The following is a 58,425-nucleotide window of genomic DNA, read 5'->3' on the forward strand; positions in this document are numbered from 1 at the left end:
AAATAATTTACCTTAACCAGTTGCTTAATTTCATTCTTTTTTTATTGAAGCATTACTTTTTTATTCAGTATAATTATTAAAGCATGTAATCGTGAGAACAAAAGTCAAATTCTTAACACAAGAGAAATATATTCAAGAACACTAAAGAACTACACAAAAATCAAGCGTTAGTGTCAGTTCTGGCAGGTCACGTCAGCCAAGCTCGCGTCAGCTGACTCCCAGGTAATGACTGACCCAATGAAATCTGTAGAATCGGTTGCTGGGTGGGGTTTGATCTCGTTGTAGTTTAGGACAAGAAGAATAAATCAATCGACAACAACAATCAATCACCCTCACGTGAAGAAGAATGCCTCCAAGGTCAACATCAGTAGTCTGGCACTACTTTACATTAGATTTGACAAAAAATGAAGTTAAATGCCAAATTTGCTTAACCTATGTGAGAGACATTGGCCACGTTCACACAGCAGCAGAGTACGGTTGTCAGTCCTGTATTTGAGGACTTAACCTATTTCTCTTTTTTACACATAATTTCTCCAGCCTTTGAAAACATCCTCTCACAAGGGACACTTGGCATGCACGGATAATTTTTAGCAAGGACATAAAAATGAGGGAAAATTACAGCTCTCTCTTTCCACTAACTTAGAGGATCATGAGTTCTGGGCAAAAATGCATCTTTGAGGTACTTTTTCACTTCTACTGTGGCATCAGCTGTAGCACTGTGTATCGCCTGGGTTTCACGGATACGATTATCAAAAAGTTCCCATAAACTGTCCTGTGTTGATGTTGACTGTGGCTCAACAATTATGTATTACTAACAATCTCACAATGGCCTCCTCTAAAGTTTGGGAACATTCATACATCATTTATACACATTAAAAGGTGATATCAGTGTTTAAAAATCAAAAATTTGAAAAGAGAACTGAATAAATGTCTTATGAGTACATGCAGGACATTTTGGATCTTCCGTTTTAAAGGGAAAAGCATGCATGTCCCCTTTCTCCAGTCTTTACTGTCTTGCCTGGCTGGCTGTTCACATTTCAAACACCCAAAATTCCCATTGAATCAAACACTATTGAACAGTAATGCTTTTGCAGGTAAATCACAAGTCCCTGCAATGGTAAAGACTTTGCATGTGAAAGGTTCAGGGGATTCAGAAAACTGAACAAGTACTCCATCTCTTTGTAAAGAGTGTCACACAGTGGTTTGACTCACCAAACCAAAGGCCTGCAAAAATCATGTTTTTGTACGCTCTACAAAGCCCAGCTCATTAATGATACAGTACAAAGGCCAAACTGAGAATTTGGATGATTTGAAAATAGGAATGCCATCCGTGTCCCACATTAAAGATATATTGCAGGAATCACTAAGTGGCCCATTGCTAGCTAGTAAATTCTGATGTATTTTCCATCATATATTTCTTCAATATTGCACTGGCTCTTTTTCTCTAATAAATCTAAATTTTAACTTTTCCTCAAAACTCTCTGAATGTATGCATAAATAAGCCAAACACGTCTGTTACAGGAACGACAAGCCTGAGATTTCAGTCATTTTTGCCAAAATGTGCAGTTATTTTGCCTTAGTAGGGCAGCTAGTGTTCCACATGATTACACCAGGTGTGCGGTACACCTGAGACTCATGACTGAGCAATTGCAGATAGGTGACAGTTCAAATAGCCTAAATGTTCCAGGGTGCACTTTTTCTTGTAATAAAAAGGCACAAACAAGTCTGAAAACTGTTGTAAACTTGACATTTAAATTTACTTGACAGTCCATATAATTACCTTTTTTATATTTTAAAATATAAAGTATAAAGTTATATTTAAAGTTAAATATAAAGTTTATACACATTTAATCTGTTAACTCTTGATATTTTGACATGCATAATGTCATTCAAAGCATTTTTGCCTCTCAGAACTTTCTCATGCTCTATTTTTATTTCTCATAAAGAATTTTAGAAACATACAAAACCTAAATAAGAAGAATAAGAGAATCACCACTTGGTATCCTCAGCTTAGAAAAAGCAACATCTAATTTTAACATCTTGAAAGAGATTACTGAAAAATAATAAAGAGATCTCCCATGTCTCTCACACCACACTCTTGTGAGAAAAGAGTCAGTTTTTCTGACAGAGTCTCAAAAGAGATTACAGAAAGATAATTAAGAGATCTCCAACGTTTCTCACGTCACATTCTCCGTTTTGACTCCATTTCTCTCAGATATTTCTCATGTCTCATTTTTGTCTGTTTTTATGACACATCTGAGACACTGCTGATACTGAAATGAGAGATATGAGAATTACATCAAGTCGCATGAGCTTAGAAAGAGCAATAAGTCTTGAAAGAGGCTGCAGCAAGAAAATGAAGAGTTTCTTCTACCACTCTCTCAGTTTTGCAAACACTTTGTTTGTCAGAATGATGAAAGCCAGATTGAAGGTTGATTTTGACTTGTATATATCTGTAAAAAATGTTGAGGAATTAATTTTCATCTGGTGTTATAAAGATGTGTTGTGCTAGTGTTGACAATATGTTGTGCTTTGGAGATGTTTTGAGCTAAATGTTTTTTATGAAATCACTTTTTGTTTGTATTAATAAAGAGGTTTTCAAATTTAAAAAAAAAAATCTCAAGTTTAAATTTTTTCTCTCTCTGATATTTCTCTTTTTTTTTTTTTCTCCTAAGGAATTTTAGGAGAAACATCTGAAACTCTGATAATAAAATGAGTTATAAATGAGAATCACAACTAAGTCTCATGAGCTTAGGAAAAGCAACCACTGAGTAATATTTTTTTTTTCCTATGGGTATTTATATATACATGTATCCTGCAGTGAGAATAATGGAAATCACTATATATGACTGTGCTGTCATTGTTACATTTATTTCTTAATTAATTGGAAGGTTGATCATTTTAGATAACATGCTAGACACCCACCTGACAACCATCAATGCTGCCAACAAGGTGACTATTACATCAAGCAGTCCTAACATGGCCTAGTGCATACAAATGATATGATTGGAAAAGAAATGGACAATTAAGTGCACTTGATTTGATATGTTAAAAAATGTAATTGCCTTCGCTATCCTGTGCACAATCCTGTGTACTGTAGCCCATGGGATATGAAATGTGTTTGCCACTACTCTGTATGATGTTGCGCTCGCTAACCAGTACACAAACACAGACACCTGGATCTCAAGTCTCCATCCTTGGTCAGAAGGACGCCAGAGAATTTGAATAAGGCTGAACAGTGACTGTCATGACACTCTGAAATCTGCTTTCAAGTCACTAGTGCCATCAAACAACCTGTCTAACACAGGGACTCGTTCGTTCAGCTGCAAGTATCTATTTTTCCTAATCTGGAAAAAAGAAATCAAACCAAACCTGTTTAAACTTTGCTTGAGTTATGTATTGTAAATACAATGGGGTTTTTGTTTTGTTTTTGTTTTGTTTTTACTAACACAAGGGGTTCAGTGAGAGGACTGTAGTGGGTAGTGACAGTAACATTTTGATAATTGATCATTTTAGAGTTGTTTGTAACACTGGTTTTATGTGTACTGTAACAGTTGAAAATGGAAATGGTTAAGAAAATTTGGTTGAGGTAAATATCTTCAGTACTATATCGGACCCACTAGGTGTCAGTGAATATCAATATAATGGTAGTTTAACATTTTCATCATACCACTCGTTTTTTAACAGACAACAGAACTTCACGCTGGTATCTTCGCTTCCTTACTCGCGCTGCCCTTCTCCTTACATAAGGTAAGAAGTACATAACATATTATAAATGGAAACATTTTCTGGAAGAGCCAGACCCAGCCAGAATTTGCTTAAGGAACGTAAAAGTGCTCGTGCTGATATGTGGCACGAAATAGATAAATGCACAAGCCACCTTAATAACCAGCAAGACACGCAAATAGAAGTTTTAAAGAGAACAATTTATTACATTTAAACATAAGCATAACGTAACAAACTTGTCAACAATTATAATTAATAATCAGCTGAGTTGCAAAACAGAACAAAATCAAAAAGTTTTTATAACATATTTTAATGCTGGTTAAATAATACCAGCTGTGCTAGAGTCACCTGAGACCATCCTTTATCTTTAGCCAAAAACATACCTTGAGAGAAACATGTGATGCAGGATGAAATTCTGGAGAACTCACCTTTGGTTAGACTTTTCACAGAATTAAGCCATAAAAGGGACAAGCAAATATGTAGAGGTTGTTGGGGGGGAAATCCCAACAACATCTCTAGTTTTAATCAGAAGTTCCACAGATTCCTTGACATCTGCTTGAAACAGTACCGGTACCTTGCGACTCACAGGAGAGCATCCCAAAAGAATCGAACCATTTTAGTTTCAAATCTATATCTACAGTACTGTCTATAGAAAAGATATTCATATAATGCCTGCCTACGTTTTCCACTCACAAACAACTTGACGCCCAAAAACAAGTCATTTTACTGATGACTGCTAAATATCCATGCATATAATCGTGTTAAGAAGTTACATAAATGAGCGTGTCTTTAAACAGCAGATGTTTTACATAAGAGATGCAAGCTTGTTAGGAAAGTGTGGGCGGAAAGCTCTTATATGGACATGGTTTGGGCATGCTTTATGCAAATGACTGACTTTGTGCATGTAGCCACTCTTTTAGAATACTCGAAATTTACTGAAATAAGAACGAGGCTAAGAAAAATTCATGTGCGTACGAATGTGTGAATTAGGCAGAGATTTTTCATGAGAAATTCTCCTGTGCATACAAATACAAAATCCACAAAATTAGTGAATGAGACCCAATATTTATCATGCACTTTTAAATCTACAACTTTGCAAAACTTTTACATTTACTTACAGCTATAATATACGCTGCATGAAAGGAAATATTTAAAAACCATAATGGGTTACTTTAAAATTAAAATACTATTTTACACTTTGTTTTTATATTTTATGGTAAGTAAAAAAAAAAAAAAGTGAAAATAAAAAAAAGGTGGCTGTCACAAAAAATATTTTGGACATAGCTGTTTTCAATAATTTCAATGTTATGATGCACTGATGCTCAATTTACACGGACTATCAAAGTTATGACACACTGATGCTCCATTTACATAGAATACCAATGTTACCCTACCAACTACCAAGCTCCCTGTATTGTGACAAAACATTGACATTCCATATGCAAGCTCCCTGTATTGTCATAAAACATTGATACCCAATTTTTGAAGAAACATTGTATGTGGAAAAAGAAAAAAAGTTTTTTTTATGATTTAAGCCCGATGCTTCTTATGGTGCTGCTTCTTTTTGTCCCAGACCCTCTTCTCTTTTCACCGCTTCTGGATCGCCTGCTTGACCCGCGGGTCGCCCTTTGTGTTCCTATGCATCCCCTGCAGAGTGGCGCCCTTCGTCAACACCACCTTCCTCACCTTTAGCGGTGAGAGCTGTTCCAAAGAACTTCTGCTTCAGGCAAGACTTTAGGGGTGTCAACCTGACTGTGGGATTCCCATTTCTGCCCCGCCGCATCAGGTGGCTTGTGGGGGCGGCGGCAGCTCTGCCCTGTCAAAGAGGAGCGAAACATTAGTTTGACATTTGATAAAATGCTGTTTTTGGTGGTGGGTTTTTTTGGGTGTTGTATTTCACTTTACCTGGCTTGAGTCTAAGGTAGACTCCTTTTGCTGGGCTGGAGCCTCTGCTCTGGCCGTTGAAGAAGAGGAGGAGGAGGAGGAGGAGAAGGAGGACGAGGAGCTGGACAACACAAGGAGGATACGTTGGCAGGGCGTCGACGTCTTTCGCCGACTGGAGGAAGAGGGACCCACCGTCGCCGGCTTGATGGGACTAAGGTCCACACCCTCCAGCGCCTGCTCGAAGAGCCTCCTGTGCTCCAACGCCTGTTTCACCGTCAGGTTCATTGCGTAGAACTTGTTGGCTGTCCTCACGTTGTGACACATGAATTTGGCCACTTTCATGCGGCCATCCTCCCCGGGAGTGTACTTGGCCTGAAAATAAAATGAAAACAAAGGGGGTAAGATGGACAGGTACTGCCATGCTGAGACAAAAAAGGTACTCGAGAAAGGAATGCTTACGTGACTGGTGATCGAGGTCCTCAAGTCCGTGAAAGTCGGACAGCCGGGCAGCTTCATTTCCCTCCACGCCTCCTGGAAGTAATTGTTCAGGTTTTTGCAGGGGTTTGGCGTGGAGGTAAAGAAAAAATGCTTGGCTCGGAGAGCTTGGTGTGGGACTGGATGTGGCGGTCCAAATGGGTCATCTCCTTACCGCAGCCCGGCACTGGACAGTGGCCCTGGCGGACGTTCACGCGCCCCGACTCCATCTTGTCTGTAGACACTGGCAGAAGTGCCATCTTGTCGGTAGACACTGGCGGAGCGGCCATCCTGTCCGTAGACACAGGCTTGATGGTCATAACGGGATGAAACTCATCAGAGTTCAAAGATCAGCAGAGATGTGACGTGGTTCTGGAAGATCATTGAAGACATGACAGGGCTCTGGAGCAGATTCATGGGCTGGAGCGGATTTAAGGACTGGAGTGGGTTCATGGGCTGGAACCGATGTGTGCCCACACACACCAGATGGCTGTGGCCATAATGGCCAGCGCTGCAATCTCTGGGGGCTCAGGAATAGTAGCCATCTTCTCGACTCAGGCTCAGGAGGATCAACTGTGACTTGACTAGGTTCAGGAATGGCAGCCATCTTAAGTCAAGTCAAGTCATCTTTATTTATAAAGTGTTTTTTACAATGCAGATTGTGTCAAAGCAGCTTTACAGTGATGACTGCTATATAATTTTGGCTGCACAGCTGCTCTTAAAAAAAATGGTGTCAATGGACGCAGATCAAAGCACTGTTGAATATCAAATGTCAAGTGTCCCCAACTAAGCAAGCCAAAGCGACAGCAGCAAGGAACCCAAACTCCAACAGGTGACATCAGGTAGCTGGGGGCAAATAGGTGTTAAGAAGGAGAAAAAAAAACCTTGGGAGAAACCAGGCTTAGTCGGGGGGCCAGTTCTCCTCTGGCGAACAGTGCTTTGTTATGATTCAGGTTGCTATCATAAGTCTGATAAGATCACAACATTCAAAGTATTTGTATCAGTTCCATCCAGTTGAGGATTGTATTCATCACGCCGGTATGGACGGTTTGTTGAGGAGTTGTTCCACTGACTGTCGTGTTGATGAGCCCTTCACAATGGATGATCTAGTTCAGTGTTTCCCAACCACATTCCTGGAGGCACACAAACACTTGCATTTTGCTTCTTGACATTTATTCAATAGTGCTTTGATCTGCCTGCATTGACACTCTTTAACTCCCTCGGGTCGGAGGTCATGCCGGCGTGACCACCGCGTTTTTTTTCTAACCAGTGTGAAAGAGACTCAAAATACTCCGTCAATGTTGCACATACAATTAAGAGCTACACACCAATTTAATCTGTGGAATATCTTTTTATTTGTGTACACTCATAGTAAAAACAAAATGTTGTGCTTTTTGTAAAATAAAGAAAACTAACATGATGCGTGATCTCTCGTCTCCCTCTGAACGAAGTCCGATCTGATAGTTCTCAGAAAATGAACTATAACTTAGTGAATACTAATCACAAAAAAATGAGACTTCTGTCTAAAAAAACGTTGAAATGTCAGGTTTTAAATCGAAATGGAGTCAAATCGAAAACAAACCTTCTGTGTTTATGTAATCTGTATGAAAAGAGAGCCATGTCAGAAGTCTGTGATTCAGCTCATTATCCGCTAATGCGGCCACGCCCACGGAGCCAGCGCTATTCAGATGCTAATTCTGAGGCAATACATGCATGCATCGTCTCAAGCGTGTATTTATTGTTTTGAAAAGCGTTTATCTGGATGTTAAAGCCATGGTTTGCGATCTCTAGAATACATGCCGTTAGTTCCTGGTTCCTGTTCTTCATTATATGAATTTGTGGCCTAAAGGTGTACAGAGCGCCCTTAGGCTGCAAGTATGAATTGAAAACACAGTATCCAGCACTCATAGTGATGACAATAAATATTGAATAAATATTACTCATCTGTATAGAAAATTTACAAACATATGAGAATCCATCAATATTTCTCCAAATGTGCATGCTTTTAAGCTAAAAGCCTATATGAAATGCCATAGAGGTAACATAATTGTTCAGACACTTTGCATCACAGAAATACATTATATTTTAAAGAATATAATAGAATACCATTATTTTAAATTGTAATAATATTTCACAGTATTGCTGTTTATGATGAGCTGAGACATTATTACAGAGGGTTTTTTCACAGCCTACCTGACTGAAAGAGCTCATTATTTATGCAGGACATTAGAGCTCTTTATGCGATTCTTTTGTCTTCTCAGGTGAGAATCACCCATTGTTCATGATGATTCACGCCTCCACGCATACTGTGAGGCATCTTGACCAAAGATGTCTTACAAAATTTAAATCTCTCTATTGTTTTATATGAACAAGCAGGCAGCATAATTTTTTACCTCATTTTGAAGCAAAAACTCTAGTCTACAACCTCCAATACCCAGAAGTCTTGTGAACACAGATTTAATATATATTTTTGGCTTGATTTCAGTGACTTAAGTTTTTTGTTTTTTCAATAACCACGCATAAACATTATTCCTTCAAAAATACAAACATGTACATACATGTTCCTCACATATTATTGTAGCCTAGTTTGTACTGAATACAGTGTAATGACAATTTTTCCATTAATATGTTTATGAACAACTGAAAAAAGCACAAATGTCAGGGCATGTCAAAACTTCTCCAGGGCCCCAAAATTCCTCAGACCCCTGGTTAATTTCTTTTCAAATAAAAAACATTCAAACAGAAATCATTACATATCCTTCAGAAATCATTACAATATGATTTGATGGTCAAGAAACATTTCTGATTATTATCAATGTTGAAAACAGTTGAAAAATAGAAAGTTCAATGAACAGCATTTATTTGAAATTATATTACATTTATTAAAGCATTTATCAAATAGAAATATTCTCAAGGTCAGGGGCGCAATCGTGTTCCGTAGGAGGGGTTGGGGGTTTCTCCCTTGGGGGAAATTGTGTTCTGGGGTGGAGGGTAGGGGGATGTTGTGGGTTGGAAATGAGCTCAAGCCCCCCCGGCCCCCTGTGCATGCCACTGTCCCACACACAAGAGCCGTGTACCTGTGCAGTGCAATAAAACAAAAGTCATCTTAATCAAAAAATAAATATGACATACTAAATATCTTAAGTCTGTAACAAGCTCTAATGAGGAGCATTATACTCATCTAATGATGATTATATCTAATTATGAGCGATCATACAGGTCATAACATACACCAAAAATCTTCTACCGATTAAAAAAAAAACTTTAATGATAATAATAACATCAAACAATTACAGTTGCTATGTCACTTCAGATAAATAAGCAAATAGTTATCAAACATCAAAAGTTGAGTCTTTGGTCTTTCAAATAATGCATGACTTGTCAAGGGTAATGTTGGATTTAATTATAAAATCCCATTCTGAACAACAAACTTTCATTTATAACATGATTAATTTGTAACTATTATCATTGTAACAACATAAAATAAATCACAAAGGTAGAGAAGATCACTTTATTACAGTATCAGTTCCTAAACCAGAATTAATTTCTCTTTGTCCTGCTCCTCTGGAGTTACTCTGACAGTGATGAAGCTCCAGTCCTCCACAGTCGACCTCACGGAGGATGAACTGCTTCAGCTTCAGTAAGGCATCAAGGGATTGTTTAATGCAATGGTTAGTAGAAGAGTTCAGGCAGGTGTGTTGGGACTCTGCAGGCCCTCCATCCACCCCTTCAATTAAAGATATAGAGAAATCACAGAGAAAACAATGTTACCCACTCTACATATCACAATTAATGTTTAATTATTGAATTTGTTTACTGTTGTACTCATTTATGTACTGTCTAATGCCATACTATGTTATATAAATTTAAGTTATAGAGTTGTAATTGTAATTACTGTGGATCACTGATTGTAATAATTTAACTGCACTGTGTAGGCTACAATTTAATTTGTAAGTAATCATTTTTAATTGACACAATCAAGAGTTAAAATACATTCACTATTTGGAAGCAAAACCATATATAACACAATATAATTTAACTTAAAGAACCATTTAAAAATTTTAAAACCAACAAAAACTATCTTTATTAACTCACTTTCATACAAATGTTCAATACAAATATACTTTGTTATTCTGTTATTCCACATGAGGAAAGATATTCCAGCAACTGAGAATTAAAAACACGTAAAATGATTTACTCATGCATTATCAGACATTATACTGCTGTTGCACTTAAATACACTTTTTATTTATTTATTTTATTCAGAAATAAAATGTGGTGGATAATTATCAGTTTTGCTTCTTTATATATGTAAATAAAACACTAAACACACTAGGTGGTCTTGAGCTAACAGATGATAAACCTGCGTGTTACTAGCGTCTACTACATAAAGCTTTGTTAGATGCGTCTTTCTAGGCTTTTTGTTATTGTAATGCTTTTATATATTTTTTTATATTTTTTTTTAAACTATAGATAATACAAAAACAATTGCTATGATAGTGGATATAACCTAATTCAACTGTCATTCAGCAGATGCTTTTATCCAAAGTGGAGTCATGTATTTACAGGGATAATCACAGGGAAGCAATACAGAGTTAAATGTGATACAGAGCGATATGTCAGAGTCTCACCTGCGATTTAGCAATAAAGTTCAGAGTCTCAGCTTGATGTTCAGTCTCATTTCCCCCTGGAACAGGTTTACACCATTTAATATCTAGCTGATCATCATAAACATACATACTGTGTGTATATATATATATATATATATATATATATATATATATATATATATATATATATATATATATATATATATATATATATATATATATATAGCATGATGTGTCTTTCATCTGCTGCAGTAAGTTTCTTTGGCTGACATTTTGACTTCTTCTTCTTTAGATTCCTCTCCCTGATATCAGAACACTGCAAAGAAGACTGCAGCATATAAAGATTGAGCCACAATAACTAAAAAGTGACAATGCTGTAGTCTAAAGTCAATTACACTACATGACTTCTGCCCAGATATTCGCCTAATTTTCAATCTAGAGAAGAGAGTCCAGAATTCTGAGTTTCTCATTCATAAATAAAACTCAGTCATTCATGCGACTCCACTTGAAAGGCACATAAACACAGAAGGAAAGTGGAATGAGGAAGCTGCTTTACAGACACGCCTGTTTTCCACACGTCGCTCAAACACAGAAGCAGGAAACCATTTCAACTTGTCAGTTCAGGGAAACAGAAACTGAAGCGTAGTTGAGCTGTTGTGTGTTTGTGTCGCTCATGCAGTAAAATGGCAGAAGCCAGAGTTTCTCAGGATGAGTTCACGTGTTCAGTGTGTCTGGATCTCCTGAAGGATCCAGTGACTATCCACTGTGGACACAGTTACTGTAAGAGCTGTATTACAGGCTGCTGGGATCAGGAGGATCAGAAGAGAGTCTACAGCTGCCCTCAGTGCAGACAGACCTTCAGTCCAAGACCTGCTTTAGCTAAAAACACCATTCTGGCTGAACTGGTGGAGAAACTGAAGAAGACTACACTTCCTGCTGACTTTTACGCTGGAGCTGGAGATGTGCAGTGTGACGTCTGTACTGGAAGAAAACACAAAGCCGTCAAGTCCTGTCTGGTGTGTCAGGAGTCTTTCTGTCAAACTCATTTTGACCGTCATGAGGAATATCACTCTCGTAAGCCACACAAAGTGATCGATGCCACTGGACGACTGCAGGACATGATCTGCCATAAACATGATAAAGAGCTAGAAATGTACTGTATCACTGATCAACAATACATCTGTGTGCGGTGTAAGGAGTATGAACATAAAAACCACAACACTGTATCAACTGCAGCACAGAGGACAGAGAAACAGGTATGAACTGAGAGGGATTGTTCACATAGAAATGAAAGTGCTGTCTTTACTTACTCACCGTCATGCCGTTCAAAACCGGTTTGACTTGCTTTGTTCTGCAGAATGTAAAAGGTGATATTTTGAAGAATGCCTCATCTATTTTAGTCTATACATTGAAAGTCAATGGATACAAATGTTTCAAGAAAAAAAGCATTAAAGTAATCTAAACTCCAGTGGTTAAAAAAATAAGTGTGCTTAAGTGTACTGATGTGCACTTGTAGTGTACTTCAAATTAAAAGTGTATTTTAATAAAATACTTAGAGATAATGAAGGCAAATTAAGTGTACTGAAAGAGAGTAAACTTTAATGACTGTTTCATAAGTACACTTTATAAAGTACACTCTGTCATAATGTCAAATTAAAAGTTTTAAAGTACAGTGGTGTGAAAAAGTGCTTTTTTTGCATGTTTGTCACTGTCACGGGTGCACACAGAAACAATATGTTAGGATCCAAGTGCAGCGTATTTTATAAAAGGGTAATCCAAAGTCGTAATCCAGAAACAGGCAAGGGTCAAAATCCAAGGAACAGTCCACATATAACAGAAAGTCAGAGGAACAGAAGTGCACGTAACAATAATTATAACGAACCACAAACAAAGGCAGAAACAACTGAGTATAAATAGACAGACACTGATGAGGAAACACAAAACAGCTGGGTGCAATGACATGAGATAATGAGTCCGGGAAGTGCGTTATGGGTAATGAAGTTCACAAGTGGGGTGAGACACAGTCCGGGTTGGAGTGCCCTCTAGAGGCAGACAAGGGCACTCCCAGTAATGATCATGACATTATCCCCCTCAAAGGAGCGGCTACCAGATGCTCCACCAGACAAAAAAAAAACAAAAAACAAAAACACAAAAATCTCAGGAGGGAGTTGGACAGGAGGAGAATCAGGGGGAGAGATGGTGGGCCAGGTCCAGAGTCCACAACTGAATTCCAGGGGGGAGCCGGAGGAACAGACCATGGGGGCCCCATGAAGGTCGGGGACCTGGCTGAATGCCAGGGCGGCGCTGGAAAAACTGACCAGGCGGGCGCCGGCAGGTCTGAAGTCCTGGCTGATTGCCAGGGCGGTGCTGGAGGAACTGACCAGGCGGGCGCCGGCAGGTCTGAAGTCCTGGCTGATTGCCAGGGCGGCGCTGGAGGAACTGACCAGGCAGGTTTCAATGGTTCAAACGGCCTGGGCAGTGGCGGCAGGGTAGAAGGCTTGGATGGCGGCGGCAGGACAGAAGGCTTGGATGGCGGCGGCAGGACAGAAGGCTTGGATGGCGGCGGCGACAGGGCTGGCGGCCTGGGTGGTGGCGACAGGGCTGGAGGCCTGGGCGGTGGCGACAGGGCTGGAGGCCTGGGCGGCGGCGGCAGGGCTGGCCAAGGGTGTTCTGTGGCTGTATCAGGGAGAGCGGGCAGCTCGGTGAAGGCCTCCGTGGTCGTATCAGGGAGAGCTGGCAGCTCTGGGACGACAGCGGGCTCGAGCTGCTCCGGGACGACAACGGGCAGACTGCTCCAAAGTCCATAGAGCTCGAGTTCATCCTCCACGCACGCAGGAAACATAAAAAGTGAGCACAGTCCTCTGGGCCAAGACAGGAATGACCAGGAGAGCAGGCTCTGGAGCGGACTCACTGGCTGGAGCGGACTCACTGGCTGGAGCAGGCTCTGGAGCGGACTCACTGGCTGGAGCGGACTCACTGGCTGGAGCGGACTCACTGGCTGGAGCAGACTCACTGGCTGGAGCGGGCTGTGGGGAGGCCTCCAGGTCTTGAGGGATGGAAGCCTTCCTCCTCCTCTTCCTCTTCTTACGTGTGGGAAGAGGAGACTCAGTACCCACCTCCTCTGTGGCCTCTGGCGCGGATTCAAGGGCTGGAGCGGGCTCACTGGCAGGAGCAGGCTCTGGAGCGGATTCAAGGGCTGGAGCGGGCTCACTGGCAGGAGCAGGCTCTGGAGCGGATTCACTGGCTGGAGCGGGCTCTGAAGCGGACTCACTGGCTGGAGCGGACTCACTGGCAGGAGCAGGCTCTGGAGCGGATTCACTGACTGGAGCGGACTCACTGGCTGGAGCAGACTCACTGTCTGGAGCGGGCTCTGGAGTGGACTCACTGGCTGGAGTGGACTCACTGGTTGGAGCAGGCTCTGGAGCGGACTCACTGGCTGGAGCAGACTCACTGTCTGGAGCGGGCTCTGGAGTGGACTCACTGGCTGGAGTGGACTCACTGGTTGGAGCAGGCTCTGGAGCGGACTCACTGGCTGGAGCAGACTCACTGTCTGGAGCGGGCTCTGGAGTGGACTCACTGGCTGGAGTGGACTCACTGGTTGGAGCGGGCTCTGGAGTGGACTCATTGGCTGGAGTGGACTCACTGGCTGGAGCGGCCTCACGGGCTGGAGCGGGTACAGGAGGTCTCCGAATCGGCTTATTCTTACGCAGATACAGGTAATTGGCGAAGTTCCAAAAATGTAACCTCCCCACCAGCTCCATCTCCCACTGCGGTAGAGGGTCATTCAAACAGTTGTTACAAGTGTCCTTGAGGACCGCACCAGGGAGGCTAAACTTCTCCGCCCATGACCAGAACCTCTGGATAAATGGCCGTATCTTCATACCTCTCTGCCGAAGCACCGCCAAATCCTGGGGATCGCTCCGACTTTGCTGTGTGTTGGTCAGTGACCGGACTCTCTCGCTGCTGGATCCTTGCATGGCTGTTCGTTCTGTCACGGGTGCACACAGAAACAAGATGTTAGGATCCAAGTGCAGCGTATTTTATTAAAGGGTAATCCAAAGTCGTAATCCAGAAACAGGCAAGCGTCAAAATCCAAGGAACAGTCCACATATAACAGAAAGTCAGAGGAACAGAAGTGCACGTAACTATAATTATAACGAACCACAAACAAAGGCAGAAACAACTGAGTATAAATAGACAGACACTGATGAGGAAACACAAAACAGCTGGGTGCAATGACATGAGATAATGAGTCTGGGAAGTGCATTATGGGTAATGAAGTTCACAAGTGGGGTGAGACACAGTCCGGGTTGGAGTACCCTCTAGAGGCAGACAAGGGCACTCCCAGTAATGATCATGACAGTCACACTTTAATGTTTCAGATCATCAAACAAATTTAAATATGAATCAAAGATAACACAAGTAAACACAACATGCAGTTTTTAAATGAAGGTTTTTAGTATGAAGGGAAAACAAAATCCAAACCCACATGGCCCTGTGTGAAAAAGTGCTTGCCCCAAGCATTTGCGATAACTTGCAATGAGTCTGTTACAGCGCTGCGGAGGAATTTTGGACACTCATCTTTGCAGAATTGTTGTAATTCAGCCACATTGGAGGGTTTTCAAGCTTGAACCGCCTTTTTAAGGTCATGCCACAGCATCTCAATAGGATTGAGGTCAGGACTTTGACTAGGCCACTCCAAAGTCTTCATTTTGTTTTTCTTCAGCCATTCAGAGGAGGCCTTGCTGGTGTGTTTTGGATCATTGTCCTGCTTCAGAACCCAAGTTCACTTCAGGTTGAGGTCACAAACAGATGGCCGGACATTGTCCTTCAGGATTTTTTGGTAGACAGCAGAATTCATGGTTCCATTTATCACAGCAAGTCTTCCAGGTCCTGAAGCAGCAAAACAGCCCCAGACCATCACACTACCACCACCATATTTTACTGTTGGAATGATGTTCTTTTTCTGAAATGCTGTGTTACTTTTACACCAACTGTAATGGGACACACACCTTCCAAAAAGTTCAACTTTGTCTCATCTGTCCACAGAGTATTTTCCCAAAAGTTTTGGGGATCATCAAGATGGCAAAACTGAGATGAGCCTTAATGTTCTTTTTGCTCAGCAGCGGTTTTCGTCTTGAAACTCCGTCTCTTTCTTATGGTGGAGTCATGAACACTGACCTTAACTGAGGCAAGTGAGGCCTGCAGTTCTTTGGATGTTGTTGTGGGGTCTTTTGTGACCTCTTGGATGAGTCGTCGCTGCGCTCTTGGGCTAATTTTGGTCGGCCGGCCACTCCTGGGAAGGTTCACCACTGTTCCATATTTTCGTCATTTGTGGATAATGACTCTCACTGTGGTTCGCTGGAGTCTCAAAGCTTTAGAAATGGCTTTATAACCTTTTCCAGACTGATAGATCTCAATTACTTTCTTTCTCATTTGTTCCTGAATTTCTTTGGATCTCAACATGATGTGTAGCTTTTGAGGATCTTTTGCTCTTCTTCACTGTGTCAGGCAGGTCCTATTTAAGTGATTTCTTGATTGTGAACAGGTGTGGCAGTAATCAGGCCTGGGTGTGGCTAGAGAAACTGAACTCAGGTGTGATAAACCACAGTTAAGTTATGTTTTAACAGCACTTTTTCACACAGGGCCATGTGGGTTTGGATTTTGTTTTCCCTTCATAATAAAAACCTTAATTTAAAAACTGCATGTTGTCTTTACTTGTGTTATCTTTGATTCATATTTAAATTTGTTTGATCTGAAACATTAAACATTGCATTTTAATAATATATCATCTTTGTACACTTTTTAAAAGTATGCTCAAGTGTTATATTCATTCATAATCTCATTTCAGGAAACTGAATCTGTGGTTTGAACCTACAGAATAAACTCACCATGCTAGATCTTTAACCCTCCACCAATTCTGGATTGATGTAACTTAGTGATAGTAGTTTTACGTGTCATTTCCTGTTATTGGTTTGTCCTCCAGAAACGGCTGAAGGAGAAGCAGATGAAGATCCGTCAGAGGATCCAGCAGAGAGAGAAAGATCTTCAGCAGCTGAGAGAGGCTGTGGAGTCTCATAAGGTGAGTCTGGAGAAGAAGAGAAGTTTGAGATGTCTCAGTCAGGACTCACTGAAGCCGCTGTGTGATTGTGATGTGTGTCCTAACAGCGCTCTGCACAGACAGCAGTGGAGGACAGTGAGAGGATCTTCACTGAGCTCATCCGCTCCATCGAGAGAAGCTGCTCTGAGGCCACACAGCGGATCAGAGATCAGGAAAAGACTGCAGCGAGTCGAGCTGAAGGACGACTGGAGCGACTGGAGCAGGAGATCAATGATCTGAGGAGGAGAGACGCTGAGCTGGAGCAGCTTTCACACACACAGGATCACATCCATTTCCTGCAGGTAACAGAGATCTAGAAGAACAGGATCATAGTGGACTTGAGCAAGAGAAACATTTCATGTCAAATAGTTTTTATCACTAAATAATGGATAAGAGCAGAAAGTATCTGATTGTGTGAAAGTGCTGGATTGAGACGAGTTACTGAAGATCAACAACAGATCTGATATAGAGCAGGTTATTGGCTGAAGTTTTGATTTGTGTTTTCTGTAGAGTTTCCAGTCTCTCTCAGCTCCTCCTGAATCTACAGACGTAAATGACGATCCCTTCAGCTCTCTCTCCTCTTTTGATGGCGTGAGAGAATCTGTCCGTCAGCTGAGAGACAAACTGGAGGATTTCTGCAAAGAGGAGCTGAAGAAGATCTCTGACAGAGGTAAAGTCCTGCGCCTCCATTATACAGACGTGTGTAGAAAGACCCTAAATGTGAACGTACAACAGTTCCTATGATTTATAAATGTCCATGTGCACAATTCTTAAATTACATTGTTCAAAGTTTATCTTAAATTCACGTGTAATGTGAACAAGTGCATCAAAATCCACCTTCAGAACGGCCACAAATATCCCTTGATGGTTCAGAAGTACGGCACTCATCATCAAGAGCAAGTGTTTCTATACATGATGCAGGATGAAATCCATGAAATTTAGCATCAAATCTGAGACGTGTGTTTTATAAATGAGGCCCCTGGAGATTCATCTGCTCTCAGAAATGAGTCTTTCATCATCATATTGTACAACATCACATTAGAAATGAATGCATTTGATTTAGTCATTTCTCTTCACACTGTTCATGTCTGTTGATTTCCACAGTCACATTCACCAACATGAATCCCAAGACCAGGAACGACTTCCTACAGTGTAAGTCACTGAGAAAACAAGCAGAGAAACTCACTGAATGTGTTCATGTTCTTCCTGGAGAAGGAGAAAGAGATCATGATAGAAGAGTTTAATAATTGATCATGATAATGATGATTCAGGATATCTGGTCAGCTGACACACTGATGATACACTGAACATTGAGCCATGAAGAGTTCAGATACATTAAAAGATCAGATTGATGATTCCTGATTGTGATGTGTTTTATCTCCATCAGATTCCCATTGGATCACTCTGGATCTGAACACAGTGAATAAACACCTCCGTCTGTCTGAGAGGAACACAGTGATTACTCTCACTAACACACCACAGTCGTATCCTGATCATCCAGACAGATTTGATCTTCCTCAGGTGTTGTGTAGAGAGAGTGTGTGTGATCGACGCTGTTACTGGGAGATTGAGTGGAGTGAATGTGTGTTTATATCAGTGTCATATAAGAGCATCAGCAGGAAGGGAGGGATTGAGAGTCAGTTTGGATATAATGATCAGTCCTGGAGTTTGATCTGCTTATCCTCCAGTTACTCATTCTGGCACAATAAGATAGTGACTGATCTCCCTGTAAAGCCCATCATCAGGAGAACAGAAGTGAATGATGATGATGATGATGATGATGATGATGAGGATCGCTATAGAGTAGGAGTGTATGTGGATCACAGTGCAGGAACTCTGTCCTTCTACAGCGTCTCTGGAGACACAATGATCCTCATCCACACAGTCCAGACCACATTCACTCAACCGCTCTATCCTGGGATTAGGATTTATTATGGATCATCAGTGAAACTGTGTTGATGAATCAGAACAGAGAGACTTTACCCATAATGCTTTGAGCCGATGATGAATCAGTGACAGTGAGATGTTATAGAGTCTCTTATTTTCTCTTCATTACATTAACACTCTGAGGTCTAAAAACGCGCCGGTGCGTTTTGCAGGTTTTTTTTCACATTGCAGCAAAACAGACTTAAAATACTCTGTCATTTGTTGTCATAGAGACATAAGTAATACATCAATTGAAACTATAGAATATTTCCTTTTATTTGTATACACTCAGAGTAAAAACAAAATGTTGTGCTTTTTGTAAAATAAAGAAAACTAACATGATGCGTGATCTCTCATCTCCCTCTGAACGAAGTCCAATCTGATAGTTCTCAGAAAATGAAGTGTAACTTAGTGAATAATAATCACAAAAAATTCATACTTATGTCTAACAAAACGTTGAAATGTCAGGTTTTAAATCGTGCAAGTCAAATCGAAAACAAACATTCTGTGTTTATGTAATCTGTATGAAAAGAGAGCCATGTCAGAAGTCCGTGATTCAGCTCATTACCCACTAATGCGGCCACGCCCACGGAGCCAGCGCTATTCACAGGCAAATTCAGAGACAACACATGCATTCATCATCTCAATCGTGTATTTATTGCCTTGAAAATTGTTTATCTGGATGAAAAAGCCATGGTTAGCGAGCTCTAGAAGACATGCAGTAAATTCCTGTTTGTTTTCTTCTATTGATAAGTTTTAAGTGAGTTTTTGTTTCTTTAGCGCCCTCCGGCTGTAGTATGAATTGGTAAACACCATTCATGGAATATCGTCTTCTTCTTAGGTGAATTTGTGGACTAAAATGCACAGAGCGCCCTCCAGCTGCAGTATGAATTGCAAACACCAGCGCTCATAGAGATAACAATGAATATTAAATAAAAAATAACTCCTCTGTATAGAAAATTGACATAAACATATGAGAATCCTATATTTCTCCAAATGTGCATGCTTTTAAACTAAAAGCCTATATTCAGACTCTTTGCATCACAGAAATACATTATATTTTAAAGTATAATATAAAACCATTATTTTATATTGTAATAACATTTTTCTGTATGTTTCATATACCATGATGAGGTTGAGACATCACAGAAGGTTTTTTTCACAGCCTACCTGACTGAAATGCCTCATTAATATGCAAGTCTTTTCAGGTCATTACTATGCAATTATTTTGTCTTCTCAGGTGAGAATGAGCCATTATTCATGGTGATTCACGCCTCCTCGCATACCGTGTTTCTTGGCAAAAAGTGTCTTACAAAAACTAAATCAGTATATTGTTATAAATGAAAGAGTAGTCAGCATAATTTTTACATAATTTTGAAGCAAAAACTCTAGTCTACAACCTTCAATGCCCAAAAGTCTTGTGAACACAGATTTAATATACTTTTATTGGCCTTATATCAGTGACTTAAGTTTTTTGTTTTTTCAGTAACCACGCATAAACATTATTCCTTCAAAAACACAAACATGTACACACATGTTCCTCACATATTATGGTAGCCTAGTTTGTGCTGAATACAGTGTAATGACACTTGTGTCATTAATATGTTTATGAACAACTGAAAAAAGCACAAATGTCAGGGCATGTCAAAACTTCTCCAGGCCCCAAATCAGCCTCAGACTCCAGAGGGTTAAAAAGATACAAACTATGATGTTCTGTCAATGCAAGTGAATTAACAGTCATGTTTGGTATCGTTTGAAATGTCTCGGTGCAACTGGTACAATGGTCTCGTCTACATGGAAGCAAACCAAAGGTATTAAAGGTTTCAAGAGTTTAGAAATACTTTGGTTGCAACCATGGGTGTGTGCCTCTTTCCCAGGGTCTTTCATCCAAACCACCTCCTCTTCCACAGCAAGGTGCGAACCCCCGAGGTCTGTGACCCTAGTAAATGCAAATTCTGATTGAAAGTTCATGCCCGACAATGGGGGATGTTTTGTCTTGGTCTGAGTATTTAAGGAAATGTTGCAAAAGGCTCGGGGCAACTCTGTATTCAGATGAGCTCACATTGCTGACTGTCCAGGACACTCAGCAATGTGTATTTTTCTAATGTCAGGTATGCATCTTACTCTGTTTCTGAGCATTTGATGTTTTGTATTGATCATCTTTGAATTGATTATGTAATTGGCATGATACATTTACCTGACTAATAAATTGTTACATTTGATTTTATTCTGACTTACTCTGAAATTATTGACTTCAGTAGATTACGACGTATCCATTGTTACCGCAAATCTGCGTCAGATTAGTAACGGACTAAAGTCCAGTTTTGAGTGTAGCATAGGGCACACCAACTGTGATTTTAGAGCTCCGAGTAACACTTGGCATTAGTTCAAGTGCACTGAGACTGTAAAGGCTAAAAAGGGAATTTCCATTTAGGACAACAAAATGTTGATCGATCAACCGAAATAGGGTGAGCCTTACCTCTGTTTAATGTAATGTTACTCTAGCTAAGTGTACATGGGAAACCATGGCATAACCAAACCTCTCCCAGTTTAAGTCTAAATTAAAGACACATCTCTTTATCCAAGCATTCACATAATGCATCTCATAATCTTATAACCAGTTATATCAAATCAAAAGCACATAACGAACTATTGCTTGAAATGTTAACATCAGCTACACTAATTATTTTTCATTTGCTAATCTGTTTTACCTTGGGATGCCATCCCAAATACACCAGCTCCAGTTTGGATCCACGCTTTTATGAAGATTTTAGATGTTCCTGTGAAGAGAGGATATCAACCCCTGCAAGGACTTCAGATGACGCCAACTCTGAATCAACATACAAAACTGACAAATCTTCTATGTATTGTAATCATTATGATCACAACTTGTAATAATTCTATTCTTTTCCTGCCATTGACAGAATTGTCTTGCTTTCCGTATTGTAAGTGTTATACGGTAGGGGCCGTTATCACACATCTTCTGAAAGAGTACAGAATCTCCAGAGCAAAACACAGGAAAAAAAGAAGCAGAAACAAGTGATAAAAGCATTGCTTATGCATGTTGTAGTCATCAAAGAAAAATAAAAAGTGTTTTTCTCCGCTATTTGTTCAAAACTTTCATGACTGTTTCAAAAGTATACTTTATAAAGTACAGTTTGTAATAATGTCAAATTAAAAGTTTTACTTTAAAGTAAAGTGGTGTGAAAAAGTGCATGTTTCAGATCATCAAACAAATTTAAATATGAATCAAAGATAACACAAGTAAACACAACATGCAGTTTTTAAATGAAGGTTTTCCTGAATCTAATAACTGGTTGGGCCACCCTTAGCAGCAACAACTGCAATCAAGCGTTTGCGATAACTTGCAATGAGTCTGTTACAGCGCTGTGGAGGAATTTTGGCCCACTCGTCTTTGCAGAATTGTTGTAATTCAGCCACATTGGAGGGTTTTCGAGCATGAATCGCCTTTTTAAGAGCTGCTGTGCAGCCAAAATTATATACCAGTTATCACTGTAAAGCTGCTTTGATACAATCTACATTGTAAAAAACGCTATATAAAAAAAGGTGACTTGACTTGGTAAGTAATTAGCAAGATTTTAAAATCTATACGATGTTTAACAGGAAGCCAATGCAGTGATGACAGAACTGGGCTAATATGGTCATACTTCCTAGTTCTAGTAAGAACTCTAGCTGCTGCATTTTGTACGAGCTGTAGTTTATTTATCAAGCGGGAGGAACAACCACCCAGTAGAGCGTTACAGTAATCTAACCTCGAGGTCATGAACGCATGAACTAACTGTTCTGCATTCTTCATTGAGAGCATATGTCGTAGTTTAGATATATTTTTAAGATGGAAGAATGCAGTTTTACAGATGCTAGTAACATGGCCTTCAAATGAAAGATTGGTATCAAAGAGCACACCCAGGTTCCTAACTGACGACGAAGACTTAGCCATCAAGTGTTAGTAAATGAAGAACACTTCAGAAGTGAAAAACAAATTTATATTGTGTATTTTTAGGAGATTATAACGGCGCGTGCAGGGAAGGATGACACATACACACACTTAACGTGACCGCTCGTTTACTCACAGGTGTTGGAGAGAGATCACACACCGGAACTTTTTCCGGAAACACATGTAACAATGTGCATCATGGGAAATGTAGTTAAATAACAGCATTAACAAAATACACAACATTTCCTCCCCTCTTACTCTTTGAGGTATAACACAAAGATTACAAATTAAACTGTGCCAACTGAAATCATGAATTTATAAAATGCAGTCTCTCTTTTCAACATATCTATAACATAGACTTTTTTTTTTTTTTTTTTTTTTTTTTTTTTACGTGAACATTGAGTCTTTCATGTTGAATCCTTATTTAAAATAACAACTATTTCCCTGGGAATGAGGGTAGACTACCTCAGACCCTAGCTTACCCTTAGGGGATTATTCTGCCCCGAAGCAATAAGGGTAGCCCTTAACTAAGTGTAATCCAATAAACGCTGAGGTGGACGCCGCTCCCTTACTGGATACCGGCGACCTACTGAGTTTCCATTTTCTGTCAGAACAACCGGTGACGATGGTTCTTCAACAAATGGACAATTTGAGGTCACAATAGGCTCAGTGGTGGAGACTACTGAAGTTGGCGAAGTGTCGTCTATTTGCTCGGTGACATCAGTGAATTTAGGAAGATCTGTGACTGTGCTGGCTCCACCCAGCAACTGATCAGTGTGTCTCCTCCAGGAAAGATTGTCAGCAGTCTTGACCTTGTACGACACTGGGCCCGTCTGGGCCTCCACAGTAGCCGGAACCCATTTCGGACCACTGCCATAGTTCCGGGCCAGCACTGGTGAGCCTGTTGAAAAGTTTCTGTCCTTGGCTCGCAGGTTCCTTCGCTGTACCTGACTCTTTTGTTGCCGCAAGACAGTTTCTTTGAGTGTTGCTGGCTTAAGCAGCTCAAAGCTTGTTCTGAGCTCTCTGTTGAACAACAAATACGCTGGCGACACTTTGGTAGTTGCGTGCGGAGTACTACGATAGCACAGCAAGAAGCTATGAAGGCGTTGATGAAATGTGCCCTGTCCAAGAGAAGCTTTCAAGGCATGTTTCATGGTTTGAACAAACCTCTCTGCTAACCCATTTGTTGCAGGATGGTAGGGTGATGACGTGATATGCTGTACACCATTTGCTAGTAGAAATGTGGCCATCTCGTGGGATGTAAATTGGGGGCCATTATCTGACACAAGCTGCACTGGTGATCCAAATCTACTGAAAATTTCTCCCAGCTTCTCACTGGTCTTCTCAGCTGAAGTAGATTTCATAATGGCCACCTCAGGCCACTTACTGTGTGCATCCATGACCACCAACAGCATTTTCTCCTCAACTGGGCCTGCAAAATCAACATGAATGCGATGCCATGGTTTTTCAGGATACTCCCATGGGTGCAGCGGTGCAAGTTGTGGTACATTACGTATGCGCTGGCATGAGGTACACATCCTTGCTTTTTCCTCTATTTGGCCATCCACTCCTGGCCACCAGAAGAAGCTCCTGGCAATCTCCTTCATGCGGACCATTCCACAGTGTCCTACATGCAGCTGTTTAAGCACTGGCTTACGCAAAGCCGGGGGAATAATCACTCTCCTTCCCCATAATAAGCAGCCTGACTGCACTGAAAGTTCATGACGTCGAGAGACGTATGGTTTTAGCTCCAGATCATCGTTCTCCCCTTTGCCTGTCATGACCATATCCATGACTTTTGACAGGACAGGGTCATTTCGTGTGCCCTTGCGTACTTGCGCGGCTGTCACTGGGGCCCTTTCCACCTGGCTGAAGTAAAAGATTTCAGCCACCTGTGCCTCCTTTACTCTGTCTGTGAGAGGCAACCTGGACAGACCGTCCGCATTCCCATGCAATTTCGACTTCCGGTACTTGATGTCATAGGTGTGAGCAGATAACAACAAGGCCCACCTTTGCATCCTACTGGCAGCAAGAGAGGGAATGCCATGGTGTGGGCCAAAAATAGCCGTGAGAGGGCGATGATCGGTCAGTAACGTGAACTTCCTACCAAAAATATACTGATAAAACTTACGCACTCCAAACACAATGCTCAATGCTTCTCGCTCAATCTGAGCATAGTTTGCTTCTGCTTTGCTCAGACTCCTGGAAGCAAACGCAATTGGCCTCTCTTGACCATTAGGCATGATGTGGGACAAGACAGCTCCCACACCATAAGGGGAAGCATCGCAAGCCAGCTGGATAGGAAGAGCAGGGTCAAAATGAGTGAGGGCATTTGACCTTAAAAGTGTCTCCTTTGCTCTTATGAACGACTCCTGGCATTCAGAGGTCCACTTCCAATTATTCTCATGACACAACAGTTTGTGGAGAGGTTTCAGCAGCGTCGCGATATTTGGGATGAATCGCCCATAATAATTAAGTAAGCCGAGGAAAGACCGCAACTGGCTGACATTTTTGGGCACTGGAGCATCCACAATGGCCTTAACTTTGGATGGGGACGTATGCAGACCGGAGGCATCAATGACATGGCCTAGATACTCGACTGAAAACTGGAAAAATTCACATTTATCCTTGCGCACTCTCAATCCGTACTCTTTCAGTCTCTCGAGGGTAGCATCCAGGTGCTGTAAGTGTGACTCTTCATTCGTGCCAGTCACTAGAATGTCATCTAGATAACACACAACTCCTGGAAGTCCTGCAAGAATCTGATCCATCGCTCGCTGAAAAATGGATGGAGCCGAGGTAATTCCGAACGGTAAGCGTTTGTAACGAAATAGGCCTTTGTGTGTATTGATGGTGAGAAGTTCTCTGGACTGTTCCTCCACATGCATCTGTAGGTATGCTTGGTTGAGATCAATTTTGCTGAATTTTTGCCCTCCTGTCAGCCCAGCAAAAAGGTCATTAATGTGGGGCAAGGGGTATTGCTCTGCTGACAACACTGGATTTACAGTGACTTTAAAATCGCCGCAGATCCTTATGCCTCCATCCTTCTTTATAACTGGAACAATGGGTGTTGCCCACTTACTCACACTGACTGGTTCCAGCACACCATTCTTCACAAGTTCAGCTAAGCTCGCCTCCACTTTAGGTTTGAGTGCATATGGCAGGGGCCGGGACTTTAAGAACTTTGGCTGGCTTCCTGGCTCCACAGTCAATTTCACTTTGATTCCTTCCATGCTGCCTAACTCCTGTTTGAAAACTTCAGTGTGTTTTTGAAGAACACCTTCAAGATCCAGTGTTTTAGGTGTCACCATATGTATGGCTGGCCAGTCCACCTTGAGTTGCTCCAGCCAGGAACGACCCATCAACGAGGGGTAATCACCCACGACCACATACAATGGCAGTTTTTTTGTTTGTCCATTCAGTTCAACTGTTACTTGGGTGAGTCCTTTCATGGTCACTGATTCCCCAGTATAAGTTTTAAGGACTACATCAGGTGGTTTGAGTGGCAGGTGGCTCAGCATTTCGCTGTATATCGCATCCGACACCAGCGACACAGCTGCACCAGTGTCAATCTCCATTTTCACTGGTTGTCCTTCCAGCAGCGCTGTGACCTTATAAGCCTTGGTTCCACCTGCAACGGTGAGCACATGCAAGAGAAATTCCTCATCAGATGTTTCCGTACCCTCTTTGTTTTCCTGCCCGACTGCAAATATGCGTTTCTTTTGTTTCCTTCTGAATACTGGTTTCGGCTGTATTTTTTTCTTTTCTGTTTTATTTCTACATGCACGCTCGATGTGTCCCTTTTTCTTACAGCTGCGGCATTCCGTATCCTTAAACCAGCATGAAACAGGTGAGTGTCCAGTCTTGCCACAACGGAAACATGGGCCTTTATTTTCAGTTTGTTTTTCAGTCTCCATCTTGTACACTTTACTGTTTGAGCTCAATTGCTGGGCTTCCTTAGCAGCCAATTCCATAGACACACTCAGCTCAATTGCTCTTTGTAGTGTCAGGTTGCTCTCGGTTAACAGCCTTTTCTGTATGCCCTCGCAGCGGAGTCCGCATACCAATCTGTCCCGAAGTGTATCGTTGAGCACATCACCAAATTCGCAGTGTTCAGCTAATTTTTTTAGCACTGCCACAAACACTGTCACAGTTTCCCCTTCTAGCTGATTTCGTCTGTGGAACCGAAATCGCTCTGCTATTACTAAGGGTTTTGGAGAGAAATGCGCTTTAAGAGTGCTCACTATTTGATCATACGTTTTCTCTCCAGGTTTTTCTGGTTGCAGGAGGTTACGCAGTAGTGTATATGTTTTTGGTCCCATCACACTTAAAAATGTGGGTACAACTTTCTCTTCAGTAATAGCATTCGCTGCTACAAAGTACTCAAATCGTTCTGTGTAAGAACTCCACTGCTCATTGCTTTCATCAAAAGGACCCATATTTCCAAAAACTGATGCCATTTTTGCCGTTCTCTGCCGTTTAACAATCAATTCAGTCACTTATCTGAATCGTCGTCTTTCCTCCCCCTTTTTTTCAGTTCAGACGTGGATTAACAGCAGACTCGTATTATTTCGCGTTTTTCAGCGATGTCGCCGTCAAGCCGCTTCATTTCCGCATCTTCACAACACACGCAGAATAACGAGATCCTCGTCGCCACTTTATTGTGTATTTTTAGGAGATTATAACGGCGCGTGCAGGGAAGGATGACACATACACACACTTAACGTGACCGCTCGTTTACTCACAGGTGTTGGAGAGAGATCACACACCGGAACTTTTTCCGGAAACACATGTAACAATGTGCATCATGGGAAATGTAGTTAAATAACAGCATTAACAAAATACACAACAGATAGTGTCAAATGCAGCACTAAGATCCAGTAACACTAATAGAGAGATACAACCAAGATCTGATGATAAGATCCTAGCAAGGCAAGGCTAGGAACTAGGAAAATGAAACATGGAGACACGGTCAGATAAAGGCTAAACAATACTCAGCCTTGTGTGTGTGTGGGTAGTGATGTGACGTTTGACACCGAGGCTTCGAAGCTTTATCAACAAAACGAAACATCTCACAGTGAAGCACCGCATCGGAGCTTGATTCGTTTTGCCATAACCACGTGATCGGTGACGTCCGAAGCTTTGTTTTCTCCCTCAACCATGTGACTGCTTCGTAATCTGATTCAAAAATAGCACGAACCCCTTGCGCAGGTTTCGAGTGTCATGCACTTCGGTAAATCTGTAGTGAACTGACACTGAAACGGAGGGTAAGCTCTTTTGAATTTTGAGCATGGAACCAGCCAAGAAAAGAGGCCGTTCGGAAGTCTGGCAACATTTTCAAACTGCATAGCACATGCCTTAAACCTTGTTGTGAAGAAGGCAATAGAACAAACACAAGGATTAGAGGACATTAGACTAAAGCACGGAAGATTGTGGCTCATTTCAAGTCTAGCACAACGGCAAAAAAGAGATTATTGGTTTTATAAAATCAGATGGGCAAACCAACTCATAAGTTGATTCAGTAGGGTGGATACTCATATGCCATGTTAGAGCGTCTCTTTGCTCAGAGGGAGCCAGTAGGTGCTGCTTTGGTAACTCTGAAGACAAACCTCACACCTTTGACTTCAGAAGAGTACCAGAAAGTAAATGAATGTCTTGGTGTAATGTGTCAATGAGGCTTCCACTGAACCGTCAGAAGAGAAGAGAGTGTCAGGGTCAAAGGTGATTCCTCGTATAAGAATGCTGAGGCATGCAATCAGTACAAAGATCTCACAGGTTCATGATGAGACAGCTGTGCAATTGTGCAACAACCTCATGAGACTTCTTTCTGAGAGGATGTCTACATATGAGACTATAACTCTGGCAACTCTGCTTGATCCACGCTTTAAAGCTATAGGTTTCTGCAGCCAGTCAAATGCACAGACTGCTGTGAGACGAATGTGCTGCAATCATTAGAGCAGCCCAAAACACCCCATCCACATCCTCTCAGAGACAACAGGAGCCACAGGCAGCGATGTAACCCATTCAGGTACTGTTTGTTGTATTGAGTGTGTGTGTTTGTTTGGCATGCATCATGCATCTATTGCAGAGAATTAAATTCAATTCCATCAAAGTTTTATTTGTATTATTCTGTCTATTAGGTCTGTGGGATCTACTGGACAGTCATGTTGTGGAAACCAGAAAAATGCGACTGCAGATGCCACAGTTGAAGTGCAACGCTACCTCAGTGATCCAAATATTCCACGCACAGAAGATCCCCTGCATTTCTGGGCTATCCAAAAGGGTGTCTATCCACATCTTCATCATCTTGCCCTGGAATTGTTATGCTCCTCAGTCCCATGTGAGAGAATATTTTCAAAGGCAGGGGAAGTAGTAAATAAAAAAATACAAAAATAGACTTAGCCCCCGCACTGTTGAACAAGTTCTGTTCCTTAATAAAAATCTTTGATTTCTTCAATTTCCCACAAAATAAAAACTCCCCAGTTCACAAGCACTTTCACCACCCAGTTCACAAGTTCTTCACCATTCCACAATTATTTTCTTTTATTTTGATTATATATGCCTATATGAGCCTTGCCTACGAACTCATAAGTTTTGGACTAAGGCTAAAGCTTATGTAAATAAGGCTGCATGTATTGATCATTGAAATTGTTTCTATACAAGTTAATTTGTCCCATTAATTTTTTTTTTTTTTTCATAAATTATTTATAGGCTCATTTGTTCACATATTGTAAGTAGCCTACTAAATTAACAAATAAAATAAAAAAACATTATTTTTATTGCTTTTGTTTATTTCACAAAGTGAATTGTTACATGAAACAGTAAAAAAAAAAAAAAAGAATGGGTCCTCTGGCACAAGCGGCTCTTCAACTTTTGACCACAAGATGTCGTTAGTGTGCACCGTGTTGAAAAGCTTCGCGTAATGAACCTTTTTACGATACAGTTGAGGGGAAAGCCTCAGTGCTTCACAAAGCTTCATTTCACCATCACTATCGGTGCGTTCCAAACGGGATATATCGCCCTCTGAAGGGCACTTCGGAGTGAAAATAATAATGGCCGCCATATTAAAGGGACGTTCCAAACCAAAGTGCTCAAAACTGGCCACTTCAAAGGGCCCTTCGGAATGAAGGATTTAGAAGGGTACAACTGATGGACACTTCGGGCCCCCATGATCCTTTGCACAGGGAAGTTCTTTGACGTCACAGAATGGGTACAGGAGTTCTATTTTACCTATAAATGTATATATAGTATTTTTCTATACTACTGTAATATTTATACGAGTTAGATTTGGTACATTATTATGGTCAAAATGACATTGTACTTCAACAAAAATACTTTACAGCTCCCTTTATCAGTCCATTTCAAATACATAGACACAATATCTACAATATGGTGCGATAAATAAATTAACGTTAAACAAAGGGCGCAGCTTGCACAATCTCATTAAAATGTTCCATCACCAATTGCTTAATTTTTTTCTTTTATTATAACCAATACTTTTTTTTTATTGAGTATACATATTATAAGCTTCTCGGTATTATCAGCAGCTATCACATTTCTCAGGAGCTAATTACCCTCCTCCATCCCCAGCTCCTCCTGTCTTCAGTCAGGATTAGCTGACTCAAACTAATTCTTGAAATATGTGTACATGTTATATTATTGACATTAATGATATCTGCATATGCTGGTTCTGTTCTGTTTACCCTAGGGGGGTTATTGCTGCTCTCCCTGCTCTTATCCATGCTAGGCTGCACTGATTCGCAGGGAGTTCTTGCCCAGAACAGAACCATACCGCCAATACAAACTCTATGCAATCATATTTGATGATAGTGGTCCTAACAGAAATGCAATAAAACTATATACAAGAAAACAATCATATTGTAACAAATTTAACATAAACATGAACACTAGAAGTACAAATGAGCTTGGTTGAGCTTTTGCTATGTGTTCCACAATTTTTGTGGAACTGTACCTTGAGTGCAGACTAGTGCCCATGTTGACACCATTTTTTTTCCTGAAGCTCAACGAGATTGTCATGGTCAGTGAAAGGTCGGTTCATCTTCGCAAGATAGTATGCTGTTCTGTCTCAGCCAACACAGTCTCTGAGATGGTTCTCAACATATTTCCAAGTATATTCCGTCCACCCTTTTCAGTGAGCTCCTGGGCTATTTCGTGTGCCCTGGATGTCTCATGTCGGTGTATTTTGTTCCTCAAAGAGGTCAGAGCTGTTGATCGGTTTGTGTTTGAGGCCTGGATCTTAAAGTACACCCACTCCTTGGACATCGACGCTCTTTTTTTCTGTGAGGATTCCTGTTGATTTTGTTGCGCTGCAAACAGTACAACCTGGAAGTAAATAAAACAATGACAAATTAGCACCATCTTACAAGTTTTGTATCTATATCAGCAATAACATCTGCTAAACAGGGCCAAAATTTACTCAAAAGTATTTAATAAACTGTTTAATAAACAGTCTTCATACGATGGCTAACAACTGCATGAAAAGCAGGAGAAAATGTTCCACTCTTTCAATAACTAACTAACATTACCATATAGTAATTTAATGGTGAAATGTTTTAAATTAATGCACATTTAAGATGACCATGAATTTACTCTCATTTGCATAATCAATGACATTATGAATGTCAGTTGTCTATATCAGCTCAGTCAAATCAGTCAACATAATGATTTCAATTAACGAGAAGCAACGAGAATGTATAACAAATAACTTTTGCTAATATTATAACCAAGTCTATTTACAACTTAGTGACTTTATTTGCATAGGTAATTGGTCATTTATTGTCAGTTGGTTCAGTCTTCTGGTCAGTTAAGATAATTTTAATGAACACAACTTACTACTTTAGATGAAGTTTTATACTACATAAGAAGATGTGGAGAGGGTGGTTTGGCCAAGGTGTTATGTTGAAGAGAGAAGGCCAAACAAGTTTTTGCAGAATTCCACACTAATCCGATTGGTGCTCACTGTCGAATTGTAAAAACAACTGATGCAATCAGCCAACGATTTTATTGGCCTTTGATGACTGTTGATATCAGGAATTGGGTAAGTAGAAATTAACGAGTACTTTTTCATGTTAATACATTCTACCAGTATTAAAATGACTCTGTTAGGTGACGCACTATGCTGTCTGTCAGTTCAAGAAAACTGAAATCAAGAACAAAGCTGATTATATACCTATTGAGGTAATTCAGTGTAAATGAGACAGTCGTATAATTTTCTATTTATTAAAGCAACCACATTAAACATGACACTTTTTTCCACAGGTGTCTGAGCCATGGGAGATAGTTGGCATGGATTTAGTGGGAAAGCTCACACCAACTGAAGATGGTTATCAGTATATCTGCGTTATGGTGGACTATTTCTCAAAGTGGTGTGAGGCTTTCCTACTAAAATCTAAAAGTGCAGAGGAGGTCACGGACTGTATTGTTAACTGACCAAGGAACAGAATTTGTGAACAAGGTTGGGGTTATATTTATTGTTTTGTTTCTTTGTTTTATATATTGTAAAAATATTAAAATCCCCATTCTTAATATATAGATCAATATGGGTGTCTGTAACTTACAATTAAGAGAAGTTTATGTTCACCATACCATCCACAGACCAATGGGTTGGTTGAAAGACTTAATGGCACAATTCATAATAAACTTTAAACTATTGACAATTGTGTAGATGATAAATATCATAATTGCCACATAAATGGAGAATCTTTCACTGTTGATGACTCTTCTCTTATTCAAAGGTGTTTGAGCAAACTGGTGGGTAAGCAGCCACAAAACTGGGCAGGTTATTTGGAGGCCACAATGTTTGGTCTACGCACAAAAAAGCAAATGACCACAAAATACTTGCCATACTTTCTGATGTTTGGCCGTGAAGCAAGGTATCCTTGTGACGTACCTGACAATTATGAGGTTAGTATATTATATTTCATTGTTACTTTTTCTTCTGCAATCCAAAGTTAAATGCAACAATCAACATTTTCCTGCATTGATCAATGAAAGCATTGAGAACACTGTGGCAGAGGAATGTGTCACATAATGCATCAAAAGGCAGGACAGGATTTACAAAACTGTGCAAGCAAACATTAACTCGTCGTCTGCGTTCTTAGCTGGGAGAGAAGGGTTTTTCCGAGTCGATTTGTTGCAGGATCGTTTCAGGTCCGGATTGTGGTTAGGTAAAAACCAATCATGTTTGAGCATGCTGGCAAATGAAATGAAGTCTCTTGTCGTGGCTGGAGTTAAAGTTGAGGCGGCAAAAGTCGTTGGTTAAACTTTGTGGCAAAACTTAGAACACAAGACTCTCAACAGAAAAGAAAGTTTGGTAAAAGAAACGAAAAGTGAGTAAAAGTATAAAATGTGAATTTATACCCTTTTTTCATGACTTCATTTTGTAGTTTGCAGAAGCTGTCCTAATGGGGTAGTTTGCTGTTTGACGACATAGATTGGATTCGCGAAGACATAGGCCTGTGCCTGCTACAAGCAACAGGTGCTTATATATAACATGTACTTGCTGAATATATATATATATATATATATATATATATATATATATATATATATATATATATATATATATATATATATATATATATAACCAATATCCAGATGACTGCTCAAGAAAGGAGCGTTATTATATAAAGAGAAGATGTGAAAATTTCACAATGAATAGTAATGATGTGTTAAGTTCTAAAAATGTAATACAACTGTGACCTTTATTTACTTATATAACATGATTACATTAGATGGAGAGCTGCATTACATCTGCAGGAGAAAAAAGGACAAGAGTCAGCATTTAGCTAAAGTTGTCCTCTCACCTGAGGAGGTGCACAGTATATTTATGGAATTCCACACAGGCCCTCTTGGTGGACATTGTGGAGTGGGAAAAACTCACAATGCCATAATTCTTAGATTTTACCGGCCTGACATGGAACAGGACATCCGCAAGTGGTTAAGTTAATTGTTAAAAGTACCATATTAGTTTTTTTACTACTCTAACTCAATTAAAATGGTCATGGCCCACCTCTCTTCTTTCAGATAGCTCAGTGTCCTCAGTGCTAGGAAAAAATCAATAAAAGTGAAGGCAGCTTACAATCCTATAGTTATATGTATAACGATGCAGTTATAACAGACTTTTAATACATAATAGCCTTTGTCCTGAATGTTCAAAACATTGATTCTCATTTCAGGTCACAGAACCACTGGAATTAATTGGGATGGATCTGATAGGCAAGTTAACTCCAACTGAAAATGGCCACCAATATATTTGTGTCATGGTGGACTATTTTACCAAGTGGTCTGAAGGCTATCCTCTTAAAACTAAATGAGCAGAAGAGGTCGTGGGGTGCATCCTTGATTTTTTTTGTTTTACAAATTTGGAGCACCAAAGCGCCTTTTAACAGATCACGGAAGAGAGTTTGTCAGCAAGGTTGGTTCAACACAAATCAAGTCAACATAAATGGATATGACCATAAGAAATATCTGAAAATGCCCTTTTTTTCAAAGGTCAATTTTACCTGTGTGACAGACAATGTATCACCTGGAGTCTGTGTTCTCCCTATCATCCCCAGACAAATGGCCTCATTGAGAAAATGAATGGCACAGTTCAAAGGTAATTTACATATGTACAGGCACATATTCAGTAGTTTTGGAACATTTCATGATTTTGTTTATTTATGATTTTCATGATTTATTTCAATTGTTAATTTCCAGAAGCCTGACAAATATGGTTGGGGAAAATCCTTCAACGTGGCACCTGCATCTAAATGCAACAATGTTCACGCTAAGAACAAAAAATAACTAACAAAGTTTTCCCCATACTATTTAATGTTTGGGAGAGAGGCACAATATCCATGTCAGGTGTCAGGATTATGAGGTTAGTGGTTTGTGTACTTTGAATTTCTAATGACACTTGATATTGAAAGACGTGAATAATTATTGTGAATGTCTTACTTAGATCTGTCATGGAAAGGTGGAAGCCATGGTTGCAAGTAAGCAGCTCTCTGATGGGTTGAGTGATAGGAGAGAGACCATGGAAGCAGTAAAGCAGAACATCTCAAATAGTCAGGAGAAAGTACGGAAGTGAAAGAGGGCAGGACAACTTCATGGCTGGGGATAAAGTGTTGGTGAGGAATGTGAGACAGGAGAACAGAAAGAGTGGAAAAATAGACCCAGACATGCTGGGTACATATACTCTTTGTAAAAATCGAACAAAAAAATGTTGATGTGGTTTCAACGAAAGGAAAAAAAATAATGAAATTCAATGTGGATCACTTAATAAAGTATGTGGAGCCTGAGCCTCACATTCCAAAAAAATGGATCCCAACAGCACCTCTCAGTCCTCCTCCTCCTCCTTGCCAGTCCTCTTCATCCTGCCACTCTTTCATCTCATGCCAGTCCTCCTCATCCTGCCACTTTTCCATCTCATGCCAGTCCTCCTGCTCCTCCGACCAGTCCTCCTCATCCTGCCACTCTTCCATCAAATGCCAGTCCTCCTGATCCTCCGACCAGTCCTCCTCATCCTGCCACTCTTCCATCAAATGCCAGTCCTCCTGCTCCTCCAGCCAGTCCTCCTCATCCTGCCACTCTTCCATCAAATGCCAGTCTTCCTGCTCCTCCAGCCAGTCCTCCTCATCCTGCCACTCTTCCGTCTCATGCCAGTCCTCCTCATCCCAGTCCTTCTCTTAGTTTCACAAAAGGTCTGTCAGCCCCAGTAAGCCCCACCAGTCATTTTCTGAAGGTTCTTTCCTCACCTCAGCCCACCACTACCCACTTAATTCTGAATACAATGGCACAAACACAAATTAACCCAGTCCCACCAACTCCTCACTCTTGCTGCCCTGACACCTTCTTTGAGTCAACATATTCGGAAGAACAAGGTAAATATTAAGTGGTTTGGCATTATTTCACTTTGCCATAGCTCAGGATTTTACTTTGTAATCACTGTGCTTCTTTTAGTGATTTGTGATATATGGGATGGTAAGAAACAGGAAATGCTGTGGAGCAAAATGGGCCCCTACAAATTGTACACTAAGAACCTGATGCGTCTGGCACCAGGTAAATGGTTAGAAAGTGTTGTAGGGATATGTTTGCATTTTCAATTTTTGTATGGTTATCTTTTTTGTGTTTTGGTGTCTTGTTTTACCAATACAATAGCCCTTATTTGGTTCTTTTTGCAAATAGGTTGTGAATGCTTATCTACATATTCTTAAAATATGATTAAATACAGGTCCTTCTCAAAAAATTAGCATATTGTGATAAAGTTCATTATTTTCCATAATGTAATGATAAAAATTAAACTTTCATATATTTTAGATTCATTGCACACCAACTGAAATATTTCAGGTCTTTTATTGTTTTAATACTGATGATTTTGGCATACAGCTCATGAAAACCCAAAATTCCTATCTCAAAAAATTAGCATATCATGAAAAGGTTCTCTAAACGAGCTATTAACCTAATCATCTGAATCAACTAATTAACTCTAAACACCTGCAAAAGATTCCTGAGGCTTTTAAAAACTCCCAGCCTGGTTCATTACTCAAAACCGCAATCATGGGTAAGACTGCCGACCAGAAGGCCATCATTGACACCCTCAAGCGAGAGGGTAAGACACAGAAAGAAATTTCTGAACGAATAGGCTGTTCCCAGAGTGCTGTATCAAGGCACCTCAGTGGGAAGTCTGTGGGAAGGAAAAAGTGTGGCAAAAAACGCTGCACAACGAGAAGAGGTGACCGGACCCTGAGGAAGATTGTGGAGAAGGACCGATTCCAGACCTTGGGGACCTGCGGAAGCAGTGGACTGAGTCAGACAGGTGGACAGGTGCCGCATTCCCCAGGTCAAGCCACTTATGAACCAGAAACAGCGGCAGAAGCGCCTGACCTATGCTACAGAGAAGCAGCACTGGACTGTTGCTCAGTGGTCCAAAGTACTTTTTTCGGATGAAAGCAAATTTTGCATGTCATTCGGAAATCAAGGTGCCAGAGTCTGGAGGAAGAATGGGGAGAAGGAAATGCCAAAATGCCTGAAGTCCAGTGTCAAGTACCCACAGTCAGTGATGGTCTGGGGTGCCATGTCAGCTGCTGGTGTTGGTCCACTGTGTTTTATCAAGGGCAGGGTCAATGCAGCTAGCTATCAGGAGATTTTGGAGCACTTCATGCTTCCATCTGCTGAAAAGCTTTATGGAGATGAAGATTTCGTTTTTTCAGCACGACCTGGCACCTGCTCACAGTGCCAAAACCACTGGTAAATGGTTTACTGACCATGGTATTACTGTGCTCAATTGGCCTGCCAACTCTCCTGACCTGAACCCCATACAGAATCTGTGGGATATTGTGAAGAGAAAGTTGAGAGACGCAAGACCCAACACTCTGGATGAGCTTAAGGCCGCTATCGAAGCATCCTGGGCCTCCATAACACCTCAGCAGTGCCACAGGCTGATTGCCTCCATGCCACGCCGCATTGAAGCAGTCATTTCTGCAAAAGGATTCCCGACCAAGTACTGAGTGCATAACTGAACATAATTATTTGAAGGTTGACTTTTTTTGTATTAAAAACACTTTTCTTTTATTGGTCGGATGAAATATGCTAATTTTTTGAGATTTTTGGGTTTTCATGAGCTGTATGCCAAAATCATCAGTATTAAAACAATAAAAGACCTGAAATATTTCAGTTGGTGTGCAATGAATCTAAAATATATGAAAGTTTAATTTTTATCATTACATTATGGAAAATAATGAACTTTATCACAATATGCTAATTTTTTGAGAAGGACCTGTAATTAGAATATCATAAAAAAGTTGATTTCACTAATTCCATTCAAAAAGTGAAACTTGTATATTAATTCATTACACACAGACTGATATATTTCAAATGTTTATTTCTTTTAATTTTGATGATTATAACTGACAACTAAGGAAAATCCAAAATTCAGTATCTCAGAAAATTAGAATATTACTTAAGACCAATACAAAGAAAGGATTTTTAGAAATCTTGGCCAACTGAAAAGTATGAACATGAAAAGTATGAGCATGTACAGCACTCAATACTTAGTTGGGGCTCCTTTTGCCTGAATTACTGCAGCAATGCGGCGTGGCATGGAGTCGATCAGTCTGTGGCACTGCTCAGGTGTTATGAGAGCCCAGGTTGCTCTGATAGTGGCCTTCAGCTCTTCTGCATTGTTAGGTCTGGCATATCGCATCTTCCTCTTCACAATACCCCATAGATTTTCTATGGGGTTAAGGTCAGGTGAGTTTGCTGGCCAATTAAGAACAGGGATACCATGGTCCTTAAACCAGGTACTGGTAGCTTTGGCACTGTGTGCAGGTGCCAAGTCCTGTTGGAAAATGAAATCTGCATCTCCATAAAGTTGGTCAGCAGCAGGAAGCATGAAGTGATCTAAAACTTCCTGGTATACCGCTGCGTTGACCTTGGACCTCAGAAAACACAGTGGACCAACACCAGCAAATGACATGGCGCCCCAAACCATCACTGACTGTGGAAACTTTACAGTGGACCTCAAGTAACATGGATTGTGTGCCTCTCCTCTCTTCCTCCAGACTCTGGGACCCAGATTTCCAAAGGAAATACAAAATTTACTTTCATCAGAGAACATAACTTTGGACCACTCAGCAGCAGTCCAGTCCTTTTTATCTTTAGCCCAGGTGAGACGCTTCTGACGCTGTCTGTTGTTCAAGAGTGGCTTGACACAAGGAATGCGACAGCTGAAACCCATGTCTTGCATATGTCTATGCGTGGTGGTTCTTGAAGCACTGACTCCAGCTGCAGTCCACTCTTTGTGAATCTCCCCCACATTTTTGAATGGGTTTTATTTCACAATCCTCTCCAGGGTGCGGTTATCACTATTGCTTGTACACTTTTTTTCTACCACATCTTTTCCTTCCCTTCGCCTCTCTATTAATGTGCTTGGACACAGAGCTCTGTGAACAGCCAGCCTCTTTTGCAATGACCTTTTGTGTCTTGCCCTCCTTGTGCAAGGTGTCAATGGTTGTCTTTTGGACAACTGTCAAGTCAGCAGTCTTCCCCATGATTGTGTAGCCTACAGAACTAGACTGAGAGACCATTTAAAGGCCTTTGCAGGTGTTTTGAGTTAATTAACTGATTAGAGTGTGGCACCAGGTGTCTTCAATATTGAACCTTTTCACAATATTCTAATTTTCTGAGATACTGAATTTTTTGGATTTTCCTTAGTTGTCAGTTATAATCATCAAAATTAAAAGAAACATTTGAAATATAATATGCAATTTTCACTTTTTGAATGGAATTAGTGAAATTTTTGATGATATTCTAATTATATGACCAGCACCTTTATATATAAACACTTATACACTTAAACAAATATAAACACTTATAAGTGTACCATAATGATTCAGTATAAGACAAAAACACAGTTTGGAAAATAGTTTCATGTTGTACATTCTTATTTGGTACATTTTGAACACACAAAGTTACAGACAACAGCTTTAAGTACAGTTAAATTCAGATATTCAAAGACTTTTACTCAAGTTGTATTAGAATTGGTGATTTGAAACTTGTAAACGAGTAATTTTTGATGTGAGGTATCTGTACTTTTACTCAAGTATTGTTTTCAGGTACTCTTTACACCTCTGCTCTTTCCACAGTGACGACTTCTGAAAGAGCTCTCTTTCAAGTGAATCCTCAAGTGGACCTTAAGGTTACCTTTAAATCTGAAACTCTTTCCACACTGATCACATATGAATGTCTTCTCTCCAGTGTGAATATTCATGTGTTCCCTAAGGCTTAGTTCCCGTGTAAAGCCATTCCCACACAGATCGCAGGTGTAAGGCTTCTCTCTAGTGTGAGTTCTCGTGTGGGCTGTAAGGTGTCCTTTTTGACTGAATTTCTTTCCACACTGTTGGCAGGTGAATGGGCTCTCTCCAGTGTGAATTCTCATGTGGACTATAAGGTTTCCTTTTTGACTGAAACTCTGCCCACATTGTTTGCAGGTGTAAGGTTTTTCTCCAGTGTGAGTTCTCTTGTGGACTTCAAGGCTCCCTTTATGTGTGAAACTCTTTCCACACTGTTGGCAGGTGTAAGCCTTCTCTTGCGTGTGAATTCTCATGTGAACTATAAGGTTTCCTTTATGTCTGAAACTCTTTCCACACTGTTGGCAGGTGAAAGGTTTCTCTCCAGTGTGAATTCTCATGTGGACTAAAAGGTTTCCCTTTACAGTAAAACTCTGTCCACATTGTTGACAAGTGTAAGGCTTTTCTCCAGTGTGAACTCTCAAGTGGATTTGAAGGTTTCTATATTGATCAAAATTCATTCCACACTGTTGGCAGGTGAAATAACTTGTATATCCTGTCTTTTGAGCTCTGTTTTGTGATAAAGTCTTTTTAGCCTGTGTCGATCTTTCCCAAGTCAAGAAATCATGATGTTTACCATAATGTTCTTTCTCTTCTTCCCTTTTATGAAGTTCATGACTCGCTTCTTTCAGTGTCATTAGATCTAGGGCAAAAAAAATAGACAAAACAATTTAGACATTTAATGCATCAAAACCAACAACATGTATGCTCTTTAACAGGGGTGTCCAAACACAGTCCCGGATGGCCACTGTCCAGCAGGGTTTAGCTACAACTATGCCTCAACACACCTGACAGGAAGTTTCTAGTATGCCTAGTAGACCTTGATTAGCTGGTTTAGGTGTGTTTAATTGGGGTTGGAACTAAAGTCTGCAGGATGGTGGCCAGGAGTAGGATTGGACACTCCTGCTCTACACCCTATCCTATCCTATGGATCAGGGATGGGCAGCTTTGGTCCTGGAGGGACAGTCTTGCAGAGTTAAGTTTTATACATAATAAAATGCAGTTCTGAAAACTTTGGGTTCAATTTTGGGGTTGGGTTCAATTTTGGCAGGTGTGTTTGATCAAGGATGTTTTGTATATCTCCTTATTTATCACACTTGGTTAAGATCATCAGCTTGTTAGAAGAGAGCTGACATTGATAGAGGAATCTGCAGCTTTAAACGTAAACTACAATTCCTGTTCACCAATAAGGTGAGAACCGGACCCATTATAAACCTAAATATATTTGAATTAATTATATTAATTGAAAAAGAGTACTATTCTGTTAGTAATTGAAGATATGTGTTGTTGTAATGATGTCAGACATAGCATAACACACAATAGTAGTAGCTTTTCCATACTCCGGCACGTACAACAACTGTACCGCGCCCAAGCAGTCCAACCATGCCTCTTCAAGCGGGCGAGGGCACAGTACAGAGCGATCACACTAGTCAAACGAATCAGACTTAGAGGGTCAAACAGCTGACAGTTTGAAGTGAAGCAGAAGAAATTTTAGTAGACAATGTAGACATGACCTGGGAGGATCATATATATGAGCTAATCTCAGTATAAAAATCCACCTGTTACTAAGGATCCTCTTAAACGAGACAATTTTAGACATATTTACATAATTTTAGGCAAAATGGTTGAAAGATCATAGATGCAATCAGTTGCTGTTTAATGGTAACACTGTATTTTAAGGTGATGCAGTTACTCAATACTACATGTACTTACTATAATGATGTAAATAATTCTTAATTACCCCAAACCAAACCCTAACTCTATATTAAGTAAATGTAGTTATATTACTCAGTACTTTGAGTAATTGCAATGTAACTGTCATCTTAAAATAAAGTGTAACCGATTTAATTGCTGTTTGTGTTTGACCAGTAGGTGGCACTGTCACCTAATTGATGTGGTCAGTGTGGCATAACAATTACACAGGCTGTGTCCAAAAACTGGAAAATGCTGCCTTCTGAGGACACATTTCAAGGTAGGAAGGCATCAAGGCACGTCTGAATCCAATGTTAGCTTCACTTCCTGTCTCATGTGATACCTTCATCTAGGGCTGCACGATTAATCGCATGAGATTGTCATGCGTGTCTCATCAGTAAAGCCGGTTCTGTGATTAGCGGTAAATGTCCATCACCTGCTTTCAAATGGAGCGGCACTTAATATACAGAGGCGTAGTTCGCGGACAAGCTACGCAATATCGCGTTCATAATCGAAGCCGATTCATCTGCGATTATGAACGCGATATTGCGTAGCTTGTCCGCGAACTACGGCTCTGTATATTAAGTGCCGCTCCATTTGAAAGCAGGTGATGGACATTTACCGCTAATCACAGAACCGGCTTTACTGATGAGACACGCATGACAATCTCATGCGATTAATCGCGCAGCCCTACCTTCATCTGATCGATTTTTGAAGGAAGCATAGATGTATCCTTTGCTGCTCAGTTTGTGTATAAATGTACGATTTTGATCAACATATTTCAATTTTGATAATTAATTACTACAGTAGTAATTTCTCTGTTTAGTTTTTTTTCTGTAGATCATTAAACTGTTTTAAACGCTGTTTTTAAACGCTGCCTCAGAAGTCTGTCTGAAATCAGTTTCATGAGGTGCATTCATGCACAAATGCTGCCGTACAAGTCATTCTCATAAGACAGCGAGGCAGCCAGAGTTTTGTGTCAATTTGTAAAACCATTGCAGAGTTACAGCTTCATATATATTTTTAAAATGGTAGCTATGTTTTTGGTACAAAGGTACTGTAGTAAGAGCAAATTTCAAGTTTTATTTAATTATAGCACCACCAAGTGGCACAGTCCCACCACTTTTTTATGCGTCCTCACATTGAGCCCATATGTGTCAAGCTTGGTAAAAAAAAAGAAAGAAGAGTTTATAGTTTAATTTAAGAGTTACAGACATTTACATTTATGAGCACATATCAAGAAAACTACCTATGTCCAACTTTGTATTTGTTTTGTTTTTTGGCACTTGCAATAAAAATGTTGACTTCTGGCTTGAAATATTATTGGGCTAGTAATACAAATTCAGTCATCTACTCATTATGTTTTTCCAAACCTGTACAAGTTTCTTTCTTCTGTTGAATACAAATTTTGAAGAATGTTGGTAACGAGATAGCTGACAGTTGCAATTGACATCCATAGTACTTTAGTCCTATTGAGGAAGTCAATGGGGGCCGTCAACTGTTTGGTCAAGATTCTTCAAAGTACACTATATTGGCAAAAGTATTGGGACACCCTTCCAAATCATTGAATTCAGGTGTTCCAATCACTTCCATGGACACAGGTGTATAAAATCAAGCAACTAGGCATGCAGACTGCTTCTAAAAATATTTGTGAAAGAATGGGTCGCTCTCAGGAGCTCAGTGAATTCAAGCGTGGTCCCGTGATAGGTTGCCATCTGTGCAATAAGTCCATTCGTGAAATTTCCTCACTACTAAATATTCCACGGTCAACTGTTAGTGGAATCATAAAGTGGAAGCAATTGGGAACAACAGCAACTCAGCCATGAAGTGGTAGATCACGTAAAATCACAGAGCGGGTCAGCGCATGCTGAGGCACACAGTGTGCAGAAGTCGCCAACTTTCTGCAGAGTCAATAGCTACAGACCTCCAAACTTCATGTGGCCTTCAGATTAGCTCAAGAACAGTGCATAGAGAGCTTCATGGAATGGGTTTCCATGGCCGAGCAGCTGCATCCAAGCCTTACATCACCAAGTGCAATGCAAAGCGTCGGATGCAGTGGTGTAAAGCACACCACCACTGGACTCTAGAGCAGTGGAGATGTGTTCTCTGTAGTGACCAATCACCATCTCTGTCTGGCAATCCGATGGACGAGTCTGGGTTTGGCGGCTCCAGGAGAACGGTACTTGCCTGACTGCATTGTGTCAAGTGTAAAGTTTGGTGGAGGGGGATTATGGTGTGGGGTTGTTCTTCAGGGGTTGGGCTTGACCCTTAGTTCCAGTGAAAGGAACTCTTAATGCTTCAGCATACCAAGACATTTTGGACAATTTCATGCTCCCAACTTTGAGGGAACAGTTTGGGGATTGCCCCTTCCTGTTCCAACATAACTGTTCACCAGTGCACAAAGCAAGGTCCATAAAGACATGGACGAGCGAGTTTCGGGTGGAGGAACTTGACTGGCCTGCACAGAGTCCTGACCTCAACCCGATTGAAAACCTTTGGATGAATTAGAGCGGAGACTGTGAGCCAGGCCTTCTCACCAACATCACTGCCTGACCTCACAAATGTGCTTCTAGAAGAATGGTCAAAAATTCCCATAAACACACTCCTAAACCTTGTGGAAAGCCTTCCCAGAAGAGTTGAAGCCGTTATAGCTGCAAAGGGTGGGCCACTCCATATTAAACCCTATGGATTAAGATTCTTGCACGTAAAGGCAGGCATCCCAAAACTTTTGGTAATATAGTGTATCTTATTTTGTGTTCAGCAAAAGAAATAAACTCATACAGGTTTACAGCGACATGAGGGTGAGTAAATGATGACAGAATTTTAATTTTTGGGTGAACTATCCCTTTAAATGTTTACTGACTCATAAAATCCATGCTAATTTACTTGTTTAACACAAAACTTGCAGCCATAGTTTGCTTTGGAAAACACACCCCTGGCAGGTAAATGGCCACTCCATGAATATATACAGGTCCTTCTCAAAAATTAGCATATTGTGATAAGTTCATTATTTCCATAATATAATGATAAAAATTAAACTTTCATATATTTTAGATTCATTGCACACCAACTGAAATATTTCAGGTCTTTTAGTTTTAAACTGAGATTTTGCATACAAGAAAACCCAAAATCTCAAAAAATTGCATATCATGAAAAGTTCTGCAAAAGGTGGGCCAACTCCATATAAACACCTAAACCTTTTAAAAACTACGGATTAAGATTCACTGCTGTCCAGAAGGCCATCATTGACACCCTCACGAGAGGGTAAGACACAGAAAGAAATGCAGGCGTCAGAGTGCTGTATCAAAACAGTGGGAAGTCTGTGGGAAGGAAAAAGTTGGCAAAAAACGCTGCACAACGAGAAGAGGTAATGAGGAAGATGGAAAAGGAGTGTGGGGGATGCGGAAGCTTATTTAGAAACATCCAGAGCCACCGTGCACAGGCGTTCAGGAAAGCAAGGTGCCGCATTCCCAGAAATGAACCAGAAACAGCGGCAAAGCGCCTGACCTGGGCTACAGAGAAGCAGCATACTGTTGCTCAGGTTTAGGTGCCGGCAACTGGGGAGAAGGAAATGCCAAAATGCCTGGGTGAATAAATGATGGTCTGGGGTGACAGCTGCTGGTGATGGTCCACTGTGTTTTTAGGCAGGGTCAATGCAGCTAGCTTCAGGGTGGAGGACTTCATGCTCCATCTCTGAAAAGCTTTATGGAGATGAAGATTTCGTTTTTTAGCACGACCTGCACCTGCTCACAGTGCCAAAACCACTGGTAAATGTTTACTGACCATGGTATTACTGTGCTATTGGCCTGCCAACTCTCCTGACCTGAACCCCATAGAGAATCTGTGGGATATTGTGAAGAGAAAGTTGAGAGACGCAAGACCAACACTCTGGATGAGCTTAAGGCCGCTTCGAAGCATCCTGGGCCTCCATAACACCTCAGCAGTGCCACAGGCTGATTGCCTCCATGCCACGCCGCATTGAAGCAGTCATTTCTGCAAAAGGATTCCCGACCAAGTATTGAGTGCATAACTGAACATAATTATTTGAAGGTTGACTTTTTTTGTATTAAAAACACTTTTCTTTTATTGGTCGGATGAAATATGCTAATTTTTTGAGATTTTGGGTTTTCATGAGCTGTATGCCAAAATCATCAGTATTAAAACAATAAAAGACCTGAAATATTTCAGTTGGTGTGCAATGAATCTAAAATATATGAAAGTTTAATTTGTATCATTACATTATGGAAAATAATGAACTTTTATCACAATATGCAAATTTTTTGAGAAGGACTTGTAAATACTTTTTGAATGGCCATGCTATTAAAACTGAGGGTCTACTATGTGCATGCAAAACTATCAATGACAATCATTTTGGGCGGGAATGAATGTAAACACAGATATCGGATACCAGTTGCATCTAAAGTGAATGTAAAAACACGGGCCCAATAACAAAAAAAATCAGATATGGTCAAAAGATCGGATCTGTGCATTAAGACTTGCAGTGTAAATGCAGCCTGAGTTCAGCTGTGAGAATAAAACCAACCTGTTTGTTCCTCAGTATCTTCATGTTTCACACTGAATGTTTCTTGTTTCTTCAGTCTCCTCTTTAATAAAATCAATCTTCATGTCTTTAGTCTCCTCTTTAATAAAATCAATCTTCATGTCTTCAGTCTCCTTCTTTGATAAACGCCATCTTTAAGAAGAGAATAATTAACAGTTGAGGTGTAACGTACACATATTCATACTGAACAGTTTCGGTACAGGGTTTTCGGTATGGTGCTCGAAGCATTACATTGCAACATTGAGTTCTCCTATTAAATTGCAATAAGCGCTGCATTTTGTAACTTTCGACAAGAAAGCAAAGTGCCATCCTTCAAATTATGTCTACAAAATCATCAAATTTAAACAGAAAATGCCGTTTTGACGCTCTTTGTGATGTGACAGATCACTGTTAAAACCGGCAGCACGAGCATCTCTTCCTCTTTAATGTTACAGAATTAAACATGAAAAAACAGCTGAAGGTATGTAGAAAAGATACCAGTACAACTTACAGAAACTGCCATATCTCATGTAATCGCTCAATCAGTGTTTCAACGGCAGAAAGACGTCAATAAATCAGATAGTAAACAATATGTCATGTAGCATTTACCTCAGAAAAGCCATTCAGTGTCCACAGCTTGTTAGTTCACCAGAGAAATTAACTCTTTCACTAAATATATGCACTGAATTAGCTCATATATTCATTATATTTTATTTAACCTGTTAGTGACGTCTTGATTCATTTAATGCACGTTTATATAAATCTGTCATGAAAACGACAACCACTGTGTAGAAATGATTATATTTCAATAACAAACTGGAGTAAAGACATTTAGAAGTTAATGCCTTAAGGTGCAGCTTTATATGATTGCATGCAATTTGAGTGTTGGATTATTTTATCTAAAAATAAAAAGCGATTGAATTTAGGCTCAAGTTGTTAACCTTTAATATTATAGTAGCATAATGTTCAAGTAAGGGCTCCCTACATCAGAGTCCTGCACGCTGGCAGGAACCCAACAAGTGACCCGCCAATTTTTATGTAAAGCGGGTGGAATAATATTTTCATGTTGGGTTGCAGGTGGGGATGCACGTTTTTTTTTATCCTTAAGACACTTAAGTTATAATTTAATTTAATGAATTTTAAGACAAAAACTCAATTTGTTCAGTAAACTACTGTTTAATAAATAAAGCAATTTTATGTTAAGTTTTCTCCCCACCTGCTGTACAGAAAACCGTACCAAACAGTGACTATAAAACCGAGGGACATACCGAACTGTCGGTTTTGTGTACCGTTACACCTCTAATTAATAGAGTTAATGGTCTTCAATGACCTGGTTACACAACAACATCAAAACTAACGCTGCAAATTAATAAACACTTCATTTTTAGGCATTTATGATGTAGACTTGGTATTTAATGAATTATAGATTATATTTAAAAGATTACACTTTGATGAAAACATGATTAGTTAGTTTGTTAGTGTTTGTTGTTCTCGTTCATGTTCACTGTTTGAGCAGCACGTGTCGTGATTCACTGAATCATTTCTCAAAGTGTTTGATTCAATTGACTCTGAGTTGAAAAGTTCAGTTTCTCCATCATTACTCGCCAGAGACTGAACTCGTGTTCATGATAAACTGCTTTATGACTGATGAAAACATGATTAGTTAGTTTGTTAGTGTTTGTCGTTCACTGTTTGAGCAGCACGAGTCGCGATTCACTGAACAATTTCTCAAAGTGTTTGATTCAATTGACTCGGAGTTGAAAAGTTCAGTTTCTCCATCATTACTCGCCAGAGACTGAACTCGTGTTCATGATAAGACTGATTTATGATTCTATATATATATATATATATATATATATATATATATATATATATATATATATATATATATATATATAATATGAGAGAGAGAGAGAAATGAGACGCAGGTTTACTGTTTCTCATCAGTGGATATGAGTTTTACTCACACAAATATCCTTCATTACAGTTAGATAAAGAATCACAATGTTCACATTAAATAGTAAATAAACTCATTTCACATCGCTTGTAAGAAACTATTAAAACGTTGAACTTTTTCTATCGAATTAAACGGATTCATTTGAAAACAAACCTTTCTTCAGCAGAATCACAGCAGATACAGCAGGATCGCGGCGCACTCTTATGACGTCATGTCGTCACTCCAAAATAAAGAAGTCCTGTTCAGACGCTGCAGAGAGACCTTGACAATTAATGGGAGAGTCCTGCTGCCTGAGGCTGAGGGAATATCATGCCTAGTTTATTCTGCTCTTTCCATATATATATATATATATATATATATATATATATATATATATATATATATATATATATATATATATATATATATATATATATATATAATGATGATAGAAGTATTAAATCTATTGACTCTCTGTTGTTCCATTTTATTTTGAGAAATAAATAAAACTGAATGTGTTCAGAGGAAATCCTTGATAAGAAGTTACAAGGAGGATGGTCTTAACGCTTTAGATTTTCATCAACCAGACATTCAAAATTAACTGGATTAAGAGTTGTGTTTCTAATAATGGATTACCTCTGGTTTTGGATCCCTAACCTAACTATTCAAACACTGTGGTGACCTTAAATTCTTACTATCTTGTAATATTAAGTAATTTGCTGTACTTATCAAACTCTAAAAATTACCTCAAAACAAGTTCTATAATCCTGGAAGATTGCTTTCAAACATAATCTTTCCCCACACACGTGTATTATGTGGAATAATGAAAATGTACCATCTGGTAACAAATCCCCTTTTTTTCAAGGAATGGGTGAATCAAAATATTTATATAGATTTGTTTCTGATTTGTTTAGTGCTCAAGGAGCTCTTTAGTGCTCTTTTTTTCTGATTTTGTTTCTTTGAAAAGTGCTACAATTTCAGTAAGAGACTTTAATAAGGTGATTAAAAGTATTCCTGGCAGTTTAAAAAACTAACTTTGATTAAAGATTTGTTTAATATATGAACACCACTGATTCAAGTAAAGGAATATGATTGTTTATGTAAGAAATGCAATAACTTCTTCATTAGAAATGATTTTTCTTCAAGAACCCTCCCTAAAGCACAATCTAAACATTCTCCGAACATCTATCTGCTATCCGAACTCTGATTTAAATAATTTATGGACCTTTCCTTTCATCCCTAGTGAAATTAAAGAACTCCATTTCAAAAGAGAGCACAACTCCATCTCTGGACGGCCGCTGAAGTGTGGAAACTTGTCTTCCTTTAAGCACCTGGTAATGGTCCACAGGTGTAAGGAATCTGCTAAACAAGACAAATGTAAACCACGTTTTCCTGCCCCTAGAGGTCAGGAAAATAATTACATAAATATACATATATGTTACATGTAACAATGTAGTTCATTCAATACAAAAATGATTTCTAAAAGGTACAGTTAGGGTTAATCTTTCACATATTTGTAATTAAATCAATAGCAAGAGACTTTCGGTTCTCTTCTATGCTTTTATGTGGTTTTCAGGCTTGTTATTTAGAGAAAATCAAAACGGAAGAAGAGAGATAATCACCAAATATCTATATTTCATATGTGTGCATTTACCGAGAACTTAGAAAGTGTCAATTAAACTGAATACAGAAGCAATGGTCTGTTTTCAGTAGAACAAAAGGAAGAAAAAACATCAGTGAATAAAATTCTAGCGTAACCTTTATAAATACTTACAAATAATTTAAAGACTGTTTAGACCTTACAAACCTTACTATTTCAACATGGTGGACAGCTGCTGTGAGCCAGGATGCCAGAACAGGTGGGGAAAAGCAAAGGGGAAATCATTTTATCGGATTCCTAAGGATCCCCATAGACGACTGAAGGGGACATTCTAAAACGCTTAACGTGGCTTAATGTACTAATACTAAGTGTGATATTAACAGACCAAACTTAGAAAACATCATACTAATAAACCATACTAAATACAGAAAAGCAGCTGAGCCCAGAATTTGAACGCAATTAGGGCTGCAAGATTTATCGCGATAAAATCGCACGCGATATGGCAAAGGCTGTGATTATTTAATGCGCAGCTTGTCAGAGCTGTACGGCTCTGTGATCAGTAGTAAATGCTTCTCCATCTGAAAGCCAGAGGGCGCTCTTGCGCAGAAACTCAAAATATGCCCTGCAGCAGAAGAAGATAATATGTGTCATATCGTTGTAGCTGAATAAACAAAACGCTTTAATTAAACATGACTAATAAACACACGACTGCCTTATTCTGTGTAAGAAGCCACATCATCTCACAGAAGGACACTCAACTGTCGTTATGAAGTGAGTTTGGAGTAAAAACATGTTATTAAATGTTGTCTTTTGTTGGACAAGATGTTAATAAGTGCTTCTCGTGTCTGAAAAGAAGTTTGACGCGTGTTGCTTTTTCAAATGCACATTATAAGCGACTCAAACTCGCGGTGCTTTCAGATGGATTAGCATTTGGAGCCATACTTCATTGACAAGCCGCGCATAAAAAACAATCGCAGCCTTTGTGATTTTCATAATCGCACTAAGAATCGCATTTAAGTGATAATCGCATTCAAGTTCAATGTTATTTTTCGTATCGTGCGATATATCGTGCAGCCCTAAACGCAATCATATAAGATTCATGTAAGATTTTCCTCCCATAGAAGAAACGTTATAAAAAGCTTTTTATGTCGCCCTACTAAGTGATATTAAGATCAAATCCTGTACAAACCCTTTTTTTTGTATAGTATGCTTTATTAGTATACTGTTTACTAAGTTTCGTCTTTTAATATCACATTTAGCATTTTCTTAATGGGAGGAAAATGTTTAATTAACCCTCTGGTGCTCTTCAGTCACTTTTGACCGAAAACATTCTGTTTTGAAATGTTAAAAATCACTGCTTCATCAGAAAGGTACTTGGTGACTTTTATGGAAAAAGAAAAGAAACCTGGGCAAGCGAGTTGTAATGGAAATGACACAAGGCCCGGAAGGACATATTGTCACGTGACAATTTTTTCACATCATATGCTCTTGGCACAGACTTAAAAAACATTAAGAATGCTTGGAACAGTGCGCGGGAACAAGCCGGAGCTTCCAAACTCCTTGACAAATCCAAAAGGCAGGGCTCGATTTTCATCGCTGTTTGCTTTCACAGAGACGCATACCATCGTGTCATACTGTGCTAAAAAAAACAAAAATGTGCTACTCATGAGCACCGTCCACAAAGAGGCAGCAATCTGTGAGCGAGAGGACAGGAAGCCTCAAATGATTTTGAGGTACAACAAAACAAAAAGTAGAGTTGACACTCTTGACACTGTATTTGCTACTTTGTATTTATTATTAGGGGCCAAGCACCGAAGGTGCTTAGGCACCTATTGTTATTGTTGGCGTTCCGTACGCTTATTATTATTCTTCTTCTTCTTCCGCTCTTGAAGTCTATGGCAGCCCATAGAACCGCTTGCGGGAAAGTTGTGAAATTTGGCACACAGTTAGAGGACAGAATGACCTTTGTCCATAGCAAATTTGGAGTCTCTAACTCAATCCCTCTAGCGCCACCAGCTGTCCAAAGTTGCACTTATGTTTATGCTAATAACTTTTGAACCGTAAGGGCTAGAAACAAAATTCTTTTTTCCTATGATTCCTTGGGTCAAGACGAATCGATTGCATCATATGACGTCATTTTCCGTCATGAAAATTTTCCGCCATTTTGAATTTTCTGAAAAACCTACTTTTTCGAACTCCTCCTAGGCCGTTAGTCCGATTTTCATGAAAATTAAACCAGATCATCTTCAGACCATGGTGACAAAAAGTTATGGAATTCAAGTCGATTGCTCAAACCGTTTTCGAAAAAACACACGAACGAATTGTACGTAACGCTTGCGAAAATAGAAGTAAGGCTGTATCTCTGCAACACTTTATCATATTCAGACCAAACTTGACACATGTCTTCACAAGCATGACCTGAGGCACCATGCAGTGTTTCGGCTCAGCGCCACCTACTGGTGCGGAGATATGAAAAATGGATATTTTTGCTTATAACTTCTGATGGGTTTGTCCAAAAATCATAAATTTGGTCTTGTTGGATTCGGGGTATCATGCCGAGTCAAATGATATCCAATTTTCCCATATCGGACATTTTGGCCGTCGGCTATTTTGAATTTCGTGCTAAAATGCTGTATTTTACGAACGCATTAGCGTATCGTTACGAAACTCGGTATGGGTCCCCAGCACAATACCCTGAAGGAGCCTGAGAAGTTTCAGCACTGCGCCACCTTGTGGTCAAAAGTTATAACAAAATTTACAGAAATGCTAATAACTTTTGAGTATATTAACCGATTGTAATGAAACTGTTTTCAGTAGATTCCTTGGGTCATGCTGAGAACATAGATATCAAACTTTCCATAGTCAGCTGAACTTCCTGTCCGCCGTATTGTTTTTCTTTAAAAACCTACTTTTTCGAACTCCTCCTAGACCGTTGCTCCGATTTTCACCAAAATCGAACCGTATCATCTTCAGACCATGCTGACAAAAAGTTATGGATTTCAAGTCGATAAGTCAAACCGTTTTCGCATACCAGAGCAACGAATTTGAGGCATGATGCAAAAATGACTCTTGAAGCTGTATCTCTGCTATGCTTTATCATATTCAGACCAAACTTGGTATGTGTCATCACAAGCATGACCTGAGGCATCATACAATGTTTCAGCACAGCGCCACCTACTGGAGTGGAGATATGAAAAATGGCTGTTTTTGCTTATAACTTCTGATGGGTTTGACCAAAATTCATAAATTTGGTATGGTTCATCAGGACAATGCCCTGAAGGAGCCTGAGAAGTTTCGGACCAGCACCACCTTGTGGTCAAAAGTTATAACAAAATTTACAAAAATGCTAATAACTTTTGTCTATATTAACCAATTGTAATGAAACTGGTCTCAGTAGATTCCTTGGGTCATGCTGAGAACAAAGATATCAAATTTGCCATAGTCAGCTGAAATTCCTGTCCGCCATATTGTTTTACTTTAAAAACCTACTTTTTCGAACTCCTCCTAGACCGTTGCTCCGATTTTCACCAAAATTGAACCGTATCATCTTCAGACCATGCCGACAAAAAGTTATGGATTTCAAGTTGATAAGTCAAACCGTTTTCGTATACCAGAGCAAAACATTTGAGATATGATGCAAAAATGACTCTTGAAGCTGTATCTCTGCAATGCTTTATCATATTCAGACCAAACTTGGTACGTGTCATCACAAGCATGACCTGAGGCATCATACAGTGTTTCGGCGCAGCGCCACCTACTGGAGTGGAGATATGAATAATGGCTATTTTTGCTTATAACTTCTGATGGGTTTGACCAAAATTCATAAATTTGGTATGGGTCATCAGGACAATGCCCTGAAGGAGCCTGAGAAGTTTCGGACCAGCGCCACCTTGTGGTCAAAAGTTATAACAAAATTGACAAAAATGCTAATAACTTTTTTTCTAATTGCTCACTGCTGCTGTTGGTCTGATGCTCCCAGCCATGTTGGCTGGCTTCTTCTGCCGTTTTTGTGCTTGGCCCCGTAATTGCTGCTTGCAGCTATATTTATTATTCTTCTTCTTCTTCCGCTCTTGAAGTCTATGGCAGCCCATAGAACCGCTTGCGGGAAAGTTGTGAAATTTGGCACACAGTTAGAGGACAGAATGACCTTTGTCCATAGCAAATTTGGAGTCTCTAACTCAATCCCTCTAGCGCCACCAGCTGTCCAAAGTTGCACTTATGTTTATGCTAATAACTTTTGAACCATAAGGGCTAGAAACAAAATTCTTTTTTCCTATGATTCCTTGGGTCAAGACGAATCGATTGCATCATATGACGTCATTTTCCGTCATGAAAATTTTTCCGCCATTTTGAATTTTCTGAAAAACCTACTTTTTCGAACTCCTCCTAGGCCGTTAGTCCGATTTTCATGAAAATTAAACCAGATCATCTTCAGACCATGGTGACAAAAAGTTATGGAATTCAAGTCGATTGCTCAAACCGTTTTCGAAAAACACACGAACGAATTGTACGTAGCGCTTGCGAAAATAGAAGTAAGGCTGTATCTCTGCAACACTTTATCATATTCAGACCAAACTTGATACAGGTCTTCACAAGCATGACCTGAGGCACCATGCAGTGTTTCGGCTCAGCGCCACCTACTGGTGCGGAGATATGAAAAATGGATATTTTTGCTTATAACTTCTGATGGGTTTGTCCAAAAATCATAAATTTGGTCTTGTTGGATTCGGGGTATCATGCCGAGTCAAATGATATCCAATTTTCCCATATCGGACATTTTGGCCGTCGGCTATTTTGAATTTCGTGCTAAAATGCTGTATTTTACGAACGCATTAGCGTATCGTTACGAAACTCGGTATGGGTCCCCAGCACAATACCCTGAAGGAGCCTGAGAAGTTTCAGCACTGCGCCACCTTGTGGTCAAAAGTTATAACAAAATTTACAGAAATGCTAATAACTTTTGAGTATATTAACCGATTGTAATGAAACTGTTTTCAGTAGATTCCTTGGGTCATGCTGAGAACATAGATATCAAACTTTCCATAGTCAGCTGAACTTCCTGTCCGCTGTATTGTTTTTCTTTAAAAACCTACTTTTTCGAACTCCTCCTAGACCGTTGCTCCGATTTTCACCAAAATCGAACCGTATCATCTTCAGACCATGTCAACAAAAAGTTATGGATTTCAAGTCGATAAGTCAAACCGTTTTCGTATACCAGAGCAACGAATTTGAGGCATGATGCAAAAATGACTCTTGAAGCTGTATCTCTGCAATGCTTTATCATATTCAGACCAAACTTGGTATGTGTCATCACAAGCATGACCTGAGGCATCATACAATGTTTCAGCACAGCGCCACCTACTGGAGTGGAGATATGAAAAATGGCTGTTTTTGCTTATAACTTCTGATGGGTTTGACCAAAAATTCATAAATTTGGTATGGTTCATCAGGACAATGCCCTGAAGGAGCCTGAGAAGTTTCGGACCAGCACCACCTTGTGGTCAAAAGTTATAACAAAATTTACAAAAATGCTAATAACTTTTGTCTATATTAACCAATTGTAATGAAACTGGTCTCAGTAGATTCCTTGGGTCATGCTGAGAACAAAGATATCAAATTTGCCATAGTCAGCTGAAATTCCTGTCCGCCATATTGTTTTACTTTAAAAACCTACTTTTTCGAACTCCTCCTAGACCGTTGCTCCGATTTTCACCAAAATTGAACCGTATCATCTTCAGACCATGCCGACAAAAAGTTATGGATTTCAAGTTGATAAGTCAAACCGTTTTCGTATACCAGAGCAAAACATTTGAGATATGATGCAAAAATGACTCTTGAAGCTGTATCTCTGCAATGCTTTATCATATTCAGACCAAACTTGGTACGTGTCATCACAAGCATGACCTGAGGCATCATACAGTGTTTCGGCGCAGCGCCACCTACTGGAGTGGAGATATGAATAATGGCTATTTTTGCTTATAACTTCTGATGGGTTTGACCAAAATTCATAAATTTGGTATGGGTCATCAGGACAATGCCCTGAAGGAGCCTGAGAAGTTTCGGACCAGCGCCACCTTGTGGTCAAAAGTTATAACAAAATTGACAAAAATGCTAATAACTTTTTTTTCTAATTGCTCACTGCTGCTGTTGGTCTGATGCTCCCAGCCATGTTGGCTGGCTTCTTCTGCCGTTTTTGTGCTTGGCCCCGTAATTGCTGCTTGCAGCTATATTTATTATTGTGATTGTTATTTTTAACATCTATTCTTAGCTAAATAGTCTTTGAGAATGTCTAAATATATATTCAAATCTTCAACCAAAAAAAAAAAATGAACGGAGCCAAATAAACTTCACCCACAGTCCACCACAACAGAGCCAAATAAGCATTGCTGATATAACCAAGATGCCAAGCCACAAACATTTCGTATGGCTTTTCTCAACGCCAAACATGATTTTAAGGAGGTAATATGAATTCAATTTAAAATTAATAGTTATGCAAAATATTTAATTGTTGTTAAATTGAGAAACAATTACATTTTTATAATTTTGGTATAAATTAATAGCTTAAATAGAAAAAGTTATTATAATATACATTAGCACATATCTATAAAAGTATAAAACATTTTTTCTTATTGTAAAGTTATAGAATACATTTTACTTACCAATGGCCTTTCTTGCATTTTTCAGCTTAACTGGAGTCTTGTTCCGTTCGGCCGCAACGATGCTGTTGTACTTTTCAGGTGTAAATATTACAGCTTCGTGATGTTCTTGTCTGGATGTTTGCACTGTTGCATTGAATTATTGCGAATTCGTTTTCGAGGTTTTCATAGGGGAAACTGAATGAAAGTATCCCACTATTTATTCGCTTTCTTTGCTTGTGTTTTTCTCCAGCTTGAGATTAAAGTTGTTAAATTTCGAGAAAAAACTCGTTAAATTTCGAGATAAAATGTTGAGAATAAAGTCATTAAATTACAAGAAAAAAGTTGTTAAATTACAAAAACAGATTCGTTAAATTATGAGAAAAATGTCGTTAAATTATGAGAAAAAAGCAGAGATAAAATGTTGAGAATAAAGTAATTAAATTATGAGAATAAAGTCCTTAAATTATGAGAAAAAAGTTGTTAAATTATGAGAACAAGTTCGTTAATTTATGATAAAAATGTCATTAAATTTCAAGAAAAAAGTCGAGATAAAATGTTGAGAATAAAGTCATTAAATTACAAGAAAAAAGTCTTTAAATTACGAGAACAAATTCGTTAAATTATGAGAAAAAGTTGTTAAATTGAGAAAAAAGTCGATAAAATGTTGAGAATAAAGTCATTAAATTACAAGAAAAAAGTTGTTAAATTACGAGAACAAATTCGTTAAATTATGAGAAAAAGTTGTTAAATTGAGAAAAAAGTCGAGATAAAATGTTGAGAATAAAGTAATTAAATTATGAGAATAAAGTCATTAAATTACAAGAAAAAAGTCGTTAAATTACGAGAACAAATTTGTTAAATTATGAGAAAAAGTTGTTAAATTGAGAAAAAAGTCGAGATAAAATGTTGAGAATAAAGTCATTAAATTACAAGAAAAAAGTTGTTAAATTACGAGAACAAATTTGTTAAATTATGAGAAAAAGTTGTTAAATTGAGAAAAAAGTCGAGATAAAATGTTGAGAATAAAGTCATTAAATTACAAGAAAAAAGTTGTTAAATTACGAGAACAAATTTGTTAAATTATGAGAAAAAGTTGTTAAATTGAGAAAAAAGTCCAGATAAAATGTTGAGAATAAAGTCATTAAATTACAAGAAAAAAGTTGTTAAATTACGAGAACAAATTTGTTAAATTATGAGAAAAAGTTGTTAAATTGAGAAAAAAGTCGAGATAAAATGTTGAGAATAAAGTCATTAAATTACAAGAAAAAGTCGTTAAATTACGAGAACAAATTCGTTAAATTACGAGAAAAAAGCCGTTAAATTATGAGAACATAGAGATAAAATGTTGAGAATAAAGTAATTAAATTATGAGAATAAAGTCATTAAATTATGAGAAAAAAGTCGTTAAATTATGAAAACAAATTTTGTTTGACCACAGTGGAATAGGATAAACTATCGGCATATTCTTTTAATATTAATTAATAAACTTAATTTGAGTGCTGCTAAAGGCACCATCACACACAATACAATAGGCAATATTGAAGAAAAACTTAAAGAAGATTTAAAGCAATAATTATCCAGAAAGTTCAAGCTGGCAAAATTTGGAAGAGTTGAAAATGACAATAAGGAGCATAAGGTATATACATGGTCACAAAGAAATGTAAAGACTCATGCATAAATGAAAGAGTGCAGATAGAGTTAAATGCAACGATGAGCTTTAGCCTGTATGTTCAGAGTTTTGACAAAGTACGTCACCCGGATCGTTGATCTGATTGGTTGAAGGACTATCCAATTGCGTGAATAATGCTCGTTGATCATGCCTCTTGTGCAGTAGAAAATACATACAGACTCCCCAGACCAATGTTCAATTTTAAATTGAGCTTGGTCTGGTGAAACACCTGAGCTGATTACTGTACACCTGTTCCATATCACTCAGACTTTCTTCCCGTGTTTGACTCTGCCTTGGATTGCCTCTGTACGATTCTTCACTGCCTGACTACCACTTGACATTTGATAATTAACAGTGCTTTGATCTGCCTGCATTGACACTATTCTTTAAGAGCTGCTGTGCAGCCAAAATTATGTACCAGTTATCAATGTAAAGCTGCTTTGACACAATCTGCATTGTAAAAAGTGCTATATAAATAAAGGTGACTTGACCACTTGTGTTTGCTTGGACTGGCCTATTTCTATTGCTGTTTTGCTGCCTGCCCAGATCCTCTGCCTGTTATGACCATGTTTACTGCTCTAATATTGTTGGTTGCCCTGATTATTTAACCCATGCCTGTCTGTACTTTGAACTTGCTGTGTTTTATTAAACTGCACATGGATCCCATTCAACCCGAGTCCTTGTTACAAATATATTTACAATGTAATTATATCTGCAGGATAAGATTGCCACGATGATAAAAAATAAAGTGTCCGGGTCTTCATGGTAACCCTGTTGTAAAATCCCTTTAAAATTCAATATCTGTCACATGTCCACTGTGCT

At 39.4% G+C, this 58,425-nt stretch overlaps 3 protein-coding genes across 3 annotated transcripts; 1 reads left to right on the forward strand and 2 right to left on the reverse strand.

Moving 5' to 3' along the window:
• Window positions 1–11,274: 11,274 nt before the first annotated feature.
• Window positions 11,275–20,679, forward strand: LOC125242788 (tripartite motif-containing protein 16-like). Its single transcript, XM_048152141.1, has 7 exons — window positions 11,275–11,950; window positions 16,681–16,776; window positions 16,863–17,096; window positions 17,305–17,464; window positions 17,899–17,946; window positions 18,182–18,680; window positions 20,598–20,679. The coding sequence occupies exons 1-7, from the start codon at window positions 11,378–11,380 to the stop codon at window positions 20,677–20,679; spliced, it is 1,692 nt and encodes a 563-aa protein (XP_048008098.1). The 5' UTR covers window positions 11,275–11,377.
• A 2,107-nt stretch (window positions 20,680–22,786) lies between these two features.
• LOC125264443 (uncharacterized protein K02A2.6-like) lies at window positions 22,787–27,520 on the reverse strand. Its single transcript, XM_048183735.1, has one exon. The coding sequence runs from the start codon at window positions 27,133–27,135 to the stop codon at window positions 23,203–23,205; it is 3,933 nt and encodes a 1,310-aa protein (XP_048039692.1). The 5' UTR covers window positions 27,136–27,520; the 3' UTR covers window positions 22,787–23,202.
• Window positions 27,521–39,102: 11,582 nt separating this feature from the next.
• LOC125264472 (gastrula zinc finger protein XlCGF8.2DB-like) lies at window positions 39,103–45,802 on the reverse strand. Its single transcript, XM_048183815.1, has 2 exons — window positions 45,764–45,802; window positions 39,103–40,171 (listed from the first exon to the last, which is right to left on the reverse strand). Exon 2 carries the CDS (start codon window positions 40,164–40,166, stop codon window positions 39,291–39,293), a length of 876 nt encoding a protein of 291 aa, XP_048039772.1. The 5' UTR covers window positions 40,167–40,171; window positions 45,764–45,802; the 3' UTR covers window positions 39,103–39,290.
• Between the last annotated feature and the right edge of the window lie 12,623 nt (window positions 45,803–58,425).

This window comes from Megalobrama amblycephala, linkage group LG1, assembly GCF_018812025.1.
Source record: "Megalobrama amblycephala isolate DHTTF-2021 linkage group LG1, ASM1881202v1, whole genome shotgun sequence".
NCBI classification, from domain to species: Eukaryota; Metazoa; Chordata; class Actinopteri; order Cypriniformes; family Xenocyprididae; genus Megalobrama; species Megalobrama amblycephala.

What these genes read in the sequence shown, in the direction of transcription:
- LOC125242788 (XM_048152141.1), top strand. Translation starts at nt 11,378, where the DNA reads ATGGCAGAAGCCAGAGTTTCTCAGGATGAGTTCACGTGTTCAGTGTGT. An exon ending in CACAGAGGACAGAGAAACAG is followed by an intron (nt 11,951 to 16,680) that starts GTATGAACTGAG and finishes TTTGTCCTCCAG; the next exon opens with AAACGGCTGAAGGAGAAGCA. An exon ending in CAGGAACGACTTCCTACAGT is followed by an intron (nt 17,947 to 18,181) that starts GTAAGTCACTGA and finishes TATCTCCATCAG; the next exon opens with ATTCCCATTGGATCACTCTG.
- LOC125264443 (XM_048183735.1), bottom strand. Translation starts at nt 27,135, where the DNA reads ATGGCATCAGTTTTTGGAAATATGGGTCCTTTTGATGAAAGCAATGAG.
- LOC125264472 (XM_048183815.1), bottom strand. Translation starts at nt 40,166, where the DNA reads ATGACACTGAAAGAAGCGAGTCATGAACTTCATAAAAGGGAAGAAGAG.